This window comes from Kogia breviceps, chromosome 4 (assembly GCF_026419965.1).
Source record: "Kogia breviceps isolate mKogBre1 chromosome 4, mKogBre1 haplotype 1, whole genome shotgun sequence".
In the NCBI taxonomy this organism is placed as follows: domain Eukaryota; kingdom Metazoa; phylum Chordata; class Mammalia; order Artiodactyla; family Physeteridae; genus Kogia; species Kogia breviceps.
In genome coordinates, this window is record NC_081313.1 from 65,416,168 (window position 1) to 65,488,256 (window position 72,089).

At 39.2% G+C, this 72,089-nt stretch overlaps 1 long non-coding RNA gene across 3 annotated transcripts; it reads right to left on the reverse strand.

Annotated features, from left to right (window-relative positions):
• Window positions 1-24,538: 24,538 nt before the first annotated feature.
• LOC136794163 (uncharacterized) lies at window positions 24,539-52,940 on the reverse strand. Of its 3 annotated transcripts, none has more exons than XR_010840531.1 (4): window positions 52,854-52,940; window positions 47,502-47,534; window positions 45,273-45,318; window positions 24,539-24,949 (listed from the first exon to the last, which is right to left on the reverse strand). It is a non-coding gene; the product is annotated as an uncharacterized lncRNA (long non-coding RNA). The 3 variants fall into 3 exon arrangements; XR_010840532.1 differs by having other exon boundaries at window positions 47,502-47,537; window positions 52,854-52,937; XR_010840530.1 differs by lacking the exon at window positions 47,502-47,534.
• Window positions 52,941-72,089: the final 19,149 nt, after the last annotated feature.

Consider the following 72,089-nt stretch of genomic DNA (forward strand, 5'->3'; position numbering starts at 1 on the left):
GACATCTTAATTGTATCAGAATAAAATGGATCTTTTTCTCCTTCCTGAAAATAGCTAGAGGCAAACGTGTATATTGAAAGCAGTTAGCTAAATTTCATGGAAACCCGTTTTTCCTTATTTGCTATAGGAGCCATGAACACCACCACCACCGTTTAAAGGATTTTGAGGCTGTGGGAAATTATATCTTACTCAGGAGTCCTACATCCCTTCATAGGGTCACATAATATTTTAATTGAAGACTGCAGGACTGGCTTGTCTGAAGGTCAGATGCCTCTGCTTAGCACTCGTATTATTATGGAATGATTTTGAGGTTCTCAGTCTGAAGAGATTAGGTTTACATTATAGAATGTTGTCAGACTCTAGAAAAGATTTATAAATGTTTTGAACACTTGAAAGGACCCTGGGATAAATTGCCATTGAATTTGTTAAGGTCACTATAAAAGGTCAGTGAATAAAAGGAGGGCTGAGCTCCAGTTCCGTTAAAGTACCTCATTAAGCCAAGAAATCAAGCTATTAGATAATCACTAATTGTTGAGCAGTGGCCATTAGGTTAGAAATAGAGCAATGTGTTTTATATGCTCGTATGTAAGTAGAATATTGCTTCCAAGAAGTGATCAGACTGATAAGGCATGTGCAAGACATGTCATTGACATGAGCTAAAGTTCTTTTCTTCCTCTTTCTCTTATTTTGGGTTATACAAAGGTGGGAAATTGTCCCTATGTGCTGTATATTGGGGCCATCAGACTCAGTGACCAGATTAAATAATTTGTCTAATTTTCACTAATATGTCTTTATAGGACTTGATGGAAACTTCACAATGCCTGGCACTCTCCCTAGGAAAAGGAGGCTGCCACAAATGTGCAAAAAGACTTCTTTTGGAAGCTTCCTTAGTGAAGGAAGTTCCTTCCCCTCTTCTAACCGTGGTATAGGTGCACTTTATACAGCTTCTGGCCACTCGGGGTGGAGGTGGAAACATTTGACCTCGGGTGGCCAGCTTTCCTCCTGACAGATGCCCTCCCCTCAGCAGGAGGAAGAAAGTCCATGTGTGCCCTCTGGGGCAATGGTGGCCCCCTTTTCTGGTAGCTGTTCAAACAGGATAAAGGCTGACTTTTCTCTCCACAAAACAGCCAGAGGATGTAGAGGAGTTTATTTCTCCTTAACATCCAGGAGATGCTACCCTTCCTCTCTTACCTCCTCACCTCCATAGGAGAACCTTATTAACCAGGATGAAACCTTTCCCTAAGTCCATGCCATCTGAAATCATAGGTGAACACACTTCCCCCATGAGCCTGTGGTCCAGAAGCTGCCCTTGTGGCTCTGGGGCAAGCTACCCGTGATTACGCTGGAAGAGGATGGGTGGAGTTGATTGACCACAGGTAGTGTTTTGCTGTTAATTCTGCAAGGAGACTCTGAGAGGATTTACATGTATCTGACAATTACCCTAAAATGCTGCTCACTGTAATGATGTGTTGGGAAATGGAGAATGCTCAGGGGTCATTTAGCAATCATTCTGATAGTGTTCTCTCAGCATATCATGGGAGTTTTTCCTCCCTCTTTATAGTAATATATAGGAGGAAACACAACAACTTTTCACAGCAACAGAAAATTCATATTCAGATGAGAACAATTTTAAACAACTAGGGAAATTATCCGAGAAGAGACCTCTTTGAAGTGTTTTGGAGGTTTGCATGAATAAACTTTGGAGGGCTGTACATGCTAGCTATCTTCCCCACAAATATAGTTCTTGAGCTTGTAAATACCCACAGTGTATATGCCTGAACACGTACATGTTTTCATTATGTCCCACAATTCCCTGCCATAATTACCATGGAGAAGAAGGATAGAACACTTATAGTTAAATTCACACTTGTGAATTTAACTCTTAGTTATCTTTCAAGGCTGTCCATTTTGTTTAGAGTTTGCTTGATTATGTAAGACTATCTCCAAGTCTGAAAATCTGTAACTCTTAAGGAGACCAAGCTGAAGTCTTAACTTTTTTGAAAGTGAATGTCTTCCAAATTTTATCTCAGCTTTTTTAAAAAAGAGACTGATGTTAGGAAACTGTGTTTGTATTTAAATAGGTGTACAGTTCTATTTTATTGTATATGAATTAATGATGTATTTATATTGAGTTTTGCCTAAAAAGTAAATGTTATTACTATTGGAAACATAATTTTATTATTTTTAATCACTAATATGAAGTTAAGTGTGTGGTCAGATGCCCGTCTGGAATCTCTAACTCAATTTTCCTCTTACTTAGTTTAAATCTGTTTTTAAAACAGTAAATCTTGCAAGCAGTTTTACTTTCCTTAAATATCATTTACAAATGTTTTTCCACTTTCTGAAACTCGATCAAGTATACTGTGAAAGGACTTTTAAATCTCTCTGCTTCTTGAAATATAGATAAAAGCTATAAAGATTTCCTTCTGTATTTGCTGTTATAATTTTGTACTGAAATCCCACAGACCACAGTATTTACTAAATCAGGTTCTCAGAATAATGCATTGTTTACCAAGGCATGTAAATATGGTTTCCACAGTTAATAAGTACTATTTACTGAAGGGAACCACCAGAACAGCACAGTTAAAAGGGATACTTTATATCACATGAAGAAAAGTTTCTCACTAGATTATTAGGTTTTTGTGATTTTCTTTTTAATTTTATTTTTTTCCGGGTGGTGTGTCAGGAGAATTAGTAGACTGGAAAAAGACTGCAAGGTCAATAGCATAAATTGTATGTAAATAGCCAAAACATATTGTTTGGATTGCCAAACACCCACAGAAGATTGCATTATTAAGGTAGGAATTTGTAAGCCTTCTAAATACGAAGTGGCAACATTTCCAAACACACAGGTCATACTCACACGTATTTATGTAAAGCTGCATGGTAGAATGTCCAATTTGTTTATTTTTCCTTGTCTTCTTATTAGATGATGATGCTTGTCAACAATTATTGAGCTCTTGCTACGTGTCAGGTACTGTTCAAGGGCCCTAAATGCTCTATCAATTTTTTTACTCCTCTCGAACATACTTTTAGTCTCATTTGTAGGTGAGTGATCTGACTTGGTTGCAATTTGCATGGAAAAGAAAAAATCTTCTCACTCTCGGTAAATGCCCCTTATTTGTCTTCCTTACCTTTTATTATCCTTTTTCATACATGAGAACACTTCGTAAGTTTTGTTTGAGATAATCTTTGGAATACTGTTTTCTTCTTCCAGTTTTATTGAGATAACAATTGACATACAGCCTCGTATAGGTTTATAAAAGGTTTATAAGGTATACAGCATAATGATTTGACATCTGTACATCATGAAATGGTTATCACAATAAGTTTAGTGACTATCCATCATCTTGTATAGTTACAACATAAAAGATATAGAAAAACATTTTTTTTTTTCTTGTGATGAGTGGCTTGTTGTTTTTATTCCCTCCTCTTGTAACCTCCTTCACTCCCAAGTCCACTGCCCAGGTAAATGCCGTCACATAGGTCTGATTCCTGTCCTATTCTTTCCCTTCCTTTTCCATCTCCCACACCCAGCTCAACAGCAGTGCTGGTCCTTCTAACTAAACAAGAAAAGTTTTTGTTTTTGTTTTTTAATGGACACAGTCATTACTCAGCTTAAGTTGATTGTCACCATAGGGTAATGTTGCTCTAGAATTGTCATGATCTGGCTTTTAGACAAGAGAATAGAAATCTAGGTTTTACATGCAAAATTTCTGATTTTGAAACAATGGTTCAGGTTTTGAGGAGAAAAAACCTGAAAACTGAAAAAATATGCTCTTGGGCATAGCTAGGCTGTAAGTTTGAAGTCTCCATTTCTACTCCAGTCAGTGCTCAGTTCATTGGTTATGATTGTAGATGTTAAAAAACAACTGCTACTTTTATAGGTAGAAAACCTTCGATTCCACAAATGACAAACTTCAAAAAAATTAAAAAAAAAAAAAAACACAAGGCATCACAAAAAGCACTGACTTCAGTAATTAAGAAATTAATTTAAGAACTATATAAGTCTCTATTATAAGGTTCTTTGTTTTTCTATTCTGCCTCTCCAATCATATTGCTTATTCGTTTACTTCATTTAGCAAACTTCCTTGAACACTGAAAGTTTAGTTAAAAACGCAATGCAAGGGTTGCCAAAGGGGAGGGGGGAGAGGGGAAGAGAGAAATAAGTGAGGGACATTAAGAAGTACAAACTTCCAGTTACAAAACAAATGAGTCACGGCTATGAAATGTATAGTGTAGAGAATATCATCAGTAATGTAATAACTTTGTACAGTGACAGATGGTAGCTAGACTTACTGTGTTGATCATTTTGAAAAGTATAGAAACACTATGTTATATAACAGGAAGTAATACAGTGTTGTAGGTCAATTATACTTCAAAAACAAACAAACAAACCAACAAGCTTGTAGAAAAAGTGATTAGATTTGTAGCTACCAGAGGCAGAGGAGAGGGGAGGGGGGAATTGGATGAAGGCAGTCAAAAGATACAGACTTCCAGTTATAAGATAAGTAAGTTCCAGGGATGTAGTGTACAGCATGATAAATACAACTGACACTGCTATACATTACATATGAAAGTTAAGAGAGTATATCCTAGGAGTTCTCATCCTGAGGAAAAAATTCAATATCAAGCAAAAAATTAAGGCATTCTAATTTTCAGCATCCTGTTATTTGGATTGTTTGGGGGGTGGCACAGTGCACTTCACTGAAGTAAGCAAATTGTTTAAGAAACTATACCAGGTGGAAAGCAAACTTCAATTAACAGTAGAAAGGAGGGCCCTTTAAACAAGCAAAAACACTTGGGTGGTGTTTACAAGTTGGCAAAAGCCATCCTGTGGTCGAGAAGCTGATAAAGCCTTGAATGAGCACCAGTGGGGTCTCTAGGCAGAGGGGCGGCCTGTGCAGGGACTGTGGTTCTTTTTAGATGTCTCTATCAAGCCTGAGGTAGGGGCAGTGTAGCCGCATAGGAAAGGGAGAGGGAAGGGAACAGGGAGAAACATTAAGAGAGAAAGAAAAGAGAACTGTAATCATAGCTACTATTCAGTAGCGCTTACTATGTGCTGGCTTTGTTTTTTGGTTCTTTTTCTTTCATTTCATCCCCTCCTCCCTCCCTGAGTAAGCCTACAAGGTAAGTGTTAATATCTTCATTTTATAGATAAAGAACCTGGGACTCAGAGAAGCTTCTGTACAGGTTAGACAGTGGTGGAGCTGATGTTTAAATTGAAGTCTGCCTGACCTCAAAGCTATTAATCACTACAGTATATGGTCCTCCCAGTGTCTCTTATGGAAAGGGAAATAAGGGTGCCCCAGGAGTTCCCTCAAAGGCCTATTGGCAGCTCCTGGACTGGGCCATAGGTGTCAAGGTTAAGAACATCTACCTTGACTTTGGCTGTTCCAACCTTAAGATCACTTGAAGTCAAAAAAAATGGCTGGTGTGTCCCAGGGATTAGTTTTATAGATTGCCTAGCACTTCATGCCAAGAGAAGCAATTCCATTTCTCATGTGGCCCCATGTGGTCCCAACTCCTTTTCCTTCCTTGCTGTGCAGACACGCACTGTGGAGTGTAAAAAGTGATTTGGTGGCCAAATACTACAGTATGGATGGAAAACCCTTGCCTTATGCAGAAGCAGCTGTGGGGTTCTTGGTATTATTCTTTCTTCTCTGACTGTCTGTTAAGGAAGCCACGTGAAAATGGACTCTCCAGGATGATAGGCAGTTTATGTATGCAGAACTGCACACATCGACTAGGTTTTTGGTAGTTGGATAGTAGCTTTACAGATAAAGCCAATGATATTCAATTATGGATGGAGATCTTCAGCATTCAGTTTCTATTTTTCTGACTCACCAACACAAAACCAAATTATGGTTCATCTCTGCTTGTGACTTCACTTCTCTTTTGCAAAAACCAGGATGCCCAAGTTTAAGTGGTTGATACTTTTTAAAGATTTAATTCACCTTTGTTTCAAGGCTAAAAGCCAAGTTCATCATGACCAAAGTATAGGCTGAAAAAAGGGGTATGTAGCACATTAAAAATTTTCTTGATTATGAGAAGCAGTTAGAACTTCCACAGTCTTAGATTTCCTGCCTTTTTTTTTCCATTGCTGAGTTTTAGATTCTTGTGTATAGATAATATATCTTGTATATCTAGATGAAAATTTTGCCAGAGAACCAAAACAGTCACTATTATTAATCCCCAGTATAGATAAAACCCCAATTAGTTTGTCTTTTTTTTTTTTGGTTGGGTATTTATTTCTGTTTATTGCTGTGGGTGGCAAAGATTAAACAGTACTGTTAAGTAATTTTTTAAATGTACTGGACATTTATTCTTGGTGAGATACAATGCCAAGACATAGTCCCTGCCCTCAAGATTCCTATAGTACAAAGGAAGAAACAGGAAAATAAACTGACAAATACCACGCAGTAAGCTAAGTAGTTATGACCCCTGCCTTTGGTTGGCTGCTGCTTCTCCTTCATCCCAGTGAAAGTGTCTACTTCACTCACAGATGACATACCCAAAGGCTGAATCTTCCTGTGAATGTGTGTGTCTTATGGGAAAGGGAATCGAGGGAGGATTTAGGGGTCAGGAGGGAACTAACTTGATGTACAAGACATTCTTCCAGGCTCGAGGTAGGGTGTGGACACAGGAGCCTGCGTTCAGAGGATGACTTCCCAAGGATGGAGGCTCTTTGCCTTGTCTGGAGCAGCAGAGCTGCTGGAGAGAGATTTCAGTCAAAACTGATATACAGGTGGAGCATTGTAACATTCATTTTAAGCCAATTAAATAGGGTAAGAAGGACAAGGAACACCTCTGAGAACTTTATGATCGAAATGGTTTCCCTGTTCACTGAGTAGAGAGAAAGATGGGTGATGAAAGGAGAAGCATAGTTCTCAGGGTGTAATTTTCAGTTTCAGAGCCAGAGTGAGTAATTTATAAAGAAGAGTAAAATAAAACCAATTTTTGCCCCCCAGAACAAAGCCTAGATAGTTCAACAAAGCGAAGGGTGATTTTCTACATATTTATTCCATGTAGAGAAGTATTATTTGGAGCACTTGCTAGAACTTCTTCACATAGGTCTATCTGATACATTTGTAGAAAAGTGGTTTTCGATGTATGTTTCATTGGCCAAAAAGAAGGTTGTATTTGGCTTCTTAAAAGGTGGTTGTGTGTGGAGATGAGTGGAGGAAATTGTCATATTTTTGATTATTTTAAATTTAATTGATAGAACCATGAACTGCATTCAAAGGCTATGTAGACCATCATTTTCTGAGAAATTCACCAGATGTTATGTGGTTATATGTGAGCACACCTGAAAAGGATTTTAAACATTAAAGTCTGAATCCAAAACTATTCTTTAACATTTTAAATTTTTCTTAAAAAGACTCTTAAGACTGAAGGATAATAATGTTTAGGATGTGAGCTTACCAAAGGCCCAATCAGTGAAGCCAGATCTACATGAAGCCCCAAATCAACTTCTGCCTGATGGGGTCTTAGAATTGTCTTAAATGAAGAGGAAAATTGTCCATAACTGCAAGTGGAGGTAGCCATTAAGACAGGCTCAATCACCACCAAGATAGACCACTTTTAAACTTAAATGTGTTTCGTTATTGGACACTATAATAAACCAGCACTGAAAAATGAGATCACTTAAATTTACCAGATAGTTCACTTCCTGAGAAACTCCTTGCCTTGCCTTTCTCTCTGTTCTCTCAATACTCCAATACCTGATGCAGCAGGTACTACAGAAACAACTAAGAAAAACTCATCTCCCCATATTTGATCATATATGGGGAGTAAGATGTGATTGCCAAAGCTTGTAGGTTTATACTTGCCCAGAATATACTTGTGCTATCAGTCACTAGGGTATCTTTGAGTCCCTGTGGGTGAAGGGGAGGCAAAATTTTACCTCTGCCCATCTTGGCTTTTCAGCTGGGATCTTTAACAAAAGACAGATTGACAAGAGAAAAATAGTTTATTAATGCATGCAGTACGCATCATGGGAGAAACTTAAACTGAAAGTAATTCAAAATGGCAGCTTTGAGTTCCAGCTTATATAACATCTTCAACAAAAAACATTAAATTTGTAGAGACATGACAGACACAGGAAGGCAGTTTTAGGTTTCCAAAGGCAGCAAAATGGGAAGGTAAATATATGGGCGAAAACTAATGAGGTAAAATTTGTAGATTCCTCTGGTGCCACCTCTGGGCTGATAAGAGTCTGTCTCCAGTGAAAGGAGAGTTTCCATCCTGCCTTTAGGCAGAAAAGGGAGAGGTTTTCTCTGCTTTTGCTACTTCTTAATTGCCTTCAGCTCAAAATTATTTTTATGTCAAAGAGGGATATTTTGAGGTGACATATTCTGGTTTCCTTTTAAGGAGCACTTAACAAGGGCCTTCCCTAGCCAAAGTGTGTCTTTAGCCCTCCTAAAAATATCCTCTTTCTTCTGGCATCCTCCCTACTAGTAACCACAATTTCTGTTACTGAAGTCTCAACGATGGAAAATGGTCCCATGCCTTTTTTATCTTGAAATCATATTATACTTACAGAAGATTTACAAAGATAGCCGGAGTCTCTGCCCTTAACTCAGCTTTCCCTAACGTTAGCCATTCTGTATATCACCGTCTTATTGCTGTTTGAATTTATATTTCCGCAATGACTACTGATGTTGAACATCTTTTCATATGCTTATTTACACCCATATATCTTCTTTGAGCATCTGCTCAGAAACATATCCCATTTTTTAAAAATTGGGCTGTGTGTTTTCTCTTTTGGGGGGTGGGTTTGAGAGTTGTTTATATATTCTGGATATAAGTTAATTATCTATATATAGTTAATCTATATATTAATTTCTCCTGGTCTTTGGTGCTCTTTATTTCTTTTTGCATATTCAAGTTTTAGTCTGATTTCATATTCCTTCTGCCTGATTAACTTCCTTTAGCGTTTCTCATAGAATTGATCTGCTGGCAATGAATTCCATCAGTTTGTATTTGTTTGAGAAAGTCTTTCTCCTTTAGTTTTGAAAGTTATTTTCACAGGCTATAGATTTCTAGGTTGATGATTTCCTCCCAGCCCCAATACCATCACTTTAAAGATGTTTCTTATTGTCTTCTGATTTACTGGTTTCCGATGAGAAATCTGTTGTCATGGTTCTCTTTCTTCCTCTCTGCATGTAATGTTTCTTTTTCTTCTAGTTGCTTTCAAACTTTTACATTTGTCTTTTGTTTTCAGCAATTTGAATATGACATTTGAAGATGTGTGTGTGTCTGTGTGTGTGTTAGTATTTATCCTGCTTGATTTTCTGTTTGGCATCTGTAATTAATATTGGAAAATTCTTGGCCAATTTTTCTTCAAATATTTTTTCTGCCCTGTTCTAGCTCTTCCCTTTTTGAGTTTCTAATTACGTGTATGTTATAAATGTTTGATATTGTCCCACAGCTCTTAATTGTTTTAGTTTATTTTTCACTCTTTTTTTCTCTTTGGGTTTTAATTTGGGTAATTTATATTGACTTCTCTTCAAGTTAATTGATGCATTCATTAGTAAAGTGTACCGATGAGCCTGTCAAAGTCATTCTTTAACTTTGTTACTGTGCTTTTCATTTTTAGCATTTTCATTTGATTGTTTCTCTCTCCTGATGAAATTACTCAGCTGATCTTACATGTTGCCTACTTCTTTCTTCAGAGCTTTTAACATATTAATCACCATTATTTTAAAATTCCCTATCAGATGGTTTCCACATCTGTGTCATACCTAAATGTGGTTCTGATTATTGCTTTGCTTTGTGTCTTCTTTCTTTCCTTTTTGTATACCTCATAATATTTTTTGAAAGCTGGATGTCTTGTATAAGATAGGAAAGACTGAGGTAAATTGTTTTTATGCCTGGAAATAGACACACTTTTCCTTTCATTAGGTCTTTAATGTGGGCATTGGAGTAAATCTAATGAGCAGTTGGGCTGGTTTGAAGTTTGTTGTTGCTATGGTTACCCTCAATGCCCCACAGGCTTCAAATGTGGATGCCTTGTGTTTAATCTGCGAGTTTGGAGAGCAGTGTCAGTTTGGCCCTGCACTCTAAGTCTTCCCTTTCTACTTTACCTCAGGAGGATCTCTTTGTACATTCTTGCTCCTCTGATGTCCCTCTCCCCACAGTATTCTTGTTACTTGTTATTTGAACTTTTTCCTTGGTGGTGGAAGACAGTGGAATGGAACATCCTCTATTGTTAAAACTAAATCTCAGTCTTAGGTAGGGTCTTAGGAGTATGGCCTTCTCAATTCTCCTACCCCTTCTCTGACTGTAATTTGGGGCCTAGTGTGTATTCCTGCCCCTAACACAGGACTAACTTTTTGTCTTTTTCTATTTCCCTCCATCCACTGCAAGTTTTCATATGTGTCCTAAGGAATACATCATTGTTATTCCCCCTTTCCCCAAAGATTAAGACTTTTGTTCCATAGGGAGACTGGAGAAACAGATGAGGTGTCCTGCTTCTCCCACAGGGCTCCTCTTCTCCTCTCCCAGGTTTGCATTAACATTGATATTTCTTAAGACTTTTTCTTTTTTGTGGATGAGCATCCAGTGGGGTTTATAGAAAAAAAAAAAAAAAAAAGGACTGAGGGTATGGACTCTCCAATTTCTGTGGCTCTTGGCTGTTTCATGCTGTCCACCCAGTCCTGTCCTGCCTTCAGCAATTCATCAGTTATTCTAGCTGAAGCCTCACTGGTGTGTGGTTGCTTTTAACCTGGGTTAGTGAGTGCTTATGTCTCCCCTCTCCCAGTAGGTATCTGTTTCTCTTAAAATTTTGAGCAAGTTATTTGTTCTGCAACTGCAGTTTTCTGATAGGTTAAAGAAATGTCATGAATTTGAAGCTAGTTTAGCTCTTTTTCATTGCAATGCTGTGAGTAATATTCCTTCCAGCTAAGCTCACCAGATAAAATACAAAACACCCAGTTAAATTTGAATCTAAGGTAAACAATGATTAATCTTTTAGTATAAATATAAACCCATACAAAATTTAAATTTAACTGAGTGTACTATATTTTTATTTGCTAAAACTGGCAACCCTACTCTGAGCTCTCTGCATTGTGGTGCAGAAGTAGAATTCCCATAGTTTTTCTTTGTTTGTTTGTTTGTGTGTGTGAAGTCTCATCACAAGCAAGTTCCATATTTAAAGAACATTTTAAAAATAAATGACATTTTAAAAACGGAGCTGAAATAAAATATAATAATGAACACAAAGGTATCAAGTCATAGTGACATTTGAGGTTTCAATGGAGAGGATATTTTTACTTGAGTTTTTTTAGCCTTTCTGCTACCTTCCAATCGTACCCTATAAGCTGGACTAAAATTTAGGTTTGGTGAACAGTTTCATTTTCTCCCACTTATTCATTAATGATATGATTTTTCTTACTTTGGGATCATGGAGTTCTCTGAGAAGCTGTTGATAGTTATGAATACTCTCCTGAGAAAAAATTGTATAATACTTTCCACTTATGCTTTCAGAGGTTCACATGACAGTAAAGATCTTTTACAAAACCTTAGATGAGGCAGACAGGGAAGAAATATTGAATGTTACCTCAGCCTATCAATGTCATGGCAGACATACTGGGCTGTGCTATGTATTGTGGAGTGGATGACAGCATACTGATTACTGTGAGACTGGAATATATCTATTTTGGTCAAGGAAATACTTATTTTAGAAATAGTTTTATTTAGCCATTATCTGTATGAGCCAGTGCTCCATTTGCATTTTTATTTACTTCTGTGTTTGACACAGCTATCCATTACACAGAGCAGCATTTTTCTTAAACTTCCAAAGTACAGCAGACACACTATGAAGCTGAACTTGGATGATCCATCAGTGTAGACAGCCCTGTTTCAGGTTCTGGAAGTTTTTCAAAGTTATGTGCTTATTTCCATATGTACCACAATGACATATCTCCTCTTTCCATATATTTTAATAAACTAAAATATAGTGGTTGGGTCACAGGGATGAAAGGATGGCATAGAAACAAAACAATGTAACCTCTCTCTATTGTTCTTTAAGTTTCTTGTTCTAGACCATGGGTTGGAAAAAAATAGTTGGTAGGCTGGCCCTCTTTTTATAAATAAAGTTTTATTAGAACACAGCTACACAATTTGTTTACATATTGTCTCTGGCTCTTTTCAATCTACAAGGACAGAGTTGAGCAATTGCAACAGAGACTGTATGGCTCACAAGCCATATTTAGTATCTGGCCCTTTAAGAATGAGTTTGCCGTTTCAGACAAAGGACAAAGAAAGATAAGAAAAGAACAAATTTATACATGACCACAAGCTGTTGTGCTACTCATTTAGTTTCCACAGCAAGGTTGTTGCTATGTGAAAAATTGCTTATTTATACTTAAATTCTTTAGAAGCCCCCAAGTTGCTCTCAGAGGCTCAGAGGCAATTTCAATAGCCTCTTTAGACTAGTTTGGAAAATCTCTCCAATTCTCCCTTCTACTTTAATTCCTCATTAGTCTTGGGATAAAAAATCGAATGGAGTTGAGAGCCAATCAACTTGGTTTTGGGGATAAAAACTAAGCAGAGTTGAGAGAGAGAATTAAAAGTTTTATCTCAGCATGAGATCAGGAAGGGAAAGAGAGAGCTATGTAATCCAAGAATAAATACATTTTATTTAGGAGTCTTTTATCATTCTTGGAAATTTTGCCAATGATTTTAAATGAAAACTAATTTTCTTTCTTTTCTCTTTCTAAATAAGGAAATGCTGAGAGAGGCATTGCATTTTTCTTAAAAAAATAGATCTGTGGAATTTCTTGAAAGGTCAGTTGTAAAATGCTGTCTCTCACACATAGATATACACAGACACAGACAGCTTTTGCAAAAAATATTATCTGGATTCTGGGGCACAGACCATGGGGTTAGGATCTGGGATTTGACCTTCTTTCTGCAGAGAGCTGTCAGGCATTATACAAACTCTACAGGAACCAGTAATGTTTGGGAAACTGCCTGAGATAGACTGGATATCTCAAGAGTTTACGTGCAGTTGTCCAGATACAATTCTAGCAGTAATCAGAAGTGTTCTTTTACTCATATTTTGATAAAAATAACAAAAGAATAAACTGGGAGCCAAACCCACACTATGAAATTAACTTAAATGTATTTGCTAGAGGTCTTCAGTTGGTGTACATCATAGGTGAATGCACTGCAAACATTTAAACTTGGGCCACTACATTTTGATCCAAGAGGACAGTGTATTTGAGTTGTAACTGAGTGTACATGCTGTTGTAGCAAAGCCTGTCAGAGAGAATATTGGGCTGAATGGGTTTTGTGCCTGTGAGGTGAGAATGCTATGAAAAAGAGATGAGAGACGTGTAATTATAAGCCAAAGGAAGAGTATATGTTTACTGGGTTATGCTAGAAATTTGCTTCTTCAATATATAAGAAATAAAACCATCAATATTCTAGCAAGTCCTTGACCTGGTAACACCATGCTAAGAGGAGACAAAGTACCTTAGCTTGGGTTCCCACACCCCAACCAAAAACAGAGCCTGAGACAAGAGCTTTAGTAATTTCTCTCTGAGAAGAGGTTAACAGATGGGAGGGAAAGCCAATAAAGGATGCATAACTGACTTGGTCACCACTTGAGTACGTGGTGCTTGATGGCACTGGGGCCTTCTGGGGGTCTACGTAGACTGTCAGAACTGTCCTCTGTGCAGCAGCAGAGGAATGATGATTCTGCTGGCTCCTGTCTTACACGGGTCTAGAGCTGCCCCATAAGGACTAACTCCCTTGTACTTCCAGGTAGCAGAATTGGCCATCCCAAAATAGGCCTCTTTGGCCTAAGGAAACTATGAGCTAATTATTTTGAGGAATTACAGATAAAGGAGAAACTCTGAAAACAAGAGTAGTAATACCCCTTTCATAAGGGAAATTTACATTAGAATGGGGGCCTGTACCAGGAAAGAAGATATTACCAGAGATCACTGTTTCCCCTGAGAGACTTATCTGCATGGCAGGGCAATTTTGGTTACCAAACTTTTCCTCTTTTCACCTTCCCATGAATTACCTTCCCTCACTTGAAGCCCCAGACCCTATCCCTCTCCTTAGCTCAGGATGGCATATAAGCCTCAATCGTCTGGCAGCCTTTGGAGTTTCATATCTTTGTGGGGTGTACATAATCAACATTATTTTTCTTTTTTCCTGTTAATCTGTCTTTTATTATGGGGGAGGGAGGGTCTCAGCCACAGAACCTAGAAGAGTACTGGGAAAATTAATTTTCCCCTCCTACACAGGTTTGTACATGTGTAACGGTGAGCAAGTTCCCACAGGAGTCTTATACCTGTAGTGTCAGAAGTTTTGGGGCATGAAGTGCAAAACAAACAAGACAACTAAGGGGAGGTGCTGTCAGCTTATACCTGTGAGAAGCCAGCTGCCGTAGCCACAGCTGCAATCAAAAAGTTTGCTGTGGGCTTCCCTGGTGGCGCAGTGGTTGAGAATCCGCCTGCCGATGCAGGGGACGCGGGTTCGTGCCCCGGTCCGGGAAGATCCCACATACTGCGGAGCAGCTGGGCCCGTGAGCCATGGCCGCTGAGCCTGTGCATCCGGAGCCTGTGCTCCACAATGGGAGAGGCCACAGCAGTGAGAGGCCCGCGTACCAAAAAAAGTTTGCTGTGAAGATATTAGGCAGGAAGGGGAAGTGTATATTAGAGTTCTATATTGCTGTCTAATAAATGACCCCCAAATATAATGCTTGAAACAGCAGCATTTATTATCCTCATTTCTGTAGGTCAGGAATCAGGTGTGATTTAGCTCAGTCCTTCTCTGCACTGAAAAACTCTGGATGAATATACTAACATACAAACAATGGAGGTTATGATCAAGCGGATTTTCACCTTTTCCTCAACTATTTTGAAACTTTTGAGATATTTTTGTAAGTTCTTAATTACTCATGTAATCAAGACAAAGATATAGTTAAAATATATCACAGTTGCTTAAACACTATTTAACAGATAAATATCAACCTCCTCAGCCAGGCACAAAACACTCTTCCCGATCTGGCTTCCACCTATGCCTGGCCTTATTTCTCACAATTCCCTCTCTGCAAAGGCCACATTCTAAGGGGCAGAACTATTCCCTGAAGATGCCATTCCCTCTGTCTGGAATGCCTTTTCTCTCCTGTTCACTAAGCAAACTTTTATTTATTCTTTAAAACCCATCCCCAAAGGTGGTACCTCAATGAAGCCACATCTGACTCCCCAGACTTCATCCTCAGACCTCCTTGGGAATGTATTTTTATAGCCCTTTTCCCATGGTATTTTAAATCTTTCATCTCTCTCCTTCTGGATGGTGAACACAGGAATTCTGTATTTATTCTAAATGTTTCCTGTACAATTGGAAAGCTGATACTCATATGTTAATATGTTTGTTTATATGTTTGTATGTCTTCCTGTGCTACTGTGTTAAGAACCATTTAGCTCAAGTGTTACAAAGAAGACTGAGTGACAAAATTATAAATTAAAAGGAATAAATATTTTTCTATCTTTTCAAATTGTCTTTGTTGTTGGATTAGTTATCCGAAATTTGAAATATATTTCTAGAAGTTAGTTTACACGGTAAGAGAGTAAAGGAAGAAAGAATGGTAAAATATAAAACCAAATAGGTCTACTGTATGATCCAAGGGTGACTTTAAAGTCTTGCTATACCCTGAAAATTTCATTTAACAATTTTGGATATATATATGTAAATATATGTAGTTTAAATTATAGCTAATTTTCCCCTAAGAAACTGAAGGCATCGAAGAGGGAGCTGGATTCTGTTTCACTAAACCAAGCTGACATCTCTGGTTCAATCCCAGAATCTTAAAGGTTACAAAGAGATAGAAAACAGCCCAACTTGCAGCTCAGACCATGAGTGAGTTTGCTAAGCTATATGTTAACAGCAAGCTCCACTAGGTTTATAAACTGCCCAAACTTGGCACACACTGGACTCAGTTTTATTCCTAGTCTGTTCACACTTCAATGTCATGTTCTAGAATAATCCAAAATATCATGCTTAGGAAGAGCAATATAGTCTATGTAGTGGTTCATTGGGAAATAGCTTCTCCATGTTTTAATTACCTTTCTTCCCAAGGCATGACAAATGCTTCAGAGACAGCAAATAGGTACCCAGAAATAATGCCCACACTTTAATGTTAAGTACATATTCTCCTAGGCTAAATTCAGTTTTCCTTAAACCTAAAAGTCAAAATTACTAACTTTTAGAACATCTCAAAATGAGAGGACAGAAGGCAATCTGCACTGTTTCGCATGTTAAGCTTTAACAGAGTAAAGAGACGTTGTCTATTTGGCCAGTGGCTGCCAGTGCTAGATAGTGGTTGACAAAACCCTAATGTGGAGAAGTATCAAACAAGACAAAGAATTAGAGGGAAATGGTACAATTCTTCATTAACAGCTAAGTGCCAATAAAAATGGAAAAGCAAAATGAAAATGAATCAAAAGGAAATTGTCTGCCCATAAAAATCACTGGGGAAAAATAGCCTGCTAAATCATACTGTCATTTCTTTATACTCAGCTCTCCATTAGGAATGAAAAATAATCCAGTTGTACTAAAACTTATCTTGGAAAATCTTAGTACCCATGCTGGTTTCTTGCACACCAGCCCCCTGAATGAGTCAGATCCATTCCCTGCTGTTCCCTGCCCTACTTTGGGCTGTAAGACACTGACGCCTAAGCACACTATTACCAGGGCTCCTTGAAGAATATCCTTGGCCAGTGATAGGCACCACCAGGAGATAGGAAGGCAGCATGACAAAGGATAGGTCATTTTTTTCCTGTATCCTGCCTGCTTTGGGCTGTTTTCTGCCATTGGGTGCACCCCTCCACCACTAGAGGTCCTATTATATGGGCCCTTCTCCCTGGCTCTTTCTCTCATTGTGCTTCTCAATGCTAGTATCTCTCTTGCCCCTTCAGGTCTAGGCATGATAATGCCTTCCTGTATTGCTAGTTCCTAAGAGATTCTAACATCGTTTTTGGTCTCTCTTCACCCAGCCTACACCTCTGTAAATTGTCCCTTGTGAAAGTCTTTTTTATCATGTGAGTTGGATTCTCTTTCCCCATGGGAATTCAGTGATACAATTCTCCTCTGAGTCCTGAAAGGTAAACTTACTCCTGAAGCATCAAGACACCTGATTTTGCATCCTTAACCCTCCTTGCTCACACTCCTGCTTATTGGCTTCAGTTGCATAAGAAAATGTGCTTGTTGATCGTAAGTACACTAGTGTAGTTCTGATGAATTCTACTCGTTAAACTCTACCCTGACTCACCCTTACTGACATCTTAAAAATGCCTTCAGTCACTTACATCTCATCATAATGCTGCCCAGAGCACCAAACCACAAGCAAGTTTTGCTCTGGAGCTGATCTTATGCACAAGATGGTTGGGCGATGGTTGTCTAAAGGCGTGGGAAGGGCGATGTGTAGGGAGACATCATGAGGAGGGGTGCCCAAGTTGAGAAAAGTGTGTGAGGAAATCTTTTTCTAACCCACACTGAAAATTTGTTTAAGTGACACTTCAGAGGAAGTATAGAATCTTGTTGCTGGAGGGGATAGAATTCATACAGTCCAATGACTTCAGTTTATCGATAAGAAAACTGAGGGTCAGAGAGACCTTCTGAGAGACTAGGTGTCTTAGTACAGAAGCAGGACTAGAACTCCAGCTATCTCTGCAGCTTTTGTTCAGTAAGATCTTATTGTGATCTCATATACTTATGGTCTATGGAGTGGACAAAGTAGTGTGCCAAAGTCTGTGGCAAAAACAATTTATATTGATCAAAGAGAAAAACAATTAGGAACTGATTTTTATTTTAATTTTTGGATGCCAGAATTGCCATGGGATAGGAGATGAAACTTTAATTTCATAGTCTTGCTATATTTTAAGATGGCTTCTATTGAGGAAGAAAGGAAAGGAGGGAGGGAGGAGCTAGCTTATTTAAGACTAAACTTTCTGAGAAATCAAATGTCTACATCTTACATATATTAGCTCATCTGCCAGGTAGACAATGTCTCTCATCAATGACAAAACATGCTGAGTTTGCCCCTGACTCATTCAATATGGCTTCAAAATACAGACTAATTTTTCAGTTATCCTTTCGTCTAAAGCTGTAAGTTTTCCTTTTCGTTCATCTAAGTTTCCATGTTCATTTGCAGAAATTTTAAACCTACTTTCCACTATAGTATGTGACCCTTCAGTGTCTAAGCAGTATCATGTAGTGATTAGTTCGTGGGTTTGGAATCAGACAGAATGAATTTAGGTGCCCCTCTGACATTTCCATTAACCATGTGACTTCGGGAAAATACAAAGCCTCTCTGGCCTCAGTTGCCTGCTTTGGTAGTCAAACGGGGATGCTAATAATAGTACTTAACTTTTAGGGATATTGAAATTAGAGTTTTAAAAGTGAAGTCCTTAATAGAGTGCCTGGGGTATAGTACATGTATGATATAGAATAATTATTATTAGTGGGAATAATTGTTTATAAGTACAATCTTCTCACTTAATTTCCCAGTTAATATTTAAAAAGCAAAACCTTTGCTGCATAAACTGTATTTCATTACAGAGATGGTATCTAGCTCAGAGGATTAACTGCTAATGATTTAACCTAAATTTTATACTTCTACACAAGTAATAATAGTAATTAAAGAGCAGAGTTGCCTGATTAGATTTAACATTTTTTAAAATCATATCCAAACACAAAGGGTCCATTGAAAATGTTATCCAGAGGAAATTACCTTTGTCTCCTGTGTGGCTAAGGGAAATTCTTTTCCCCTGAAACTAATTCTATGACTTATTTTAGCTTGTATTAAAAGTTTTAAAGGCTAATAAGAAAATTATCCAACAAGGCAAGTAGTGGCCTGGAAGATTGAAGTATAGATTTTCATAAATCAGACTGTTTTTCTTTCTCTCTTTGCATTATATCCAGATAACTGAATAAAAGTTTTGACTTTCTTTTGGTAAATGTTCAACATAATGATTTAGTTTTTGAGCTTCAAAAAAACTAGATAAACCCAACAGAAGACATAACTTAAGTCATTGCAAAGATAATTTCCCAGTAGTTACCAGTTACCATGGAAGTTCAAGGAATCACTTCTGAGGTCCCTTTTAAAAAATGTATAAGTAATGCCTTTATTTGTTAGTCAGAATGATCAATTAAGACTTTCATAAATGCCATGAATAATATAACATTTTAATTTCTTTTCATTGGTGTTGCTTGCACCATGAACAATTTTAATTTGAACTCGTAGAAGTTACATATGTATGTAACCTCTGACCAGATGGCCTCTTCTAGTTGGTCAAATCAACAAGTCAGTCCACCATTCTAAAGACTTCTTAGGAATCTCCCATTATGTTTTTTTCAGTCCTAACTTTATCCTTATTCCTATTCCAAGATTCATACATGTCAGCATATAGCATCTTTATTATATATTCATATATTAGTCAGAAATACTCTTCTCCATTGAGGGTAAGTGTGGAATTATTATTGATTGCTTTCAAATAAGAGTTAAACTTTCTCCTCAAGGTCAGCAAATAGGGTTTGAATTTTTTCCATTACCAACAGTATCAGAAAGGATTAGTTTCTGCTACCAATAACAGAATATTCAGACAAAAGTGACTTCATCACACAGAAGTTTATTTTTCCTAAATGTTCAGGTAGGCATTTGCTGGCTTGGTTTGGCACCTCTAGGATATCTTGGTCCAGATCTCTAAGATACAATTTTTTTTCTCCTCATGAGTCCAACATGGATGCTGGAGAAACAGTGATCATTCTCATTTGCTGGCAAAAATGCTTTCTCAGAAATGCCACTTAATAATTTCTGCTTCTATCTCATTTGCCACCTTCATCTGTGAGGGAGGCAGGAAAATAAACTCTTTGTAAGAAAAAAAGAAGGAAAGAATGGATGTTAGATTGCCAATTTGTGTTTCTGCCACCCCATTCAGTCTTAGTTGATGTTAATTTTTCTATCTAGACCCTTCTAGGATATTAGAATTCTACAGGAGTCCTTACTTAAAATCACTTCCATATTTGACAGTTATTCTTACATACTTCTTTGTTTTCTTAACTCTGCTGCCCATTTGTGTAAGCTTATGTTCTCCTCAACATCTTAAAAAATGAAACAAAACAAAACAAAATAGACAGAATGTCAGTGGAGAAGGAGAAGGACCAAACATGTTGCTTAATCACAAATGAAAAATAAACTGGCAAGGGAACCAAGTGTATCCACTGTATTGGATAATATGTGTGCAGTGGGATATGAGTGTCTAATACGGATAAACAACAGATTGTTCTACCAGAGCCCTCAACAATTTCCTCAGGGTTGAAGGGGACAGTTGCAACTGTTTGCATCTCTTGGCCCTCCTGCTTCTTCTGATTTGACCCTGCATTATATGTATTTTGGGTTAGTTCAGTTTTTGTATATCTGATGAAGCAGGCTGCAATTCCTGAGCTCTAGAGAGTGATTGAATCTCTCTTGCATTGTTAAATTCAAGCCAATGAATATATATATGTGGGTGTGTATGTATGTGTGTGTGTATATATATATATATATATATATATATATGTATATGTATATATATATATATATATATATATATATATATATATATATATCCGTGAAGAAGCCAAACCTAATCCAAAAGCAACTTCAAAGATATTTAAATAATTTCCAAGTATCAGAGAGCACCTCATACCTGAAAATTCACTGGTAAAATGTGAATTGGGGAAGTCTGGGTAAAATGGGAACTAGATCATTAGAACTGCTGAACTGCTGGGTTGTAATTAGATGTGGCATTTGCCATACTGGCTTTATATACACTGAGAGCTCTGTGTAAGGCTGAGGCTGTGACAGGACAAACTCTTCCCTCACATAATAATTTTTAGCTTTTAAAATCTGTAGCAGTTGGAACTCTTATTTTACTGGCAATGGCCTGATACATGTAACAATAAACTATACCATAATAGGGCTTACAGTTCTTATGGGAGATTTTAGGGATTTAAAACCACGTTCCCCTAGCTCCACCTTTCATTGGCCTACATTTGGGTGTCTATTACTTCCATAAAATAAGAAAGTGATGTTCTTTCCCACCTAGAGTTCTGTCGTCAAGCTGCGAGCCATCTCTTAGAGAGGTTAATGCAGCTCAATAAACACCATTGTGCTTACAGGAGAAGATACCATTTCTGATGACAAGAAGCTCTCAGTGAGTAAATGGTTGTCTTTCCAGCAGACGCATGACTCTAGATCTGAGTAGTCTAGTCTCCTTAGGTGAAAACTTTTTGAGAATGCAGTTATTCTTTTTAGTTAGAAAAGTTAGTTATCACTAAAAGTTAATGTGGTTTAAACTGACCCTAGCACGTGAACAGATGCTCAACAGCATTAGCCATCAGGAAAATGCAAATTAAATCTACAATGAGAGACTTCCGGTTTTTGATCTGGTATCAAATGAGCTTAGACGTTGTCACTTTGTCCTAACAACAGGTAAAAAGTTGAACAAACTGAAAAATCAACAACTCCTGTTAGATCCACCAGAAAAGTGAGATCATAGGAAAAACTGCAGCCCCCAATATTGGAGAGACAGACAGGAAGATACAGAGAACTACAACTTATTGGTGCAGGTATCCATGAGCAAAAATCTCCCTGGGAATCAGTACCTGTGTAGGAAAACCTGAACTGTAATTCACAAATTGCTGGAGCTCAGTGTGGACAAGTGTGAGTTTAAAACTCCAGGGTAACACAGTTAGAGGGGGACTCCAACACTTTGTGAGTTTCACTTCCAGGAACTCTACCATGTTTTTACAGTGAATACCAGAGAAAAATCCCTTCGTGCTTCTGGCAGGAGACGGGGAAAAGTCACCATTTTGAAATAGCCAGAGCATTCTGTTCTTAACAAAGCCTGTCCTCAGGAGAAACTGTGTTATCAGAGTCTAACCTGCTGGGGTTTTATCAGAGCCTATAGAACTCCCAGAGGATAATATAGGAGAAAAACTAGATGATTTGGGGTATGGCAATGACTTTTTAGGTACAATACCAAAAACATGACCCATGAAAGAAATAATTGATAAGCTAGACTTTAATAAATTAAATTCTGCTCTGTGAAAGGCAATGTCAAGGGAATGAGAAAATAAGTCACAAACTGGGGGGAAGTATTTTCAAAAGACACATCTGATACAGAATTTTTATCCAAAGTACACTAAAAACTCTTAAAACTCAACCATAAGAAAACAAACAACTAGATTAAAAAAGGAGCAAAAACCTCTTAACAGACACCTCACCAGAGGAGATATGTAGATGGAAAATAAGCATATGAAAAGATGCTTCACATCATATATCATCAGGGAAATTTAAATTGAAACAATACAGTAAGTCCCCTACATACGAACGAGTTCTGTTCCGAGAGCACGTTTGTAAGTCCAGTTTGTTCGTAAGTCCTACAAAGTTAGCCTAGGTACCCAACTAACAGAATTGGCTATATACTACCATACTGTGATAGGTTTATAATACCTTTCACACAAATAATACATAAAAAACAAGCAAACACAAAAAATAAAGAAAACGTTTTTAATCTTAAAGTACCTTGAAAAGTACAGTAGTACAGTACAACAGCTAGGATACTCGGGCTGGCATCGAGTGAACAGGCAAGAAGAGTTGCTGACTGGAGGAGGGCGAGGAGGTAGGAGATGGTAGAGCTGAAGGATCGTCAGCGATAGGAGACGGAGGGCCAGCTGCAATTTCACTCACGCCTGACGTTGACGACACAGGTTCTGGTTCCTTGCTGGATTCAATTCTATCTACCCACTTGAAAAAACAATCCAGTGATGTTTGGGTAGTAACTCTTTTTTTCTCATCATAGATGACACGGTAGCATGGGATTGCATTCTGAACGGCTGCTGTAACCTTCATGTACTGTTCTACTTTCAGGTCCTGTGTCTCACAAACTAACAGTGCCTCCTCAAATAAAGAAAATCCCCTTGCCATTTCCTGTATCGCAAATCTCTTCCGTCCTTCAGTTACTTCTTCTTCCTCTTGTCTCTCTTCGTCCTTTCTCTGTGCCTCCAATTCCATCAAGTCTTCATTAGTAAGCTCCTCGTGTTGCACAGCAAGGAGTTCAGTGAAGTCGTCCTCTTGCAGATCTAGCTTGAAATAAAGATGCTGTACTACTGTACTCTATACAGTACCGTACAGTAAAGTACACAAAAGCACAACCACTTGTAGAGGATGCATGCGTGACAATGTACGCCGGACATGGGAACTAACTTACGTGATTGGACATGTAAACGCACGTTCGCATCTTTGAAAGTTCTCAACTTGAAGGTTCATATGTAGGGGACTTACTATAATGAGATAGGTACTACATACCTATTAGAACGGCTCAAATCCAAACCAATGACAAACAAAGCTGGTGAGGATGTGGAGCAACAGGAGCTCTCATTCATTGCTGATGGGAATGCAAAATGGTACACAGCCGCTTTGGAAGACAATTGGGCAGTTTCTTACCATATGATCCAGCAGTCTTACTCACTGGTATTTCCCAAATGCATTAAAAACTTATGTCCACACGAAAACCTACGCATAAATATTTAGAGCAACTTTATCCATAATTGCCAAAACTTGGAAGCAATCAAAAGTCCTTCAGTAGGTGAATGAACTGTGGTACATCTAGATAACAGAATACTATTCAGCACTAAAAAGAAAAAAACCATCAAGCCATGAAAAGACATGGAACAAACTTAAAACACATATTTCTAAGTGAAAGAGCCAAACTGAAAAGGCTACATACTGTATGATTCCAACTATATGACATCCTAGAAAAGGCAAAACTACAGAGATGGCCAGAAGATTATTGGTTGCCAAGGGTTAGAGAAAGAAATGGGTGAATAGATGGAACACAAAGGATTTTTATGGCAGTGAAATGATTTTGTATGAGTCTACAATAGCGGATACACGCCTTAGACATTTGTCAAATCCATAGAATGTACAACACCAAGAGTGAACACTAACATTCAGGTGATAATGATGTGTCAGTGTAGGTTCGTCAGTTCTAACAAATGTACCAGTGTGGTTTAGAGACAGTGGGCATATGGAAATGCCAGAATCTGCACTTAATTTTGCTGTGAACCTAAAACTGCTCTAAGAAATACAGTTTACTAATTAAAAAAACCAGTGAGCTATCCCTACACACCTATCAGAATTGGTGAAATAAATATTGACAACACTACATGCTGACAAGAATGTGGAAAAACTGAATCATTCATACATTGCTGATGGGAAAATAAAATGATACAGCCATTCAGGAAAACAATTTGGCAGTTACTTAATAAACTAAACATCCATCTACCATGTGAACCAACAATTGTCCTTTGCCCTCTAGGCTGTTTTTCCCAGAGAAATAAAGACTTATGTTCACACAAAAACCTGTACACGAATGTTTACACCAGATTTATTCATAACAGTCCCAAAATGGAACAAATCAGATGTCCTTCAATGGATAATAGTTAAGCAAATTGTGGTAGATCCATACCATGGAATACTACTCAGTAAGAGAACTGAGAACAAAGTGTTGATACAAGAAGTAACCTGGGTGAATATCCAGAGAATTATGCCGAGTGAAAAAGCCTATCTCCAAAGTTTTTACACACTGTATAATTCCACTTATATAACAGTCATCAAAGGACAAAACTGAGACATGGAGAACAAATTAGTGGTTCCCAGAGTTTAAGGAGGGAGCGGGGCATGAGGGAAGAGAATGTGTCTGTGAAAGTACAATAGGAGGAATTGATGGAAATGTTCAGAATATTCACTGTTGTCAGTGTCAAGATCCAGTGGGGATACTGTACTATAGTTTTGCAGGATGTTCTCACCCGCAGGCGGCTGGTATGGGGAACTAGGTACAGCGTACACAGGATCTCTCTCTGCCATTACCACTGCAGGTATCTATAATTATGCGAAAATAAGAAGGTTTAAAATAAATACATGTAACACATTAAAACTTTACAATTTTTTCTTAAAAAACAATCAGAAACCCCACAGCTGTCCTCAGAAGCGATTTGGCTTTAAAAAATTTTTCTAGCCAAAAGGCTAAAGACTTTCCTATGTGAATTTTTAAAGAGACTGGTCATCAGAAAAAGGAGAAAGCAAGATGAGGGAGATGAAAAAGGATGGAAAGCATGTGTAGTATTTTGCATGGTCCATTCATGCATTAAATGCCAAACTGCCAAGTCAGTTATAGAAGAAAGGTTACTAAATGGGAAAATAGGTACTATGTATTAATACGTTAAAACACAGGTAGAGGTATATAAATGTTGTCAGATATGTATTAATAGTCATAAATCATTTGACAAATCTGGCATATTCCACAAAAAAATGCACTGAGCATTTCTGTGCCAAATAGTGGCTATAAAACAGTGAGCAGAAAAGCTCTTACAGCATCTGTCCTCATGGAACTCAATCTATTCGATGCGTGGACTTTTTTGCTCTTCTGTTTCCTTCAGTGTACTCCGTTAAGTTTCATGTGGGATCCAAAGGACATATTTTATATAGTTTGTGACCTTAAAGTGATTATAATTTTGGGTGAAGGGACAAGATTCATAAACACATAATAAAAATCAAAGAAAAGTAGAATCTTGGGCCTATGTCCACATTGATAGAAGGTTTCAAATCTGAGACATCACCTTGAGTGGGTGTGGAGGACGCTTAACTCTGCTGAGGGTGCCCAGACACTTCATGCACACGTCAGTAGCAGCAAAGGGAAACAGAGTCTCCTATGGTTGACTCTCGACCCTAGTTTCTCTGTGTAGCCAACACCTCACTGATTCTTCTAAACCAGATTTATTGTTTCAACATCCTCACTCTCTGTGACTGTTCCCCTCCTAGCTGACACTAGTGTTGCATTTCCATGTTGTCTGTACACTTTTTGAATTTGAATTTCCAGAGTCTGAGCCCAGTTCCCTTGTAAGGTTCTTCACTTCCTTTCCAAAGGAATTGGTAAAAGTGTTTGACTTTTTTTGTGGTGGTGACACCACTGAGCACATTAAAGCCCTCTCGGTAGGTAAGTAGACCTAATGATAGCCCTGGAATTCTCTTCCAGCACTGAGTCTCTAGTGGCTGATAAAGACATTCCCCAAAGCAGTTATGACAGCATGGAGAAGCTGTGGGAAATGATGCGTTTCCATAGTGGCTTATGAAAGGGGAGTCTTTCATCCAAGAGCACAGAAGATGCACCGTGTAGGAGTGAGTGTAGGACACCCTGCTGATAGTGTCATTAAGTGAGCTCAGTGTAGACTTGCAGAAATAGAGCGTTACTGCCTGGCATAGCCACCACTGTACACTGGCCAGAGGGAGATGCCATTTCATTATATAGTTTCTATGTATTCTCTTATTTCGGGGATTAATAGACACTTGCCTCCACCTCTGTTAAGCACTTCATGAACTAAGGCCTTCCCACTACCAGACAAAGACACAGTTTCTACTGGCTCTCAGGACTCTAATCATTTCTACATACCTCCACAACTCAAATTTCCAAGAGGACCTTAATTTTTTGGACACTGTTCAGCGAATGGGTGGAAATAGTTTGCAATGAGTCTCACTCAGCAACTCAGGGCAAACTGCTCTGTGTTCTGTTTTGTCCTAGTCTGTGGAATAAGCCTTAATAAAATTCACATGCCCAAAACCTGTGGTTGCCTGTGAAACTATTTCATCCAACAATGAAATATTTGGATTGGCTGATGTGGGCTACCAGCTGGCTAAACATTGGTGAGGCTGGGTGTATTGAAATGGCGTCATTAGTAGACATTGGCATACACTTTGTGGAGATACAACCACTATAACAGGACTGTGTCCAGCAGAGAATGGGAAATATTTTAAGGGAGGCGAAACCTCAAGCTTACAATATTTATAAAGTACTTTGCAATTGCAAATGGATTTTCTAAAGAGTCATTTTTCTCCCTTTCAAAAGTTTACTTGTATATCCAACATCATGATACCCTGATATAAAAGTAAAATAGTCCTCTAAGGAAACAATGGTGGTTTGTTAGGGGCCCCAGACCAAATTTCCTGAGAGACCATTTTACTGTTATTGTTTAAGTCATATTGACCTGGGGCTCAGAAAATGCAATCTCAGCAGCAGTCTTTATTCTTTCTACATATTAGCTGTCTCCCATGACAAGCCTTTAGGGTAACAAAAAAATGTACATTGAAAACTCTCATTGTTTGTTTTTCCCGAAGTTCCTTATAAAATGTCAGTATCTTTGAAGGGGTTTTCCTTGAACTGAACTCCTGAGGTTGGAGATTTACCAGGTTGATTTAAGAGTTTGAAATCCTGGAGTGTATCCATAAAGTGAGGATTTACAGTTCATAAATATAATGACAAAAGTGTGAAGATACATTTTTGTTCTTGAAAAACTATTGGAACAAAGATACTTTTCATAAAAAGCTTCAGTGCTGCCATTTCCTTCAGACAGAAGTCTATTCTGGCTTCATGAAGTGGCTTTTTATTGCCATTTGTTTGATTTGCTCTCCCTCCCTGCTTCATGGGGAGCCACTTCCTCCTGAAGGTGTGCATATGGAAAGAGGAATTGAATTCTGGGGCATTTAACCAGTGATGAGCATATAAAGAAATGAAAGGACAACATGTTGCAAGGTAGAGCACATTCCTTCTGTTTGTCTCATCTCTACCTGGGTTCAGCTTCCAGATCATTACAGTCTGGTTTTCACATTTATTCTCGGACAGGTAGCTACATTCTTTCTTGCATGTGGCAGCAAATGACTCAGTTATTAATTGACATTAAATTGGCTACTATGACTAACTGTTTGGGGAAAGAAAAATATGCCACATTCTGGCCTTACCCAATGGTATGGGGAACAATGAGGAAATTGTGTCACTAACGGACCTTCTCAGTGGATGATAGAAGTGATATGAGACTAGCTGTTGATGTAGCTCTGCAGAAAAAGACCTGTGTTGAATAATAACAATGGATTCATGAGTCTGGGGAAAATCTCTGGACTTTCTTCCAATTTAGTTGTAAATTGAGCTGACATGATTTCCAAACTCAGGATGAATGTTGCAGCTTACCTTGAGGTTAAAGAAAGAACAGCCTTCCTTCTTTATCCCAATGTGCTTACTTTAACCCAGTTCTTAGAAAGGGAGAATCATGGTTCTGTTCTTCTCTGACTAAACATTCTGATCTATAAATTTCTAGCAACCCAGAAGGAGGGAGGGAGTGTTGTGCTCCCCACACCCCTTAATGCTGATGTTTGGTTAGAATTGGAGACAACTTGATATTGTGAAAAGAGCACTAAACCATGCTCTTTGTGTCAAAGGAACTATGATCTAGTCCTGAATTCACCATTGACAATAATTGACTGTCTTCAAAACTGGGATGTTTTGAGGGTGAAAGGGACTGCTATTAATAGACCAGGACAACAGGCATAACCCAAGACTGTCTTGGGAAAACTGGGATGTATGGTCATTCTACTACTCACAATGTGTTTGGGCAAAATAGCCCACTTCCTTAAAGTTGTAGTTCCTCATCTGTAAAATGGAAATGATCTTATTTTATAAGATTATTGTAAGGATGTAATGAAATAATATGTGTGCAACTGTCTTGTGAACTGTGGACTATGAAACCATATCCAATGCAGGTGAAATCATGATAATTAATTTTATCAGCCATAGCTGTAGAATGCTCTCAAAGAAATGTCTATGTATTTCTCCTCGGACAGGAGCAGAGATTTGAGAGCAGCAATCACGGAAATAAACCTAGATAAGATGCGGTTGCTAGGTTTCTAAAGGAATATTGAAGGAACCAAAGTAGAATGCTCTATTTTTTATAGTTTTTTCCCTTTAAACCAATATAATTTTTAAGAAGTGGGGCCTCATGTGAGAAGAGGACTGTGTTTGGGGAAGTGTTAGGAAATGTTGAAGATCCTGATAACAAAGTTAGACATGTCTGTTTCTGTGTATATGCAGAATCTGACCTAAAATATAAAGGTCTGACATTGTGCAGAATTAACTTTGCTCTTAAGTTATTGCAGCCCTGGTGAGGAAAACTCAAGGACTCTGGATCCTTCTTATGTCATAATTTGATGGTTTGGGGTCTGACTTTGCTGATCATCTTCAGGTCCTCTACCCCATTGTGTTAGTTTACAGGATTAGAAGGAATCACGATGCCTTTTGTAGAGCTCCTGCCACCACACTGACAACTGTGTTCATGGTCCATGTAGCCCAACTTCCCCCCCACCATCATCCAGCCATCTGCTTGACCTACTGGCCGCAGTTCTCCATTAAGCAACTGGAGGCCAGTTATTAACAAACACCTTCTGTTGGCTTACATGACCGTGACCAAGAAACTTCGATTGGCAGTTTGAGGTCACACAAGACACTTGACTTTAGTGTGTTTTATGTAAGAAATTTAATTCACAGGCACGACCATGTAAGCACTATATACATGTCGATTGCATGTGAATAATGCAAGGTCCATGGGCATGTATACACAGAACGGCTCTTTTGCCAAATAAGGAGTTTCTAGTTATGGAAGTATCCCTTTAAATCATCCAACACATATTTTGGAACATCTTTTAAGTTGAGAGTGGGGCTAGTTAGGTGATCAGCACAGATTTGTGTTCCGTCTCCATTGAATACAGTTCGGTGCTGGGAGGCTGCTGCCCATTCAGGATTTCCAGCTCTTAGATTTCTAGCACACCTGACATAAGTGGAAACTAGTTTCTAGTTCTTGACAGTGAAACATGAATAGAGGTGGAGGTACCTTCCTCCAGTCTGATCCCCATATACTTGTTAAATCTAAATGTCTCCAAGATCCTGGAGGAAGGAGTGTCCAGAAGGTGAAAAGAGCCTGGACCCTGAATAACCGTGTGGAAAGCTACTAAGTCAAGGAAATTAATGTGAGAAATATAATTCTATTGTGTTAAGATTTGAGAGGTTATCTGTTAGAGAAGCTAGTATGACCTTAAGTAGCAAAGCTAGGCACTGGGACTTTATTTACAATTTGTTCACAAGATATTTGAGATAACCTACAAGAATACAAAATTTAAATAGAAAATTTTAAAAAATGGGAAAATACAAATTAGATTATAAGACCAAAATCAGTGGTAATTTAGAACAGAAATACTCAGCTGAGCCACAAATTTGGCTCTTGAATTCCTGGAAACCAAAGCAATACTAAAAATAAATTCTTAAAGTTATATGAGTCATATTGTCCATAAGAAGAGAGCATACTAATTTCTGAGGCAAAGCAAAAAATTTCCTGACACTTCAGTTTGAAGAAAAAATTGTTTTATGGAGTGTCATGTAGAGAATATGTTCATTGAATAATAATGAACAATGTCCTCAACCATATCTCTTAGTACATATAAATAGTGACATTTGTAGAGACATTTCTTGTAAGGTGTTGGCATCTACCACAGGGCAACTTGTCAGTGTGATTTGGCAGTGGGGGCTAGTTAACAGAGATAAATAAGACATGTACCTTGAACTAGAGAAACTCACTTTCCCACTTTAAATGGGAAAGAAAGATATGTTGCACAGTAAACATCAATACAGAGTAATAAGTATGGAGAGAGAAGTATTAATCAGCATGTTCTGGTCAGTTTAATAAAGTTTTCTTTCCTACTTAAGGCTGTTTTTCTTTGGGGCATTTATTTTTCGTGGTTTTATTTATTTTATTTCAACAACATACATTTTCCAAGATAAGAATAAGGAACTTTCTAGATATTTTAGTTACTTCTAAGGTTACAGTCTCTGGAAACAGCACAGAGGGAAGATGAGGAGGGGTAGGCAGAGGCTGCAGAAAAGACATAGGCTTTGGATCACATAGCCCTGGGTTGAATTCCAGCTGTCACATTTATTAGTTGTATAACCTTGGACAAGTTACTTCACATCTCTCGGTTGTAATTTGCCAGAATGAGACAATAATACCTGCTTCAAAGATAGCGTACGTAAAGAGTCTGATACTTCATCCAATCACAACTATAACCAATCATCTGCAACACTACTCTGAATAAAAGATTAAAAAACTAAGCTGTACTTAAATATTTTCCTCAAATCCTGCTTTCAACTTCCTTTTAGAGGAAACAAGTGAATGGCAAAAAAAAATGCTTGTCTCTTGAATCCCTGCATATATTCTTTGGGCATTTCAAACCCAACAGTGTTTCTCAAAGTGTGTTCTTCAGATCACCTGTATAAAAATCCTCAGAAGGGTGCTTGTTGACACTTGCTCTTGGGTTTCACTCTCTTACTGAATCAGAATGTTTGGAGAGGGGCAGGAAACCTGCATTTAAAACAAATTCTCTAGGTAATTGTTATGTACATTGAAGTTTGAGAACCATTGCCTTAAACCACCTGGATTTGAACTACCTTAGTGAGAGTGGCTACTGGCAAAAACATGTTTATCACAAAAGGCGAGTCATTGTATTCACCAAACAGTTTTTATGAAGGTAGGAGCATTCTTTTCCCATATTGTTTTAATATTGGTATTAAATATAAAATATTAGAATATAAGCAGTGGAAGGATAAGTAGTCATGAAAAGAGCTGACTGCAAACAACTGAATTTTCAAAAATATTAATTTGATGCATATGCATGCATAGAGATTATTGTACATAAATAATCCTCATAATTGATGTAATTAGCTTTACTTTTCATTTTTAGACTTTTTTCTTTCTTCAGTAATTCTCCTGTGTCTATTTAGAAGCATCAGCGCAGGCTGTTTTTCTTGGTATACATAGTTAATTCTCATCATATACGTTTGTAGTTATAGTCAGTTACTAGATGAAAAGACTGGTCCTTAGGGAAGAGGATTTTTAAGGCTTGAAGCTGCAGCTGAAAGAAGTCATTGTATATCTCAACCACTCCAGCGCCTCCCGGCCTCATAAACCAATTTCTGATCACTCCTATATTTACTAAATTATTTCAGAAATGAATTCATCATCTATTTCTGAGCTATTCTCCATGACCCTACCACTTGACGACCAAGTCAGATAAATCCAGTAGTGAATTACATAGAAGAATTACAGTGCTTCTTGTCAGAAAATGTACAGGTGAGAAGACAATGGAACAGCATTTCTAAAAATATCTTTCAGAAATGAAGGCAAATTAAAATAGCCAAGATGTGGAAACAACCTAAGTGTCCATCAATGGACGAATGGATAAAGAAAATGTGGTATAACACATAGATAGAGAGAACAAAGTAGTGGTTACCAGAGGGGAGGGGGTGGCAGGGGAAGGGTGAAATGGGTAAAGAGGATCAACCTTATGGTGACGAATGGAAACTAAATTTTTGGTGGTGAGCAGACTATAGTGTATATGGAAGTAGAAAGATGGCTGTATTAGTATTCAACAAGATAGGGTTCAGAACAGGAAATATTACCAAGGATAAATGGGGACGTTTCAAAATAACAAACAGGTCAATACATCAGGAAGAAATAACAATCCTAAATTTATGTACACCTAATGAAAGAACATTAAATTTCATGAACCAAAACCTGAAAATACTGAAAACAGAAATAGATGTGAAACTACTGAAAACAGAAAAAGACAAATCCAAATTATAGTTGAAATTTCAACATTCTTTTCAAACAATTTGATGAAACAAAAAGAAAAATTAAGTCAGGCAACAGAAGCCTTGAACAAAACTATTAAGCAGTTTGATTGGTCATTTATGGAATACTCCACCCTAAAAAAGAAAAACACATATTCTTTTCCAGTACACATGGAACATTCGCCAAGATAGACCATATGCTAATTCATAAACCAAATCTCAACAAATTGAAGAGGATTAAATTGTACAGAGTATGTTCCCTAACTACAGTGAAATTTAGTAGAAATTGCTAGCAGAAAGATATATGAAACAAAAATTCCCCAAATATTTGGAAATTAAACAAAACATTTCTAAACTCATGGGTCAAAAATCAGTCACAGAGAATTTACAACTAAATAATAATAAAAGGCCAATATATCAAAATTTGTGAGATAGAGCTAAAAAAATACTTAGAAAGGAATTTATAGGATTAAATAATTTTATTAGAAAAGAAAAAGCAAAATCAATGATTTAAGATTACACTTCTAGAAACTATGAAGAGAAAATTACATGTAAAATAAGCAGAAGGATGGAAATAATAAAAAGTTGAATAAATGAGTTAGAAACCATTAAAAGCTTGTTCTTTGAAAAGTCAATAAGATCAATAAAATTGATTAGTTCCATACAGATTGAAGAAAAATTCACAAGACACAAATTACCTGTATCAGGAGTGAGAAAAGAGAGCATCCCTAAAGATCCTATAGAATTTAATTAAAAGGATAATAAAGGAATACTTGAAAACACTTATGCCAATAAATGTGAAACTTAGACGAAAAGAAACAATTTTTTAAAATATACTGCCAGGGCTTCCCTGGTGGCGCAGTGGTTGAGAATCCGCCTGCCGATGCAGGGGACACGGGTTCGTGCCCCGGTCCGGGAAGATCCCACATGCCGCGGAGCGGCTGGGCCCGTGAGCCATGGCCGCTGAGCCTGCGCGTCCAGAGCCTGTGCTCCGCAAAGGGAGAGGCCACAACACTGAGAGGCCCGCGTACCGCAAAAAAAAAAAAAAAAAATATATATATATATATATATATATATATACTGCCAGAGCTTTCTTAAAAGCAATAGGTAACCTAAATAGTCCAATAATCTCTAAATAAATTGATTTCATAGTTTAAAACTTTCCCATCAAAAAATCCCCAAACTCAAATGACTTCACTGGTGACTTCTGCCAGTTAATGAAGAAATTATACTATTTTTACTCAGTCTTCCAGAAAATAGGAGGATATTTTCTAACTCATCTTAGAAGGATCGAATTACTGATACTAAAACAAGGCAAAGACAAAATAGGGACAAAATAGAGAGTCCAGGTACAAATATAGACATATGGTTGATTTTTGACAAAGTTGCTAAGTTAATTTAAAGGAGAAAGAATAATGTTTTCGACAAATGGTGTTGGAACAGTTAGGTATCAAATGGAAGAAAAAGATCCTAACACCATATATAATTATTGATTTGATGTATCATGGTTCTAAACATAAGAGCTATAAATGTAACACTTCTAGAAAAAAGTAGGAGAAACTTTTCTGACCTAGGTAAGACAAAATATCTCAGGACATAATCATAAACTGTAAAATAAAATGAAGAAGTTACCTCATCAAAATTCAAAATTTTGCCCTACAAAACTTTTGGCTTTGTAAATGGACAAGCAAGCCACAGACTGGGAGACAATATTTTCAAAACATATGTCTGATAAAGGATTCCAACCAGAATATACATACAAAGAATACTTCTATCTCCATAACAAGAATAGAAACAAATCAGTTACAAAGTGAGAAAAAAAATTTGGACAGACACTTCTCCGAAGAAGATATAGAAATGGAAAATAAACACATCCAAAAAAAATGCCCAATATCATTAAATAGTAAAATGCAAATTAAAACCATGATAAAATGCTTGTTCTCATGCACTAGAATAGCTAAAGTTAAAAATATTGACAATATCCATTGTTGGAGAGGATATGGAGCAACTGGAACTCTTACATATCACCAGTGGGGATACGAAATGGTGGGAATGCAAAATGGGTAAAGTTAGGTAGTTTCTTAGAAAGATAAGCAAACACTTCCCATATGTATTTTCTCAGAGAAAAGAAAACCTATGTCCACAGAAAGACTAGTATGTGAATGTTCATAGCATTTTTTTCACAGTAACCTTGAACCAATTGTGATATATCCATACTATTCAGCGATAAAAGGGAATAGACAGCTGATGCAAAAAACAACATGGATAAATCTCAAAAGCATTTTGCTGAGTGAAAGAAACTAGATATAAAATAGTGGGTACTGTATGATACTGTTTACCTTAAATTCCATAAATGATGGAACTACAGTGACAGAAAACAGATCAGCTGGTGCCAGGTACTGAGGAGAAGAGGAAAGGATTAACAGCAAAGAGGCGGAGGAAAGTTTGAGGTGATGAAAAGAACTTGATTATGGCAATTGGACCATATAGTCAAAATTATTGCATATTATTGTATGCAAGTTTTGCCTTAGTAAAGGTTATTTTTTTTTAAAGAACTGGAAAAACTGGTTAACTCCAGTGTTATACAAGGGAAAATAGCTTCCCCTAGAATATCTTTTTGTGCCTGACAGTAAAGAACTGTGCAGAGAATACTGGGGGGGGTGTCAAAAGGACCAAGGGACCAGTCCAAAGGAAGGGACTCCCACTGAGCAGGTCAGAGACAACTTGAACATCAAAATAAATAATGATATACTTCATGTGCATAAAGTGAGAATTGACCAATCCACACTGTTATAAATAAATTAATGAAAAAATAAATCAGTGGGAGGAGTAAATGGAACACTCTTCTTTATAGCTAAATGCCATGCAAGTAAAGGTGGAATGGTGGTATTAGAAAATCATCAGTGGGCAGTAAAACTAAAAGTTTTACAACAGACAGGATATTCATGTAGTCTCAAAGTGTCCCACCCCTCCTAATTGTTCTTAATTATAAAGGGAAAAATGGTAACTTCACAGTGGAGAAAACTGACAGACACCATGTTAACTAAGTGATCAAAGCTAGTATGGCCAATACTGGGACAGAAGATACTGATAGCATCTTCTGAGAAGGATGCAGCAACATTTCCTTGCAAAAATGCATAACCTGAATCTAATAATTAGGCGGTACCGGAAAAACCCAAATTAACGGACAGCCTATTAAAAAAACTAGGATATATTCTGCAAAAATGTCAAGGTCAAAAACGAAAGGCTCAGGGACTAGAACTCCAGATTGAAGGAGACGAGGGAGAAATCACAGTAAAATATGTTTTGATCTTGGGTTGGATCAGGAAAAAAAAGCTATAAAAGACATTACTGACAAAATAGTAGCTATAGGGCTTCCCTGGTGGAGCAGTGGTTGAGAGTCCGCCCGCCAATGCAGGGGACGCGGGTTTGTGCCCCGGTCCGGGAAGATCCCACATGCCGCGGAGCGGCTGGGTCCGTGAGCCATGGCCGCTGAGCCTGCGCGTCCGGAGACTGTGCTCCGCAACGGGAGAGGCCACAGCAGTGAGAGGCCCGCGTACCGCAAAAAAAAAAAAAAAAAAAAAAGTAGCTATAAACAAATGACATTGTAGGCACAATTTGAATATGGACTATAAGTTAGATAGCAGTATTACATGAACATTAAACTTCCTGATTTTGATAACTTCACTGTGGTTATATAAGAGAATATCTTTGCTTTTAGAAAATACACACTAAAGTATTTAGAGGTAAAGGGGCATGATGTTTTCAACCCTCCCAAATGGCTTAGAAATAGTATGGATACAGATGGAGAGAATCATAAAGCAGTATAAACAATTCATGAATCTGGATAAGACATCTATGGGAGTTCTTTGTAGTAGTATATTACAACTTTCCTGTAAGCTTTAAATTATATCAAAACAAAATGTAAAAAAGTAACCTGGCTTAAAAGGGTCTGGGTCTCTTTTTAGATTCATCTTTCATTCTCTTAATAACTTGACAGCCATCAACTGAAAATCTATCATGTGTCAGGAATGGATCTAAGCTCAATCAGCTCTACAGAACCAAAGCTCAATATATTGTTTCTAATGTCAAAAAGTGCACTCCCTCAGAAATATAGAACTGGGATAAGTGATGTACCACAGTTGGTCCAGGACAACATGTGAGACATGAGAGAGGCACTGAGCAGATTTGGGAGGCGGGAAGACATCTGGGAAGAGATGACCTTTGAGCTGCGCTTGGAAATTGAGTGGGAGTTAACCAGGTGCAGGAGGCTTCCGGGCAGAAAGGGCACAGATACAAAGGAATGAGTTCAAGTTCAAATGAATCTGTTCAAAGAAATGCAAGTTGGTTTGTTATGAATGGTTGGGGAGAGGTGAGTAGAAGCAACGTGAAACAGGAGCCCAGAGAGCAGCCAGGGTCAAATTATGAGCATCCTCGATGCCACGTTGAAGATCTTTTCATTGTACCCCGAATGTGACATTTTTGGAAGATATTCAAGTGGAGATATTCTTCAACACAGAAGAGTCTGTGGCTCAGGAGGATAGTGTTGCGTTGGAAACTGACTTTTAGGAAACGTCAAAGGACAGAGGTCATTGAAGCCATGGGGGTGACTGGACTCATGAAGAGAGAGGGAGTTGGAGCATGAAGAGAAAAAGATATCAATATGATCCCTGAGATCATCAATATTTATAGGACACTAGGAGGGAAAGGATGCAAGTTCAGGAAAAGAGGCCAAAAATTTGGAGGAAAACCAGGAGAGAATGAAACAGCAGAAACCAATTTTTGAAAAGCAGTGGGGGGATTTCAACAACAACAACAGCAATCCACAAAGCTTAATATTAACACGTTTATTCCCAGATGAAAATCCTGTATATAGTATCTGAACTAAAAATTCATCTCCTCAGTCATCTACACATTCCTTGCAATGTGACTTACTGAGCCCTGTGGATAAGTAGGTCAGCTACCTTTCCCCCCTCTGTTTATAGAACTTCATCAGGAAAAGTAAGGAACTGTACCATCTGATTTCCAAAGTCTTTTCTGCTTTAAGCCCCTGTGATAGTACAGATGCTTGCTTGCTCAGGATCCAGGACTTGGATTTTTCTATGTTAATAGAAAACAAAGTTGCATGTGTTTCATCTATACTGTGATGTGGCAGGAACTGCAGCTGGATGTGACTTATTTCCAAAGAGGGCAGAGGCAAGGCTTTGGAAACATATTCCAAATAATTCTAACAGTCTGCAGTCATGTGAAACTTCAAGCGTTTAAAGCAACAGGAGAAACGAGACTGCTATTTGTTAGGCCTGCTCGACCACATGGCTTCATTTACATCATTACGTTGGGCTGTGATGTGGGGCTGAGGTTAAAAGTTTAGTCTTCAGACAAAACAGGTGATTCAGATGGTGTCACACATGAAGGGCCCAGTCACATACTTTCACACAGACTGTTTCTGGTTTTTTAAAAGAAAACTAGTTGTTCATCTGCTTGAAAGTATTTGTACACACATGTCATTTGTGTGCTTTTCCTATCAGTTTTGCTCAAATAACTGTCAAATATGTGCTTTGTGCAAACCCAGTGCTGACCACTGCTGAGGAATAGAAAGATGAAAATGACACAGCCCCAGATCTCGAGGAACTTCCCATCTAACAAGGGCAGACTGACAGAGAGGTGTGTGAAATGGGATCACTGCTATGGCAGGAGGGGAGAAAGAAGTCTTAGCTCACTATGTCCCATTGCAGACACAAACAGTACACCAAACCCTGAGATCTGAGTTGTAACAGCACAAAGCCTTGGAAGGAAGAGACAGTATGCATTTGAATTTGGCTATCAGCTAAAATATTAATTAGAGGTGATACAAATTTACATGAAGACTTGATATTAAACGTGGGGTGAAATTCCATTCCCCCTTCCCAAGGGAAGGAAGAGGAGCTTCTGGAAGGATAAGGCAATGTGGTTGTCGTTGGGGCTCTAATATTATGCCCACCTATGAGATTCTTCAGCTCCCCCGTTTGTGCTGTTTATATGTGAAGGAAGATTCCGAAAAAGTAAGACATTATGTATTTAACAGCCACTTAAGTAGCTCTTACTCTGTGCCAGGTACTGTTCTGATTCACAAAGAGTAACTCGATGCTTTTAATAAACTGTAAAACCTTATTATCCCCATTTTACAGGTAAAAACTTGAGGCATAGAAGGGTAAAATAATTTGCCACAGTCACATTTATTTTATTTCATTTTGTTGAAAGTTCTCAGAGGTGAAAATGGCCTAAGACATTGTTAAGAAGAGAAGGGAAGGACCTGGCAAGTGACACCACAGATGGCTCAGTCCTCAGGCTTAGAATTTTGATGCCGTCTTGAATGCCTCTCTCTCTACTTTGTGTGCACTCTTCAGAACTTACTGTTCCTTCCCCATGGTATCCCGCAAAGCACTGCCCTTAGTCCTGGGCCACTGGGGCCCCTCCTCTGGGTCCCACACCTCAGAGCCCCCCTCTGGTTCCTGGAACTGGCTGGGTCTACTGGTGCCATTCTGGAGGGTGTCCCAAGCCTGTAGGGGTCCTGGGTGGTCCCTGTTTCTCCCTTCAGGGCACCCTCCTTGTTCACTGAGGAAGTACAGACCACTTCCCACTCTTGCATCCTTTCAATCTAACTACAGATCACCTTTCCAACGCCACCTCTCAGGTGTTACACGCTGTAACAAAGCTGAACTGGCTCTTCTTCAAGCTGTCTGTCCCTTTCTTATCTCCTCACCTTTGCTTTTAATATTCCTGCCCCACTTCTGTCTCTCCCATTTCTCTCCATTAAAATTGTACCCCATCTTGAAGGTTTCACATGCCTCCCTTTCCCCAAACCTTAAGTCATATGTCATAGCTACTTCTTTTCATCTACAGTGCTTATTTATAAAACTATACTTCTTTTGTAGATTTCTCGGGGCCTCTTTAGAAGCTGACTTAAATGGCATGAAGACTAAGAGGCTTGGCCAGGGTTAGGGTTCAAATTAGTCAAATAGTCATTCATGGGCTTCCCTGGTGGCGCAGTGGTTGAGAATCCGCCTGCCGATGCAGGAGACACGGGTTCGTGCCCCGGTCCGGGAGGATCCCACATGCCGCGGAGCAACTAAGCCCGTGAGCCATGGCCGCTGGGCCTGCGCGTCCGGAGCCTGTGCTCCGCAACGGGAGAGGCCACAACAGTGAGAGGCCCGCATACCGCAAAAAAAAAAAAAAAAAAAAAAAATAATATTCATATTGGCAGAAACATTTTTACTGCTGCCAACTATTGGCACTTACATGATTAGTTTTATTACAGAGAATCACAGACATTAAAGAGAATATGAAGCTTGTTCTTAAAGGGGAGCTGGTAACAGGAATAAGCTTGCATTTCTCAAGATGAAAAGCCCAAATGCTATTTTGAGTAAAAACTAAGGACAAAAACAGTCTAAACCAAGACGGTCTAAAAATCTTATTAAATGCCATGCATCCACAAAGACATTTTTTTTCTTTTGGAAAAGAATAGAGTAGGAGAAAAGCAGCTTTCTATTTATTGCCTTTGTTGTCTTAAAAAAGCAGATTCTGCCAAAACTATAGCAATCGTGCAGATCTTGGCATCTGTGATCTCTAACAGGTTTCAGATTTCCGATAATGACTTGAAAGTCACATGTCAGCCAACTAAAGGGGCAAAGGGAAATGCTGATAGGGAGTGAGTTTTATGTGCTTTCGAAATTCTGAGGAAAAAAATATGCAAAATGCTAATCAGAGAGCCTTCAATCTTTCATCTTCCCTTTAGAACAATGATTATGCTCATAATGTCTTTCAGAGACTTAGGCAAAGAAAAAAAGCTGGAAAATCAGTACAACAAATGGCAAACATGCCATGGATGTGGATTAGACCAAGAACCAGCATAAGTGAGAACATGGTATTTGGGTAACACTGTACCGGGATTGGTAAACGTAGATCTGTTATATTTTTAGTCTGAAACACATTGAAACACGGATGTGGATGTGAAGGCACAGATGCAATTAGAGCAGGCAGTTTGGTGATGAAGGTTCAGATACCTCTGATTTCATCTAGGTCCAGCCCACCTGTCACAGAGGAGGAAAAGAAGACTCCAGAATAGTGAAGTGACCTGCTCAAGTGAACAGGCTAGCTGGTGACAGGAACACAATTAGAATCCAGGTCTCTTGATTCTTAGTGCTCTGTCTGTTCTTCACATTGCCTCTCTTTTCATTAAGCTCCATTCAGCTTAAAAAGTAATGTTAGAGCCTGAGATCCTATGGTTATCTTACTATCAAAGATGAACAATTAGGGGTCTTCCCTGGTGGCGCAGTGGTTGGGAGTCCGCCTGCCGATGCAGGGGACGCGGGTTCGTGCCCCAGTCCAGGAGGATCCCACATGCCGTGGAGCGTCTAGGCCCATGAGCCATGGCCACTGAGCCTGCGCGTCCGGAGCCTGTGCTCCACAACGTGAGAGGCCACAACAGTGAGAGGCCCGCGTACCGCAAAAAAGAAAAAAAAATATGAACAATTAGAAAATAGATCAAAATTGTATTTTCACTTCTATTGTGAAGGAACCCAACTTGATGGTTTAAGGAAGCCCTTATGTCAATGAGATATCAGGTAGCATGTGATGGTACAATCGGATTGGGGGCTGGTGGGCCATTGGGTCATAATTAGCCCAGCTGAACTGCTAGCTACAACAACAGAAATATAAATAGGAGAATATTCTCATGTTTTGCAGACTTTAGAATGTGTGTGTATGTATATATCATTTACATATAAAAGGTATTTGCTTTATTTCTTTTATTTTTGGAAGTCAGAACCTGCTATTTCCTGAAATCAGTAGTGATTGGAGGGGTGCCTGGAAACACAATATTGCTACTTAGCAACATATCTTTGGGACATGAACTAAGGGAATGTGGAAAGAGCAAGGAAGTACAGGCCAGATAGTGATCAACTAGGTAATTTGAGTTTTCCAGGTAAATAGGTACATGGGACCTTGAAATTTTTTTTTAAAGGTAATTTGACATTGTATTTATTTGTTTGAAATCATTTAGAAATTGATGTGGCACAGGAAACCTTTCAGACCTATGCAAGTACACCAATTGCAAGAATTAGACTTTCTTTTAAAAAAGTAAGGGAGTGTTTATATGGTAGGGTATAAACTGCAGATTTTTCAAAAAACTCTCCCCCAAGGCATTTTTGTTCCCAGCTCTAAAGCAGAAATCAAAGGAAGATATAAAACAGGGAACACAAAGATGTTTCTGTGCTGCTAACATGGCCCCCGGAGTCCAACATGGGATCCATACTGCAGCAAGCTCATGTTCAGAGAGCCAGGCAAGGACAGGGTGCTTTATTTTGTAGACGGCCCAGACTGTCCCAAAGAGATTAGTTTACACTAATAACAGTGCTTAAACCAAATAGCTCCATTCCAGAAGCCAATCCTAAAGCCCTCATGTCTGACCTCAGAAATGTCTTTTTATTTATTTGCATCCCTGCTCTCCTGAAATGGTAGCAAATGGCAAAAACCCTGGTCAAGGATATCCATGTAATGCTGACTTAAAGCAGGCGCAGGTCCAGGAGGGTGTGGCTCATATGCGTTTCTTTTGAAAACTAGGTTAGAAATGTGACCTAATGCTAGAAATGTCTGTAGCTCCCAGAGAGGAGGGAGCTGTGACAATCTGGTGCTGGTGAAGATGGCAACTTGCCATCCTGACAGAATTGCTTAGTCAGCTTCCAAGACACGTTCCTCCAGTCTATTTTAGGAACCAGCAAGCTACACTAGAGGGCAGACTAACTTAGACCTTTTTTCCCCTTCCAGTTTAATCCATTGTGTTTGACAAGAACCATTATATCAATAGAAATGTAGTCCTGTGAGTGAATCAAACTGTGGCAATGTTTCATTATCACTGATGGAGATTGTGCCTCTGCTGCTATTTCCTTACTTAACTTTGTCCTAGGGCATTTCATGTCTTAAACGCCTAATCTAGGTAAGATTTAAGGACAATAAAAACAACAAAATGCCTGTGAAGACAGTAGCTGGCATATAATTATTACAAGCCATCTTAATGGAAAACAAATACCACTGTGAGAAGGAGGTAATGACCAGGTGCAAACAGAATCCTTTTCCAAAGGAGGAGGAAATACATGAGACATGATCACAGTCAGATAAATTGGATTCATAATGCTAATTTATGCTTAATATGGTGCTTTGTGATTTCTCATTTTTTAAACCATGAAATCCATTTCCTTCTCTTCTACGTGACTGTGAAGCAGTCTAGGGACAAAGAGGACAAGCTGAGTGGAAATGGACGGTTCCAGAAATAAGCTCAGATGGTCCTATACCACCTCAGATCAGCCTTTTTCATAATTTTAAGATATAGTGGAGAAGGGTGCAGAATTTTCAGACTGATCACTGGGCATAGATATTATGATGAAACTGCTTGATTGACACAACTGTTCACTAGTCATTCTTTTAATTTACCCAGCTAACAGGTATAAGAAATAAATATTTCTCATAGCTAGTATATTCAGGGTTGTCCAGAGAAGCAGAACCAATAGGAGATATATATGACATATGTTAATTTACATATATGATATATAATAATAGGATAACCAATAGGAGATTGATTGATCTATCTATCTACCTATCTATTTGCCATCTTCTTAGCTATCTAATTTATTATAAGGAGAACTGACTTATGTGATTATAAAGGCTGAAAAGTCCCAAGATCTACAAGCTGGAGAGCTGATGGTATACTTCCACTTCCAGTTACTCATCCAGAAACCACCCTCAACAGACACTCCCAGAATAATGTATAACCAAATATCTGGGCACTCCATGCCCAGTCAAGATGATACATAAAATCAACCATTGCAGCTAGTCTCTTGTTGTATTTATGTCATGCTTTAGAGATTATAAAGTGCTTTCATAAACATCTCTTTTGGTCCTTCCCAGAAACCTGTGAGCTAGGTAGGACATATTGCCCTTAACCTTTTCACAGGTGATGACTGGGACCAAAAGTAATTATTAAGTCAGTAAATGATCTTCATGCCTTTTACAAATTATGAAAATGAAGCATAGAGAGATTTTGTAACTTGGCAAACATATAGTTTATAACAGATCTTCCAAATCTTAGCCCTAGACCCTTTTGACTACATTTCACATTTATTTCAAAGTCTAAACAACAGCTACAAGAACAATCAAATCTCCAAAAGATGCATATTCTGACATATAATAAAAATTTCCTTGGCCAAGCTTGTCCATGTTATAATGTACATAGTGTACCTGAAATAGGCTTGACATATTAGAATAAATGTTAACTTGAACTCATGGTAGTAGAGGTTAAAATGGGCAAGAAATAAATTGAATAAGTATGTCAGCATAATTAATAATCAAAGAGCTACAGGAACTGCCCCAGACCAAAGACTTCTTCCCACTAATAACTCAGATTTGTCAGATTTCCTTTTCTTTGTTACTTTTCTCAGACAGCACTTTTTCCCCTCAATATATTCCTGGAACGTGTAGCACATTAAGTTTATAGGATGTTTTCATTCGGTGACCAGGGGCACCAGAGCACTTTAAGGGTGTGGCCTCTTAGTGGTGGCAGATGCTGAAAGGGGGCAAAGAGCACAGAAAAGGGAACGGAACGCTGAATCAGACAGAGTTTTCATTCTCTTGGTTTTGTGAGTATATAGTAGCCATCCAGATAAAAATGTTAACTCATTCATTCATGTAACTTGTTTCTCTACCTGTAAATGAGAGTTCAGTGTAGTCACATCTTGCTTAGGGACAAGACCTAAAGTTGTCACATAAAGCAAAAATCATACACAGCCAAAATCACCCTTGAAAACCTTAAATCACCCTTGAAATGTAGTATATAGAGTTTTATAATCCTGTTTAACAATTTGTATGCCTAAATGTGTAAGATATACTGTATAATTAAAATGCATATACAAATTTTTTAAAATAGCCACAAAAATTATATGTATTAAAACCCTAGACTCACGCTCAGCATGGCATGACACTGATGCTTGGAGGGAAGTGTTAACTACAGCTAACTGAGGCTCTCACATCCCACCCCATCTTCTCTCATTCCATGGCCCCTGCTCATTCAGTGGAATGGCAGATTGAGTTGCAATGTAATTTTCCTCTTTTAATATTTTATCTTGGCATAATTTCAGATTTACCAAAAAGCTGCAAGAACAGTGCAAAGAATTCCCCAGTGTTAACATTTCAACCACATTTGCCTTATTCTTTTTTCTCTCTCGTATTTTTGCAGTAGATTTTAAAAACTGTTTTCCTTATCTGTGCATATATTGAGTTCACATATTTTAAGTGTACGAATGATACAACCCCACTCAAATTGCATCTCAGAGAAATTATGAGAGTGATTTAATTAATGTCACTGGTGTGCATTAGAATCTGACAAAAATGCATAAATCAGAGCTCAGTGAAATAAAGATGCCCAAAATGTTGACCTGGCCAAGTAAATGAATGCTAACAACTGTAAAAAATGAAAAACAGGCTTCACTGTTGATAAAAGTGCTATTTGGACTGATTTATGAAAAGCTTCACTAAACCAGAATAAAGCCTGCCTTTCTGTAATTTGCATCACTAATGTGCTATTACACATTCGTGTTTTTTTGTTTGTTTAACATAGAGATGCAAGTGACATGTATGAGCTCATGAATAATTCAAAGATCCACTGTGAGTTCTCACCTCTGATTTCCATTGTTCCTCAGCAGAGGAGGTCAGCTTTCCATTACTGTCGAAACAGGAAGAATTGTCACTGTGCAATATTATTATTATTAACATTATTACAAGTGATTATTGTGATTACAAGTGATTATTCTTACAAGTAATTATTAGGAACCTGAACTATCTGGTCTTCAAACATCAGGACACAACTCATGCATTTCAAAATATAACTCACTGCATCTTAATGTCTGTTAGCATATGAAGCTGGTAAGTTACTACCTGATGGAGAACTGGACCATCTTTGTGCTCTTGTGCAGGCTTAGCCTAGAAGTTACACTTTCTTAAACAATCTGTTTCAGATCATAGAAGATGCTAAAACACTTCTGAGACCAGAGTAAGGAATATCCAAAAAGGGACCCCCAATGAATAGGTGAAGTCAATTGAAGTCTGCTGCTCTTTTTGGAAACGACACTTTGTCAGCTGGTTGCCTTTATGATTTTAATGATATATTCAATACCTGCAGTACTGTTTCCAAATCGATGTACATACATAGAACTAATCTCTGTGACTTGCTTTGTTTATAGGATACTTAGTTTTACTTGTTAGCATATCTCGGCCCGTGCCCAACACCCACACACCCCTACCCCACCAAAAAAACAGTGAAAAGATGGAATGGTCAGTGATGGTTCAGAAGCTCACAGAGAAAACAGTCTTTCAAATGAGTGCCTAGTCAACGTTGAGGAACACCAGCTGCTTGCTCTTATCTATTATAGGCTGTGGACATATAAGTCATTGAAACATAGTAACACTGTGAATACAGTGAAATGTTTACTGTGGATATGGCACAGTGTAGGCACATGGTGGAAGGAAACTGAGGGCAATCCGAGAGCACGGAGACGGAAGACATGGGTCTCAGCACTGGATCTGCCATTTACTAGCTGTATGACCCTGGGCATATAACTTAAGGGAGAGGCAAGAGGAAGGACCGTGTCTTTAATGCAGCATTTACTGGGACAAGAACTTATCAGAAGTCATGCCATTTAATCCACAAAACAGGCCCAGACACAGATGTTGTTAGCTGTATGCTATCCGTGGGGAAACTGAAGCTCAGAGAGGTTGGAACCTGTCACCTTCTTAGAACGAGGTAAACAGGGCAGGCCACCATAAAGGTTAAGGGTATGGGCTCTGAGTCAGTCGGACAGAGGTTCAAATCCTCTGTCCTAGCTCTAACACTTATTGGCTGTGTATTCTCAGGAAAATTATTAAAATAAGCTTTATTTTTCTCATTTCTGAAATGGGAACATAATCACTCTTCTCTCCTGGGGTTGTTGTGAGGTGTAATTAAGATATTGCACTCAACTGCTTATCTCGGTGCCTGAGCCTATAAAGTGTTTAATTCTTTAGTTACGTTATTATTAATTTATGACAGAAGTAGAGTTTTTCAAACTCAAAAGCCCACAGATAACAATAATGACTCCCTTCTCTTCCCATATTATAAGCTTTTGGAGGAGCTGGTGAAATAATGTGAGGAAAGTATCTTGTAAACAGATGTGTATGCACACTTTTGCAATTGTTCTATTTGTTCCTTATGAGTATGTCCTGGCTCTCTAGTCACAATGTAAGTTTCTGAAAAGCTGGAGTCATATTTTCATTTCTTCTAGACCTTGTGTTTCTAGTTCAGATCTGTGAAAATGTAAAGTCCACAAAAAACCCTGATTCAGTAACTCTCACTGTCATTTATCTGCAGCACTTTTACTCAAATTAGAGTTTCTCAAATTAGAAACTTTTTATTTCATATTTATCATCTTGGATGGAAAATTATAATCCAATTTGTCTTATATAGAAGAAGGGTATTATTGAGACCCAAGAATGCCATGAGTCCAGCAATCACACTTTTATGATATTATAAATCTCCCCCTTCCACATGTCTTGAATATTGTTCATAGCAACAGAAATCATTTTAAAGGGGCATGTTACTATTTTTAATACCCACAGTTGTTTCAGTCTTAAACTTCTTTCTTGTCCACATGAATTGCTACTCTTACCCAGTACTGAAATAAATGCATATTAATTTTAGGGTTGTTTATTTTATTTCTGCAGGTACATATTAATTTTGGAGTCCAGTTAAGCCTGTCTAGACCTTAAATGCCAGCAGAGCTCTTAAACACATTTATTTTTTATTGTTTTTGTTACATTCTTTATTATTAGAATTAATGAATGTAGTTTTTATAAAGCTTATTACTTACTTACCCTGAAGACTGGATTTGAGCATGCTGTTCTGGTCTGCTGAGTAAATGAAGATTTAATTACAGATATTTAATTGCTTATAATGAATTCCATGGACTGGAACTAAATGAGCCCATCTTACCCATTTTCCATATTTACATGCACTGTACAAACTCACCCTGGTCTAGCTTCCATTCTGTGCAACTTTCACTACCAACTCATGAATCATCATCTCCTGGGGTTTTGATGTCAAACGTATGTATCTTGGACAGTCATACAGGGACAGTCCGTGGCTTTTTAAAAGTATATAAAGGAAAAAAATTTTGTTTGAAAGCAGAAATCAAGGTTAACCTTAAGAGAAATGAATTAATGAGCTAAAGAGGAAGATAACCTTCATTTTGGAGAAAGCATAATTGGAATTTTGAAATCAGAAACCCCACTCAAAGATTCAAGTGAAATGTGGAGTAAAATGAAACTCTAATATCTAACCATATTTATTTTCAAAAAAGTCGAATACAAAATGGAATATAATGGAATAGAGGGATTTTGGTGGTAGCAGAACATAGTATTAATATTAAACTGTAACAGTGATTGATTAAAGTTCAGTTACCATTCCCTTTCACATTACTATTTTTTGGTGAAATGTTATGGAGAAAACTATACTAAGATTTAATGAACTGAATTTTAGTAAAAATTTATTTTGCACTAGAAACACATTTATCCCCAAGTATAAAACAAACTTAAAATATGTATGTGATCCTGATGGCTGATGAGTGCTTTAATCTGAACAATTTTATGATTAAATTTTCACTTCAAATGAAAACAGGTATTCATATTTGGACTTAGAATCTGGATACCATTTATATTGGCTTGAAAGCAGGGAGTTAAAAAAACTAGTTTCAGCAAAACTGTCTCCATCAATATGACTCCCAATATGGTGCCAAATATACTGTAAATTCACAAATAGTTTTTTTTTACTTTAAGTGTTCTTTGAATGTTATGTAACATCGTGGTCCCTCTTCTCTGTCTTGTGCATATTTCCTTTATTAGGAAGTCCATCTCCTTCTCTCAGACCTCACCCCTGGGATGTCCAAGAATCCCTCAGGGTGCTGGCTCAGGTCTTAGAGTGGGTCACCCTCGCCTTGGTGCTGGATCCAACTTCAGCTAGGCCAGGGAACCTAGGAGGCTGATGAACTTCACAATCATCTCTAGAGATAGTTGCTTCAGAAGGAGCTGCAGAAGATCTCAGGTCAAACTCATGGAATTGTCCATGATCACCACTAAGACCACTTTTTTTTTTTTTTTTTTTAATTCACTGATGCAATCCTAGCACCTAGATTGATGCCTGGCACAGGGCAGTAGCTCAGTAAACATTTCTTTTTTTCTTTTTTCTTTTTTTTTTTTAAAGAAGATGTTGTGGGTGGGAGTTTATTTATTTATTTATTTGTTTGTTTTTGCTGTGTTGGGTCTTTGTTTCTGTGCGAGGGCTTTCTCTAGTTGTGGCAAGCGGGGGCCACTCTTCATCGCGGTGCGCAAGCCTCTCACTCTCGCAGCCTCTCTCGTTGCAGAGCACAGGCTCCAGATGTGCAGGCTCAGTAGTCGTGGCTCACGGGCCTAGTTGCTCCACGGCATGTGGGATCCTCCCAGACCAGGGCTCAAACCCGTGTCCCCTGTGTTAGCAGGCAGATTCTCAACCACTGAGCCACCAGGGAAGCCCAAGACCACTTTTAACACTGCCTGCTGTTAGGCTGGAAGTGCTGACCCAGGGGCTGAGCTTTCTGGTCCAGTGGTTGCCACTGAGGCTGGTGTAAATTCCTCCTCTTGCGACAGTGGTTCAAGAATGTGATACTGGCCTCGGGCAATGGAGTAGCTCTTTTTATTTGATAACACAACAATATTCTCGCTGGCTGCCTTGGGTGTTGGAACATGTTCTAGGGGCCAGTAGTTTATAAATGTGGGGTATCCATTCCACTTTGGTCCTCCTCACCGTCACACTGCATGAACAGTCAGCCTTTATTCCCGTCTCTCATGGGGATTTTATTTCAGGGCTCTCATTGCCCTTCCCTGCCACTTGCCATTTGTAAGGATTATCTCATTTCACCTTGTTAGGTTTCAGTATAAATCTTTTGAATCTTTATAGAGATTTATCAACCTTCTGCCCAACAACCTTCAAGATCTCCATCCAACATCTACAAAATATCAGTTCTGCCTCCCTGGATTAGCCTCTACAAATATTTTCATTGAAGCAATTGTTTTCATAGAAAATACTGTATTTCATGAGCATTTCCATTTATGAAATTACAGTGTTTTAGGTTTTGGATAATGATCAAGACTGAACTTAAAATTATCTGAAAGAATAGTAATTTAGTAGAAATGATCTTCATTTGAAAAAGTGTGATACCCTTTAAAAAATTCTTAGTTTGTCTCATTGAAGAAAACTGTACAATATATTCTGGAAAAATATGAAACCTAAATACTCATGAAAATGTACTTTATCACATTTCATGCAATAGCTTTATTATTTTACTTTTTTTCGCATTTGCTATGAAGATGACAAAATGAATATAAACAGTACTCACAAAATTTGACATGTTCACTTTTTTGACCTTCAGAAAAATCAGATAATACGTGATAAATTTTTAAAACTAGCGCAGCATTACATGTGGTCTATTGGACACAAACCAAAATCAGTTGATGCTTTTGACAGAAAAGAACTGCAGACATAAGGGTACGGTAGGAGGCTCTCTGAATGTCGTGAGCTGGAGGGGATGGGTTAGGAATAGGTGACGTCAGAGTGACCATGGGTAAAGATGTGAACACTTTCCTTCCTGTATGACCCTAAAAGATAGATGGAAGGCTGTTTGAATGTAGTCTAGCTTTGGATGATTTAAGATATACAATATATTAACAGTCACAAAAATATTGAACAATATTTTCAGAGAGTAGGGAACAGAAAAACATCTCCAGTTTAGTCTTTGACTCACCCTCAACGAGTTTCATGGCCCTGACTACGAGATATAATGGCAATCAATGGCACAAAGGGTTTGGGACATCTCAATACCATGGGGTTAAAGTCAGCTGTCAGCAGGTATAAGCAAAGTCAGTATTCAAAACAGCACTTTTCATTAAACTAAAACAAATTAAAAATATGCATGCTTTCTTTCCCTTGAATAACACATTTGTAAAGAATTATTGGGCAGACCCTTTGAGGGAAGGGAACACCAAGCATTGCATTATCTCAGGGATTTGGGGAAAGATTAGTTCAGTCAGGTTGTTGGAGATGTCAGCAGGGGAAGGAGGCTGACTTTCACTATCTCTGGTTCTTCTTGATGGATATGTCATCATGGACTCAGAGTGATTAATTGGAGTGATTTTCACCTCATATTTCTTCGACTCCTTGCACTTGGGCACAATTTTACTGATTACTCTTGGCTCTGTGACAGCCTAAGATAGTTTAACACATCAAAGTCACAGCCATTGGAATGGAACCCTGTTATTTTTTAATAGGAAGGGGCCCTAGTCATTGTTTAGATCTTTACCTTTACTTTAGACCTAAGACGCATACAAGTTACTTGTTACAAGGATAGCAGGAACAGCTAACATTTATGGGCATTGTGATAAGCAAATAACATGGACAATTTCATGTAATCCTCACGATGATCCTGTGAGGTCCCCAAAGGATTGTCATCCTATAGTCCCCACTTTACAGCAAGAAAACTGAGGCACAGACAGGTTTAGAATCCTGCCCAGAGTCACACAACTCAAAAGAGCAAAAGTGGAATTTGATCTAAGTAATCTGGCTGCAAAGGCAAAAGCTTAAATCTTATATCAATACTATACTGCCTTTTTATTTTATGCAAAATTACATGGCAAATTAGTGCAACCCAGGTTGTCTGCCTCCGAGTCTTCTGCTATTAATCATTTGATTGAGCAATGGTAATAGCCTCTAATTTTAAATATGTTCATTCATCTATATTATATATACATACACACGCATACATGTAATCAGCAGCCCTTACTTCATTGTCTTGCCCCTTTCCTGTATCTTTCTTTCTTTTCCCAGCTTTACTGAGATATAAATAACAAATAAAATTGTATGTATTTAAAGTGTACAACTTGGTGATTTATGTATATATTGAGAGATGGTTACCACAATCAGGTTAATTAACACGTCCATCACATCACATTGTTATGTTTTATATGTGTATGGGGTGAGAACACTTAAGATCTACTCTCTTAGCAAATATACAAATATACAGTACAATACTATTATAGTCACCATGCTGTACATTTTGTATTTTCCTAAAGACCTTTGCCATGAGTTTAATTTACTCACCCTTAAGAATTTTGTACAACTGTTAATGTAAGTAACTGTTTGCGAACTAGGAGCAGCTTTTTGTCCTTCCCAACTCCAATTCCCATATGTGAATTCTTTTTCCATTTGTTCCATTTCCTTTCAACAAAAGGCTGTTTCTCTTCTGTATATTCCCTTGTTGATCAATTACTTTCCTTCAGCCCAAACACAAAATCCCACACTCTTGTAAGTACCTCTAGCAATTGATTTTATTTTTTGTCTTACTTGTGAATTATCATACAGAAAAGCACATACACATAAGCTCCTTGACAGATTAATTACCATACAATGAAGCCACCCTGGTCAAGAAATCAAACATTGCCAACACTCAAAAGCCCTTTGTGAGGGCTTCCCTGGTGGCGCAGTGGTTGAGAATCCGCCTGCCGATGCAGGAGACACGGGTTCGTGCCCTGGTCCGGGAAGATCCCACATGCCGCGGAGCAACTAAGCCCGTGAGCCATGGCCGCCAGGCCTGCGCGTCCGGAGCCTGTGCTCCACAATGGGAGAGGCCACAACAGTGAGAGGCCCGCATACCGCAAAAAAAAAAAAAAAAAGCCCTTTGTGGATGCTCCCTCATTACGCACTCCCACCTACCAAAAGGTAACCTCTATCCTCAATGATGTGTTGTTTAATTTTCTTTTTAATATGTAGTTTTACCAGCTATGTATGCATACATTGAGTTTAATTCAACCACTGTGATTTTCATTGTCTTCCTCTTTTCTTCATCTCCTTTAAGATGTTCTATGTTCTTCTTCTTGTCACCTTCACATTTCCAGTACAGAAACTCTCTGTTTAATCTTTGCGTCATGCATATTTGTTCTGCAGTTTAATCAAAGTTTTCCCTCTACCATTGAGGTGTACATTCATCTCTTGTGAATTCTCTGCTTGCCTTTTTATTTTATTTATTGCTTAATTTTGTCATTGCATCCCATCATTCCCTAACACTATGAAAAGAAAGCAGAAATTCAGAAATGTGTTAGGGAAGGAGAAGTGGCAGGGTATGGCACTTAACTGTTTCTTACCTTCAGAGATAAGGACTTGAGTATGTATTCCACTCTTCGTGAGCTCAGATCTCCAAAAGGCTGCATGTCAGCTGCTTGCACTCCTCCACAAAGAGCTGAATCAGTCCTTCCACACCACCCCACCCCATAAAAAATCCTAACGGAAAATGGAACACGTAATACATAGAACAAAACCTGGGAACTCTTTGTGCTTATTAGAAAAGGCCTATGATCTTCTCCAGCCAAAAACATTTCAACATTGGTCCATTTAAAGAAAATGACTATGCAGCCATCCCAAATCATGTTTTGAAGACCATTTTATGATCTGGGAGAAATGCTCAAATTTCAAATTTTTTACAGTCAGTAAAGGAGCAGGACCCCAGACTCTATACAGAGCATAATCCCAATTGGTGAAATAAATGCAAGGGGAAGAAATGTGGAGGAGAATATTACAAAATATTACCGTGTTTATCTCTGGGTGGTGGTAGGATTCTGAATAATTTTTTACTTTGTTCTTTACATTTTTCTGGATGTACAGGCTTTTCTATAAGGAGCATGTTACTTTCAAACCTGAAAAAAAAAATGTTATGTTCAAAAGAAAAGGAAAGAAAACTAATGACCTCGTCAGGTAGTTTTCTGCCTATTCTCTGACGAAAAGAAGCAAACAAAAACAAATCCGGGGAGAGTTAAACAAGCCTCAGTGTTTGTCTGAGTCAGAGCCCTGCTCTACAGTCATCATGGACCATTGCTCCCCCAGCAACACAAGAGTGCCGCTCCGGAGAACAAAGTCCCAGAGCTGTCTGGGGTCTTGACCTGGAGGAGATTTTGTTTTGATTGCAGACATTTAGGCTGGCACTGCTTTGCCCTTTCTGTTCCCACTCCTCTGGTGCTTTGATCTGGGCACTATGAGGTCGTACTCAGCCCCCGGACTTTTCACCTTACGTACCCCTAAGTGTTTCAGTAGGACCTGGGATCCGCGTTCCCCTGGTTAGTGTGGAGGCCGGGAGAAGCAAAGAGCTGCCTAATACTGCGGTCCTCGCCACCCTACACCTGCGTTCTCATGCCTGTGGGGGACACGCGGGACACCAGGGCATAGGGCATGGCCGATTAAGGATATCCACTCTGTGGGTTCTTTCTTCCTGCTCTGAGCTCGCCCCTCACCCCGGACCCCCAATCGCTGGAGACTGCAAACGATGGGCAGCGCCAGGAAGCAGCTAGAAATGGTGGGTCTCCGTGAAAGTGGGAGTTTGGGTTGCAAAGTTAATTGCAGTTTTCATCAGGATAAAGATATCCAGATGTGAGAGAGAATTAAGTCCTTGACCGTGTCATGGAACAGATGACTGAGCTAAAAGAAACATTTATTCTATGAAGGAAGAAAATGAATACACCTGCATTATTTTCTGTCTATTCTCATGTTTCTCAAATTAAATTAAACCATCAAACAGGTTATACTCGCTAAGGGAACAAATGCAATACTTTACTCAAGAGTGTTTGATGTAAATTTCTTAATGAAGGAAGGATAAAAATACATTTACATGATATTTATGGATGTTGTAAGCATTGCAAGGGCTTACACAAAACTTCTTATTCCCAAACCTATCATATAAATGTGCTGAATCCATTCGGTACATTTTATCCATAGAACATTTGTGAGAAGTTATGAGAACAAGTTTCAGGTGTGGCTTGTATCTCATTACTTTAAAGTAGTACTTTATAAGATTTTTGACTGAATTGGAGAATTCTGGAGTTGGATCTCAAGGTTGAGATCATGTAATTTTTTATATGAAAAAAGAAACACCGAGGTCCAGAAATAAATATATATACGTACCCATTACATATATATGACTTGAAACCTAAATTGAAGTTAATGGATTTTTCTTCACATTTTAAAATATCCTACCAGTTCAATGGTCTGTTATATCAATATTAATATTTGTCAGTTAACTAGTTAGTAGATTTTTAACCATGGTGAAAAAATAATATTAAGCAAGAGAAGTAAAAGGGGCTAAAAGAAAAAATATCTATCATGAAAGTGGAAACCATGGCTTGGCATATGAAGGAAATAATATGTTTTTATTGCTACTAGTTACACAGCATAATTTTTATCAGTGTTCTCATCCCAGATGACAGAAATCACCATCACACACTAAATAAAAGCATGGGCTGTGGACTTAGAAAAGACAGAGGGTTGAAATTTGGGCCAAGTCTACAGTGAATAGGTTCAAATATCTTATAAAGGATCAGACCAAACTGGTCTTTCAGAATTTGGGACAGTTTACTTTTGGCAAAGTCCAGTTTCCTGTTCACAAGAGCAATGGCTTCAGATTATTTTTTGAACATCAAACAGGCTTTTTTTTCAGGACCTCATTTTGATGAGTTCTGATGGGTAATCAGAAATACATGGATTAACTTTGCTTTCAAATAAACATGGGGTTAGCAATTAAAGAGAAGAAAGCTTGGCTCAGTGTGCTCTGAATCCTGCCAAACTCTAAACATGGGACTCGGCAGTTCAGGGTATGGGATGAGAACATGTGGTTGAATTAGGCCTCCTCCAGTATTATCTTAATAACCTACAGGTCACCCTATTTTGCTCAGGTCTATCCTGGAGGATGAGCAAACTCTTGGTGCCAGAATATTAGGGACTGTCCATCAACAACAGCCAGCAACACTTGTGTGGCAGAGATTCGGGTGACTGATCCTGTGCCACCAATTCTTTGGGTTTAGATGTGTTCCCACAAACCTCATTAGCTTTCCCTTCACATGACAGTTCAGCATGGTGGGTAAGGGCATGGTTTCTGGAACCAGATTCCAGTCACAGATCATCCACTTCCTACTTGTGTGGCCTTGAGCATTTTACTTAACCTCTCTGTTTGCTTACCTATTAAATGGGAACAATAATACTGCCTGTTTTATAGGGTTGCTGTAATGATTTTATGAGGTAATAAACAAGTGCCCAATAGATGTAAGCTGTTATCGGTATCTATTTAAATTCTGAGAATTTGACTAAAATTTTTCAAAACTTTTGTCTCAGGCTATTAAGAACAGACATGGATGGACCTAGAGATTATCATACTAAGTGAAGTAAGCCAGACAGAGAAAGACAAATGTCATGTGATATCACTTATATGTGGAATCTAAAAAAAAATGATACAAATGAACTTATGTACAAAACAGAAATAGACCCACAGACATAGAAAAAAAAAAAAAACCTATGGTTACCAAAGGGGAAAGTTTCGGGGGAGGGGTAAATTAGGAGTTTGGGATTAACATACACACACTACTATATATAAAATAGATAACCAACAAGGACCTACTGTATAACACAGTGAACTATATTCAATATTTTGTAATAACCTATAAAAGTATCTGAAAAACTATATATATATATAAATATATTTTTTATATATATAAAACTGAATCACTTTGTTGTACACCTGAAACTAACACAATATTGTACATCAACTATACTTCAACTAAAAAATAAAATAAAAAGAATAGACAGCACTGTTAACTCTAATGATGTGATACTTCCAGAGAGAGCTGGATTAGAAAAGCGTTAGCACTTTGAAAGGTCACATTTGATAAGACACAGATATGGGGATGCTGCTATTCTCAGCACTCCTGGGTAGGGATTTACATTCTTCAGGAAGAAATCAAATTAACTGTGTTTTACATTGTCAGCAAAAATATTGATAATGAGTTTAATAGGAGGAAGATATGGATTTTTCTTAAAGACTGGTCTACATTAATAAAGTAGATGCTTGCTATGCATTTAGAGAAACATTTCCCAAAGTTTGTCCTATGGAACACCAATACTATAAGATGCACCTTGCAAAAAGGGTTCTATGGTCCAGTACATTTGGGAAATGATGATTTGCACTATGCCACTATTATCCCATCTTAAAAATTCATAAGGTACCTTAGCTTATGAAAGTCTCTGGCTAGTTCTGCTGTAAAGAAACCTATTTTAACTTTAACCCAACATTTCCCAAAGTTATCTGACTGCAGATCCCAGGGGAATTTTCCATGGCCCATACTTTGAAACATGCTAATATATGTATCTCCTCAGGAAGCAATCATGGTTTCATTGTGCAAACTCAGGTGTACTAGAAGATTGGATTTCTTCAATATCTTGCAGATTTCTACCTCAACTGTAGGCTTTAAATTATTTAGTAGAGTGAACCTGCTTTGTTCCATCAGAAATCTGTGACTTAATCTGTCTTTCTTTATCTAAAGTTACAGAGAAACTGAAATTTCTGCAGGTAACTTCCCAATAGCTGCATTTCAATATTTTTAGATTCACTTAGATAAACATTCTTTCTCCACCGTGTTTCCTTAGCCTTTGAAGTAATTTGGAGCAAGGAGTGGCACATTCAGACTTGTATGGACTGGACGGAGAGCTAGTGGGTGGAGATCCATTGGAATTATGAACCCAAGGTCATGAATTGAATAACAAAGTGCCAGACCCTCAGTTACTGGGAAGAAAAGTCTCTCCCTCCATTTACCAACTGAGCAGATGGGATTCATCCCTGGATGAGACACTTTGAGGACCCCAGAGATGAGGGACAATCACATCTATCACATGACAGAGATGCTCAGATTTTTTTTCCCCAGGCCCTACAATCAGTGCCAGAGTCCTTGGGACAGGAAACAGCAATGGAGACCAAGTCAAATTCCAAGGCTCTCAGAGTATCGGAATAAAGTGCCCTGTTTTTAGTCCTAGTCTGTGGATTAAAAGCTGGGTGCGGCATTGGTGGAGCACAGACACAGACCTTCCTCTTCACTCTGTTTAGAGCTGGGGCTGTGGGATGGGAGAGGGAAACATCAGGCTATTCGCAGTGGAAGAGCAGCGCTTTACAGATGCTCATGTCTTCTCCAAGCTGTGGCGGTAGCAAGGGCAATGGTGTCTGGGGTCTCTAGGAAGTTCTTGTACTCAATCCACAAGGCGGTTGTATGGGGGATGGTGACCCAGCATCAGGAGCCCTGTGAGGAGGGACAGTACTTGAAATACCCTTGAGACTTTTTAGTCTTGCTGCAGCACTGCTGACATTCTGCCTTCTACCCTACTTACATGTGAGTCTGTTTTCTCCACAAACTGCACATGCCTTAAGATCAGACCTGGATTATTTGTGTAATGCTTGCTTCTCTGCACACAGTGCCCTTCACAGAAGCAAGTACTCAAGCAGATACATATGGATTAAGTCCATATCTCAGATCTTTCTTTAGCTTATCCTGGATGAGGCAGCACAGCCACTAAGAGAGTAAGACCGGCACCAATACAACAGTAGACCCTTGCAAAGGAGCAAGAGATAGGTGTGGCACTGAGTGAAATGTGGTGGGTGGATTCACATGTGGCAGGAACGGGGTGCCAGTCATGCTTGGCAGAAGGTGAGACCAACTGCAGGAGGAAGAATGTGCAGGGGTCCTAAATTAAAGCCTCATCGTGAAATAATTCACCTTGCTTTTGTTTGGGGGTAATCTCTTATTCCAGAGATGAATGGGAACAAAGTGAACTTCAAAGTTCCACGTGGGTGTGAAGGCCTGCTCTGCTACATATGAACTATGTTCAAGTCGCTGCAGTGGATTCTGGGGCTCAGGCACAGTTCTTGCCCCTGAGGATCTCAGAGTTCAGGAGAGGGAAGCAAGACAAGTAAACGGTGGAGGCACGTAAGAAGGAGAGGGCAGATCTGCTCAAGTGTACAAGGTAGAACAAGCCCTATGAACCTCAGCTTTTGCTGAAATTAGAAAATTAGTGATGGGCTTTCCTGGTGGCGCAGTGGTTGAGAGCCCGCCTGCCGATGCAGGGGACACGCGTTCGTGCCCCGGTCCGGGAGGATCCCACGTGCCGCAGAGCGGCTGGGCCCGTGAGCCATGGCCGCTGGGCCTGCGTGTCCGGAGCCTGTGCTCCGCAACGGGAGAGGCCACAGCAGTGAGAGGCCCGTGTACTGCAAAAAAAAAAAAAAAAAAAAAAAAAAAGAAAGAAAGAAAAGTAGTGGCTAATCTAAATGATTACTAGGTAGAAAGGGCATGGTAGCTAGAAGGGGCCTCATGAATGAAGAAAAGGAGGTGAACTACAACCATGGGTGTTTGGGGGGGCTGGCACATAGTTGAGAGGACCCAGAGCATGAGTGGAGATGCTGGCACAAGGCTGGAAAAGTAAAACAGAGGCAGGTTCCTGGAGGTCCTTGTGTACCTCCTCAGGGAGGAGTGGAAGCGGCTGACCACATTTCACCTGGATTTGCAACGATTCATACGTGAATTTTTAAAAGACCACGGAGCTACAAAACATATAGAGGGCTAAGACTGCAAGACTAGAACAAAGAGATAGAAAAATCTGATAATAACTGCTATAAGAGAGAAGGGGGTCATGAAAGGATAGCAAGAGGGAAAGCAAGGAGAACCGACATAGAAACACGAAGACTAAAACATCAGAATTTACCTTCCTATTGATGTCTTGGCTCCAGAGTCTCTCTGATCGAATGCCATCTCTTCCAGGAGGACACCCTTTCCTTGACCACCCTTTCTAAGACGGTATCCTCTACCTCGGTCCAGTCCCCTTCTGTCCCTTATCTTGCTGTATTTTCTTCACAGACCTCATCACTCCCTGGGGTAACATTTGTATCTTGTTTATTGCCCATGAGGGAGGGACTTTGCCTTTGTCTCTGTATTCTCAGCAAAGAGAATTGTGCCTGGTAAGGATAGATACATAATAAATATGTTGTGAAAGAATGAATCGAGGACAATGGGGTCATTCATTGAGATTCCCCCTAGTAGAGGAGTAAGTTTTTAGGAGGAAATGAAAAGCTTAATGCTTGACATACTGAGTTTGAGAGGAATCACCAAATACATACTTGTAGGAACAATGGAAGTGAGACCTCCCTCCATGAGCTATGGAATGGGGAGAGGGCCTTCATAACAACAACCACCACAGCTAATGTTTATTGAGCGCTTGCTATGTGCCAGAAACTATTGTAGCACATTGCTTATGCTAATTCACTTAATCTTCACAATGACCCTTGGAAGGAGGTACCATTATTATTCCCACTTTCTAGCTGAAAAAATAGAGGCTTAGAATGAGTTCTGAAACTCCTCCAAGGTCACACCACTGAGAAGTGATATAATTGGATCTCTTAAGAACACAATTATTTAAGAGTTGGACAGCAGACTAGGAACTGGTGAAGAATACTTGAAGAAGGAGGCCAGAGACATTAGTGAACAAGAGAGTTTAAGATGGGAAAAGATGACATTATTAAATGCTGCAAGGTGACAAAGGAAAAGAGTTCTTTAGTTGGAAGTTTCATTTACCTTTTTCAGAGCTTTCTCAGTGACATTTTCATCTGGACAAACCAGGTGTCAGTGTTCTGAAGAGTGACTGGGAGGTGAGTAAGTTGGTCTATCAGATTATTCTTCTGAGGAGCTTGCCTGTAAAGGGCTGGAGAGAGATGGGGAAATAATCAGAAGTAGACACAAAGTAGGGAGAGCATTTTAAAAATTATAGATACTATGGGCTGCGGGGGGAAGAAAACAGAGATGGAAAGAATGAAATTGCAGGAGAGAAAACAAAGTGCTGGTTTTGAAAAATGTGAAAAGAGATGGCACAAAGAACACAGGTGTCAGAGAGATGACAATCAGGGGCTTGGAAAGTGTGGTTCAAGACATGGCAGAGGAAGCTGGCCAGGAGCATGTAAAAGGACTGCAGGTTTCTGGACTTTCAAATAAATTTAGGTGATACATTTCTCACGGACTCCATCTATACGTGTGTGTGTTTGTGAGTACATGTGTGTGTTTACACAATAATACTTCATATGCTGTGAGTGGAAACTAAAAGGTCACTCATGAGATTGAGCCAAAGTGGAAGGCAGAGAGGCAGAAGGGATCCTGAGGGTTCTGGCTGAAGCAGTGCAATGGGGCCTTTGAGAGTAGAGAAGGAAACAGCCATGGGGAGGGTTACGGTCAATGAAAAAAGAGAGGAGGAGGCTGTGAAGATCTGAGATTGAAGAGCAATTGCATTGGAATGGAGGGGGTGAGATGGCTGGGGCCCAGGACTATATTCAGGGACCACTAGATGGAGCAACCCTAGGTGATGATGGGACCCGGGAGGGGTTCATAAGGGTGGGTGGCTGGGGTGGAGTGCAGGTGAAGATTGATGGTTTCAGGAAGTGAGAAGCTCTGCGGGTGGGTGATGGACGTGTCACCCACAAGATGGTGGACGCTGTCAAGTGATGGCAGGACTTGGGGTGGAGAAGTGGACAATGGATTCCAGGAATGGGTCTCAGGAGTGTGTGGGCTTGGGAGGTGTGTAGACGACACAACAGCGGCAAGATGAGTGGAATGGCTGGGTGACACAAGCTGCAAGGCAGAGAGGTCATTCTACGAAGGAAAAAGGTTAACGTCCTGAAGGTGGTAAATGGAGGAATAAGCAAATTCTGGAAGCCATTTCGCCATCCTAGCTATTGCTTCAAACCAACTTAGATACCTCTTGATTCTGCTCGTTTTAGGACACTCTAGATATACCTAAAAGAACCAGCCTACGCTGGTGCCCCACCCCCTCCCCCATCCACCTTCCACCATATTCCACCACCACCCTCATCTCCCCACCACGGGTCACTTTCTTTGAGAAAGATAATGAATGCAGGTTTTCCAGTACAAGTGTCTCCAAAGAAGGCTAATATTTTAAGCTATCATTGACTGAACTGATGCCTGATCACCTGTCCACTCAGCTAGGCAAGAACCTGAGAGATGAGCAATTGAATGAGATTTGCCAGAGAGTCTCCAGCAAAGAAAAGTTAGGTGCAGAGCACCTTCCTCTGGCTTGTGCCGGTGATCCAATCTGTAAATAGGAATTCTGACCCTGCAGCATGCATGGGCTACGTGAACACCCATGGGAAACTCAGGGACACCGGACAAGCAGGTGACAAGTGGTGCTGCCCTGAGCCTGAGATGGATGCTCAGGTCCCTAATGGCAGGGCTGAGCAGAGACCTGGTTCCCTCATGAATATAATCTTTATGCTGTTTTCTATCCTTTCTCACTCTTTTAACTTTTTAAAAATAGGAACAGCTATCTTGGCAGATGAGGCAGCACAGATAAGGAGGGATTGGGAAGGTTTTGTTAAGTCCCTATTTCTGTGTGTCTTGTTTGATGGGAGACAGGGCTCTAGGCTAGTCTTGGCTCTCCACCTACGGCTTTCTCTGAGCAGAGGTTCCTGACCCTGTGACGGGGCACTTCAGCAATGCCATTTGCAGTGAGCCCAGAGAGGCAGTGTGCCAGCCTGGCAAACCAGTGGGCCCCAGCAAACAAACTCTTCTCCTCCATCGGTAAACTGCTGTCTTGTTCTCCATCCCTGCTCCCAGACAGAAATGGGGAGAGTCAAACCCCAGTGCCAGTGTTTGCAAAGGTGCTATGCAGAGCTGCAGCTGGATTGTAATGGAGGAAAGAAACACACAGAGGTACTGAAGCACAAGTGCTCCTGAGAAAGAGTCCACCCAGAGACAGCAGAGAAAACTGCTCTCTAAACGTGCCGTGATTATCCCAGGTCTTTTAGTGGGTTATCTCAAAACAGGAGTAGGTAAACTGAGAGGTGGCAAAGCAAATACATAACTTCTGAGTGCCTGATTTTACTGGGTGACAAAATATGCTGGGTGGTGAAAAGTGCCTTGGGTGGTTTGAACACTGTAGACACATACCACAGATAGTTTGGTCCCAGTTTTTTCCCAGATGTACAGACTGACTGTTAACAGGGGGAAGAACTATGGATACCCAATAGTCAAGCACTGCCTGCCTTTTCAACTCTTGGAGACCTAGCCATTGATTTTGATAGGGGTCTCCCTCATCATCTTGATGAACCGTGAACTAGTTCAGCAGTCAGCCCTTCACATTTTAAAGAGAGCTCTCTCTCCAACAGGTGGGTCCACATTTTCACAGGTCTCTCCGTTGCAGACAAAACAGGTCCAATTTCAAGTCTCAAGCCAGAAAAGGCCATTGTTATTGCTCTTCTGCAGGGGAATGGGGAAGGGAAAGGAAAACCTAGGTAGAGGAGGAGAGCTGGCTGGCCACAATCTCTTCTTTAAGGCTTCTCCTAGTCCTTCTAAATTCGCTTGATGTTTGTTCATTCTAAAGGTTTCATATTTTGTTCATATATGCATTTAGTCACAACGAAGGCATTTTTCTCTTTCATATAATGTGGAACATTAAAAAAAAATAAGAGTCTGGTGATGCACTGGGGAGGTTTGCTTTTCCTAGTGTGTGGTTCTTGGCCCAGAGTGTATAATGGTTGGAAAAAAATCAACACAAGGCTGCTCTGTACAATATTATGTCTCTGGAAGAGAGTGGTTTGGAGGGTTTTATGGAGCACGGGTCCTAAAGGTAAAAACATTTAACGAGTCGCAACTTAGAGACTGATGAAACCTTACATTCAAACCTTAGATAAATAAACTAAAAAATTTCCAAAGGAGAGCAAGTCACCAAGTGTTCATGTTTGATTTAGATATTGCATTTAAATATTTTCCAAGTTTGGTCTACTCCCCTTATTTGGCAAGAAATTAATAAAACAAACATACATACATGTTGGTAATGCATGTCTCTTATTGATGTAATATCTTACTATTAGGATTTTACTATGTCCCTTCTAAAACGACTTGTCACTCTTCAGTTTCCCCCAAGAGAATTGGGGAAAGACATCAGGTACAGTTTGCTAAAGACTCTTTGAGCAACCCTCTCCATTAAACTTCTCTACCTTTTATATCTGCTGGTCTTCACTGACCCCATATCTTGGGTTTCTTTCCCCTTACATGACAACACTTATATTCAGAGAATTCCGTAAAGCCCATGACTAGTCTGAGGTAAAGAAGGCTTAGCATGCACATATGATTTTACATATACTCTCATGTTTTAATATAGGACTGAGGCAGAAGTAACAGATTCCAGAGGTGTTGATGGCCCTCTGTAAGGGATCTTAGTGCAAGGGCGGGGATGTGGTGAAGAGGCTGCAGCACTTGATTCTGAGGCTAAATTGGCAGAGTGCATGATTACGCCTGGCTTCCTTAAGTGCTGTCTCTGCAAAGACAGGGATTTATTGTAAGGAACTTAAGAGTCATCCCTGACTCCTCACTTTGTCATCATCCCCTAACATCCATTCATTTCCAAATACTGATTCATCTAAAATATTCCTTGAGCCCAGGTCCTTTCATCCCCCAACTTTGCCACGCTGAACTGCTTCTAAGCTGGATTGGCTGCCTTTGGTTGTCTGCCCTTTCCAGTCCATTCTCTGCTCTGTCACAATGAAATCTAAGTCTGATCACATACCCTTCCTGAGGAAACACATCCGTGGACCTCCCATTGCCTATTGAATGAAGAACAAAATCCTTACAGGGCCCATCAGGCCCCAAACGACCTGCACTGCACCCACCTATAGCCTCATCTTTAATTAGAAAAAAAGTAAACCTAATGAGAGAGAGAGAGAGATGTTTGGCTAACAACAAATGTGATATTTGCTTGACGTACAGTGCAGTCAAAGAAACAAATAGATGCAAACACAAGTCGACGTTTTAGCGTAAACTCGTGTAGTTCCAGGAACAAGGCTAAATTTTTTCCCCTCCCAATCTGTCTTCTCCCTTCCTTTTACTTTCAGCTCCACCCTACAATCTCAGTTTGGGGTTCTTTCAGGGTCCATGTAAGGTCAGCAAACTGTCTGCACCATGAATGGCCAATAGAAATACAATGTGAACCATATATGCGACCTTACATTTTCTAGGAGGCATATTTTAAAAAGTAAAAAAGAAGTGAAATGAACATATTTCATTTAAATGTAATCATTTCAACATGTAATCAATATAAAAATGATTGAGATATTTTACATTGATTTTTTTTCATTCTAAGTCTTTAAACATCAGTGTGTGTTTTACACTTAGAACTCATCTCAACTTATCCCAATCTCATCTCATCTCAAATGCTCAATCAATAGGCACATGTCTCATGCCCACGCTGTTGGGCAGAGCATGCCTAAGTCATGTATAGAGCACTGCAGGTTGGCCTGACGTAAATTCCCATTCTTCATTTCTGTTTTTAAATATTCTGTGTTTTACATTCTGGGTATCTTTATAAGTTAAGACTATACCTCTGAGATTAAGGAATTAGGGTTGTTCCCCTAGAGGGCTCTGGAGCAGTATGCTTCCTTCTCTCCAACAAAATGGCCCCCAGATTCATTGTCCATCAGTCATTTATTTTGACAAGTCAGAGATTCCTAATATAGGGTCTGGAGTAATCACCCTAATTTTAGTTGCCCTCTGAACATCTGCATTCCAAAGTATCCAAGCATTGATGCTCATCCAGTGAGAGGCTTAACAATGACCTGTCTACAAAAGGTATTCATGGTTCCTTATAAGAATCCTAAAATATGGAACTAGAAGGGATCAAGATTATTATCTAATCCAATGCTGAGTTGTTAGGCAGCTTGATGAGGGAGATACAACCTAATAGTAGTAAGCACACATCTAGAACTTAGATTCCTGGACTCCTGGACCAGTGTGTATCCTGTCTGTTACTTAGCATGAATATTGATGATTCACAGTCAGCACTCTGAGACCCAATGAACAGTGTTCCCATCAAGGGCCATACTCCTTGACTTCCTCTCAGCACATGATCAGTGTATGCAAATGTCATCTGGGTTAAATAGAAAGGCTGTGGGCAACACAGTATTAAGCCAACTATGCCCGAAGCAGCATGTCTTTTGGTATAGCTGAGTCAGGTATGTAGCCAGTCGTAAACCAAAATGAGGCCTACAGAATGTTGCTTTTCTTGAGATAAAAATGCTCTTTTCTCACTCACTCTATGACAGTCTCTTTCTCCCACTTAGTTATGAGTGAAGAATCTCTATATACAATGACAGGACTCCTTTTGGTGAGACTAGCTGCTGCTCAACCCATGAACCACCGCCAATATCCTGGTCGGAGAGCGAGAACCACTCAGCTACTTACATTCAATTTTTGCTTTTGTTCCAAGCTGCTTTTCTCTGTGTGAAAAGAACCAGTCCCCTTATTTGTTCCACTTTGTAGTAATGTGTGAAAAGTGCCATCATTACTGGCAATAGCTTCCCGGGAGCTTTTCTTATCCTGGTTCAGCAGTTGCATGTTAACTAATCTGAAAATTATTTCCATGTTAAGTTCTCTTTTATGTTAAAAATAATAAACAATGCAGCCTGCCTAGGAACTATTTACTTATTTTTAAGCAGGCTTAGTGGACACAGGATCTTGAAAAGATGTGAAAAGTGCTCAGTCTATGCCTGACTTATTCTAAATCGTGAAGTGTGGAGAGCGCACTTAAAGAACTCAGACCTGAGCTGTGAGTTAGACGTGTATCTCCTATACAACATAATTGTGGGGTCTGAAAGGCACGGGTTGCCTCTGTGGAAATACCTTGGAGAATCACGCGGGAGGTTTCTGCAGCAGTGCTCTTTCCTGCAACATGCCAGCGAGGCAAATGGCAAAGGAGGCCTGGGACATTAAACCATGAAAGAGTCATTAGTACTGTCCTCTAGGCCAGATGTTTTTCAAAGATTGCAATGAAGATTTCTCCCAAAGAAGATTGTCTGGTGATTGACTATTTGGCCACTTGAATAATTGCAAACACATTTCCTTATGAGCATGGTTTCCTTTGGGTTGGCTCACTTGGAATCCTAGGATGTCAGGATCCTACCTTCGCTGATGGTAAGAGACGGGAACGAGGTTTTGTGACTTGAAAAGGGTCACTCAGCTGGGACTAAAACCCAAATCTGTTCCTAATAGTTCCTCAAAACCAGAGGACCTGGTTTGTTGCAGTTTGTTTTATTAAGTCATTAAGAGAGCTGCCTCTTGATGGAAATGTCAAAAGAGAATATACCAAATTCTTCTCTCTGGAAAACTACCTAAATACATAGTAGGCATTACTTCTAATATCTACAGTCTCCATTGAATGTAACAGAATACACACTTAGAATTTATATTAATTCTGGTTTTCAGCCTTCCCATCTTAGAACATAGATAAGCCATTGGAACCAATGATGAGAGAACAGGTTAGTCCCAGTCCAGCCACTCCAACCCAGGAGTAAACTAGATTTGAATAACAGTGACAGGGTAGAATTTCCTTACTCACCTCCTGTCTAAAAGAATGTGTGGGGACTTCAACTTCTTTAAATTCCTCCCAGTTAGTTTAAGAAATCCCTTGAGGGGCTTCCCTGGTGGCGCAGTGGTTGGGAGTCCGCCTGCCGATGCAGGGGACATGGGTTCGTGTCCCGGTCCAGACAGATCCCGCATGCCGTGGAGCGGCTGGGCCCGTGAGCCATGGCCGCTGAGCCTGCGCGTCCGGAGCCTGTGCTCCGCAAAGGGAGAGGCCACAACAGTGAGAGGCCCGCGTACCGCAAAATAAAAAAAAATTTAAAAAAAGAAAGAAATCCCTTGAGCTTACTTCCGTATGTGATCATGTAAACAATACTGCTGGCCAGTAGGTGGGGTCTTCCATTTTCTCCGGTATACACTTAAGGATGCTGTTCTGGTACCTCATAGTACCCCTTGCTTTCTCCCAGCTGTCTGTTATAGTAATGTTGAGCTCTCTGAACTCCATCTGATCCTCCTTGATGCATTATGTCCTGTGGGACTCCTCATCAACTCCAGACGTAGACCAGACAGACTAGTCAGGCTTCTGTGCCCTCTGCTGCTTTGCATCTTGTGTTGGGTTCCCTAAGTCCTGGTTCGGCATCCTGCTGAAGTGAAGAAAAATTCTCTATCCTAACTCGTCATACACTATTCCATGGTCACAAGGCTGGGCTACCTCATGCTGTCCACATCATATAGTGAGCTTAGTGAAATTGCCTATTTGCTCCTGCTGGTGTCCTCTGTCTTTCAGAGGCTTCATCGTGTGGGACTGTGGCACAAAGCTGAAGTGGAGGAAAGAGCTAGAGGGCAGTATATATCCCAACTGTGCTCACACCATTGCCCTTGGTCCATACTTGGGTGAATCACATTTTTCTGTCCTTAGGATATGTTATTTCACATGGGGCTCTTCGTTTCCCCAGGCAGACACTGTCTTTGAGGCCCCATGCACGGTGCTCAGACAGATGTGGATTTATACGATGCACGTGGCTCAAGTCCCTAAGCTGAGGATGTTTCCTTCTAGAACAACAGAAGAATGCATTTAATGTAAACGAGTTTCTGATTTCTATCAGAGTTCAAGACACAGAGAGACTTTTTGTCCTGTAGTTCATTTCTTTCGGTTCACAGTTATCCGCAAAACTTGTAGTCAATAAGGTACTGTTTGTAGTACCACGTATGAGCCGTGGAACAGTGTAGAGTCACTGGTATGCTGGTAAATTATCAGCAGCTACCTCTGGAGAGGACAAAACCCCTGATTTGTAGCATTTGTTGCTTTCCGTGGTGTAAATACTCCCACCAGTGCCAGTTTTAAGCCACCAATGTAACATCACTGAAGGTGGAATTGGGAAGGGACATTCAGGACCACACCATTATACAGTATTTTCACCACACAGAGTCAATAGTTATAAATAACCTCAAGGGCAGAGATATTAATAAAATGTAGTAAAATAATTAGGAAGTGGTGAATTTTGAGTATTTGTTACCTTTGCTTTGAATATAATTTATTTAATTATAAGTTTATATAACTTTTAAATAATGGCATGTTGAATAAGTGCTCACAAAATTCTTGAAAATTTAACAATCGGTTCTTACAAGCCAGCACAGCCTGGCTCCCGCCCTCCGCTGGGTGTAATATAATGAGGCGAGTCTAATACTAATCTTCCAGAGCTGTGTAAGCTAGCACTGCAGATTGTCGTGAGGGAAAAATGAATGCATATGAAATAAAAATGTCTAGCATAACGCCTGGTACATTGGGGCTCAGTAAATTCTGGGTGAGTCCAGAATAGTCTTGGATGGTAGAAGAGGCAGGAATTAGTTTGGTGCACTGAAGCAAGTCAGAGCTTTCATCTGAGTTATTCTGAGACTGTGTGCATATTGTGTCCCGCTCAGGGTGGATCAAATCCTGCAGTTAGAGACCGAGAAGGAGAAAGAGAGAGACCAAATGACATCATCTCGCTTATGCTCCTCAAATGGTCCTCATTAAGTTGACTGCACAGACTATAAAGAGGGATTTTAAGAGCCTGGAAAAGTTGAAGGCAGACAGTCCCTTGTTCAGAGGATGAAATGGGGGTAAACCATAACATATGTACCAAATAATATAGTCTTTGTTTTATGTAAAATTTATTTTCTTCCCTCCCCTTCCTGGACATGGAAGAGACCTAACTTGAGGTCAGTTCTCAGTACCCTTGAAAGCTGAAGAAAGGGCAGAACTGATTTGACGGCTTCTCTGGCAGGCACACGGCTGGAGTCCACTGCACAGTGGCAGCCTCGCCAGTTAAATTACGAGGGCTGCTTTGATGAGAGGAGGTTTCGTGCTTTATGAGGCTGATAGCATTCAGCGTTTAAACCATTAAATTTGCATCTGGGAAAGCCTTGGTCAGGAAAAGGTAAAAAGGTCAAATCTTCATAATGGCTTTCAGAGCCAAAATGGTATCTTTCCTGAGGGGCTGGCTGGAAAACATTCAGCTTTTTGTTGTAATAGAGGTCTTGCTTAACTGAAAATCAGTGAGATAAACAGATCTTTTAACAGGATGCTGGATACTTAATACTTAAACTCATTGACAGATATTTTCCTACTAATGATTGGGACTAGTGGCTAAATATAGGGCACTGCTTTTAACAGAACGAATCTCCACCTTTAAAGTTGTGAGGATCTATTCCCCTGAGTTCATCTTCATTGATACTGTCAAATTAAGCAGATAATTGCCACACCTCCCATGAACTTAGTGCAGTGTAGAATCAGACTTAAAGTCAGTTTTTCCACATTGGTTTAGATGGAACCCCAGAATTTAGTAGGCATTTTATAATTTCATTGAGCCAATGACAGCTTATTTTAAAATGATGTTTGCTGCCCTAATAGTTCTTAATTCTATTTCTCCCAAGAACAGTTAGTTCGGCTATAATGTGACACGTGCATGCCTTAAAACCACATGCTATGCAAAATCATTTAACAGAAACCATAGAGCTTTGACACCAAAGCATGAACCACAAAAGGCAAAACTGACTGAACCTCATCAAAGTGAAAAACTTCTGATCTGTGAAAGACCCTGTTAAGAACATGGAAAGACAAGCTACAGACTGGGGAAAAAAATTGCCATCCACATGGCTGACAAAGGACTAGTATCTAGGATATATAAAGAATTTAAAAATCTTAACAGTACAAAAGCAAACAAGCTAATCTAATTAGAAAATAAGGAAAAGACATGAAGAAACATTGTACTGAAGAGGATATACAGATGGTAAATAAACACATGAAGAGACGTTCAACATTAGCCCTTAGAGAAATGCAAATTAAAATCACAATAAGATATCCCCAAACCTGTCAGAATGGATAAAATAAAAAATGGTGGGCTTCCCTGGTGGCGGAGTGGTTGAGAGTCCGCCTGCCGATGCAGGGGACACGGGTTCGTGCCCCGGTCCGGGAAGATCCCACGTGCCGCGGAGCGGCTGGGCCCGTGAGCCGTGGCCGCTGACCCTGTGCATCCGGAGCCTGTGCTCCGCAACAGGAGAGGCCACAGCAGTGAGAGGCCCACGTACCCCCCCCCCCCAAAAAAAAAAAATGGTGACAATATTAAATGCTGGCAAGAATGTGGATTAACGAGGTCACTCATACCTTAATAGTGGGAATGTAAAATGGTACAGCCACTCTGGAAAACAATTGGACAATTTCGTAATAAACTAAGCATGCAAATTCCATACAGCCCAAAATTTACACTCCTAGGCATTTATGCCAGAGAAATAAAGACTTAGGTTCACACAAAAACATTTACATGAATGTTCATAGCAGTTTTATTTGTAGCAGCCCCAAACCGGGAACAACCCAGATGCTCTTCGACCCTCAGTAGTTAAACTGTGGTACATCTGTACCATGGAAGGCTCCTCAGCAATAAAAAGGAACGAACTACAGATATATACATCGTGAATCGCCAGGGAATTACGCTGAGTGGAAAATTTCAATCCCCAGAAAGTGATATACTGTGGATTCCATTTACATGACATTCTTAAAGTGACAAATCCATAGAAGTGGAGAACAGATCAGTAGTAGCCAGGGGTTAAAGATGAGGAGGGGGACCAAGAGGAAAACAGTAGTATTTATTAAAAGGCAACAGGAAGGATCCCTGTGGGGTTGGAATCGTTCTCTAACCTGTCTCAATAACAATATCTTGATTGTGATATTATACTATCATTTTGAAGGATGTTATCATTGGGGGAACTAACTAGGTAAAGGATACACTGGATATGTCGGTATTTCTTACAACTGCAAGTGAATCTACAATTATCTCTAAAGACAAATGTTTAATTTAAAAAATTTCAAGGGTACTTTTAAAGAATAATAACCTTATAAAACTGGTAACACAGTTTTACACAGTATTTCAGAAATACATAAATACCGTGCTAAACATGGCACTTTACCTTAACGAAGAGCTGAAGTTTGCGTGTGGAAGTAGGCATTGCAAGGCTTGCAGTTGTGAGTTACTGTGATGTGGTAGAAGGAGGGTTGTTACAAATGGGATGAAGAGTTATAATACCAGATGCATTGGTGTGGCTCATAATACATGCAGTGAACTGAAGTAGTTGGTGATGTTGGAGAACTGAGATGTTGCACATATGTGTTTTGTGTATTCCTGCTCGTCTCATCATTGAACTACGTACAGTTTTCTGTGTTCACCTACTGTTCCTTCCAGTCAAAATTACACATAAACACAAAATCTGTGTTATCCTAAAATTGTTTCCTGTTATATCAGTTGCTTTGAAACAAATTTGCATTTTTCAAAGCAAGAATTAGAGCAGAACTGATTGTACATTCAGTAAACAAAAGTGATGGAATGTCCAGATAATTATTGGAAAGGGAAGAAAATCCCACTTCAAATAATAGATAATGTCATCAAAGATTTCAGAGACTTTGGGTCATGGTGATTCTACATGAATTCCTTTCTACAACTGGAAAGTATGTTAAAATTTTGGTAAGATTTGGTTCTCTGTGTTTCTCCAATGTAAATTGATTAAACTTAAAATTAAATAAAACCTTCTAGATTTTGACTTAAAGACAGCATTAAGGTGGCATCAGATATGAGCTAAAAGGAAATAACACAATTTGAGAAAAGAGATTGGACATAAAATATTCTTTTTTTCTAT